This window comes from Chlorocebus sabaeus, chromosome X, assembly GCF_047675955.1.
Source record: "Chlorocebus sabaeus isolate Y175 chromosome X, mChlSab1.0.hap1, whole genome shotgun sequence".
Classification (NCBI taxonomy): domain Eukaryota; kingdom Metazoa; phylum Chordata; class Mammalia; order Primates; family Cercopithecidae; genus Chlorocebus; species Chlorocebus sabaeus.
This window is the reverse complement of record NC_132933.1, coordinates 23,400,646-23,472,734: the sequence shown is the minus strand read 5'-3', so window position 1 is coordinate 23,472,734 and position 72,089 is coordinate 23,400,646. Positions and strand designations below refer to the sequence as shown.

Below are 72,089 nucleotides of genomic sequence, written 5' to 3'. Positions count from 1 at the left end.
CCAAAAATCTTTCTGTACTGATTTTAATGCTGCATCTCATTGTGCTTACTTTCCTGTTTCCTTGTCGTGCATATATTATTTTTAATTTCCCACCAACCATGACTTCCTCCCTTAGATAATGTTTCCTCTCTTCCTAACTTGGAGTCTTGTACTCTGACTTTTGGACGTCTGTACTCTTGTTATTGGGCTGTTGTATCAGTCCGCTCTCATGCTGCTAATAACGGTCTCAGGCTGCTAATAAAGACATACCTGAGACTGGGTAAATGATAAAGGAAAGAGGTTTAATTTACTCACAGTTCAGCATGGCTGGGGAAGCCTCAGGAAACTTACAATCATGACAGAAGGGGAAGGAAACATGTTCTTTACATGGCGGCAGCAAAGAGAAGTGCTGAGCAAAAGCGGGGAAAGCCCCTTATAAAACCGTTAGATCTTGTGGGAACTCACTCACTATCATGAGAACAGCAGCATGGGGGTAACTGCCCCCATGATTCAATTACCTCCCACCAGGTCCCTCCCATGACACATGGGGATTACGGGAACTACAATTCAAGATGAAATTTGGGTGGAGGGAGACACAGCCAAACCATATCAGCTGTTCGCATGGAAATCCTCCCCACCTTTATATTTTATTCGTGAAACATTTACTGAAATTCCACTATATTCTAGTCACTGGCACTAATTGGGCAAAGGAAAAATGATCCATTATCATTCCCTGGGCAGAAGGAGTGCTCAGTCTCATGAAAAAGACAGATTATTGTACTGTAGGATGATTAGCGCTATAATAGGGATGGCCCAGGAGGTAGTAGAAGCACAGAAGTAGAAGCAACACTTACTTATGAAACCTTCAAGGCATATTCCATGCCACTGAAAATGATAATCTGTTGTGTAATGCAAAAAGCAGAGGATTTATGGTTGGCGACATCTCCTATTTCTCTCAAGTGAATTACTCTTTCTAGGCATTAGAGTTCTCATATTTAGAGCAAAAGTCTTGAACAAGATCATGGTTTTCAAATTGTGTTTCACAGACTATTACAATATGCAAATAAAGAGCTTCATGGCCAAATATACTTCTGTATTACTGGGTTAAACAAAATTAAATTTATTTGTTGGATTTCTGAGTTTTAATAGGTTATTGCAAATTATAAACATTTACAAAAGGAATATACTTCTTCATATATTTTTTACACCATGGAATTCTTCTATATCAGTTAGGAATTTAGTTTGCTACATAACAGTCTCAAGAAATAGTTTTTAAACTCTTAACCTTTAGGTCTATGATTCATTGAGATTTTATTTTTTATATATGGCATAAAATACAGGTCTAACTTTTGTGGTTTTTTGCATGAGATTATTCAAAATTTTTGTATGTATTTATTTTTTAGAGATAAGGGTCTCTCTATGTTGCCCAGGCTTGCCTCAAATTCCTGAGCAATCCTCCCACCTCAGCCTCCCAAGTAGCTGGGACTACAGGTGTATGTCAATGTGCCTGACAAGGTTATTGAATTTCGACAACATTATTTGTTGAAAATATTCTTTCTCTCATTGAATTGCCTTGTCATCTCAGTTAAAAATAAGTTGACCGTATTTGTGGGTCAATATCTGGACTGTTTATTCTACTCCATTGATCTATGTATTTCTCCTTCTGTCAATGATACTCTGTCTTGATTATCTTTATAATAAATCTTGAATCAAGTAGTGTAATTCTTTTAACTTTGTCATTCTTTTTCAAAATTTTTTGTGTATTTCAGATCCTTTGCATATCAACTAAGAATTTTAGAATCCACTTATCAGTTTTATAAGGAAGTTTCCTGGGATTTTGGTTGGTATTTTGTTGAATCTATTGATCAGTTTGAGGAGAATTGACATTTTCATACTATTGAGTCTTCCCAACCGTGAGTATAGTATATCTTCCTATTTAAGTTTTCTTTAATTTCTCTTAGTAATTTTTTATAGTTTTCAATGTGCAGATCTTGCACATTTAGCATCACATTTATCCCTAAATATTCTATATGTCTGATGCTGTTTTAAATATTTTTAAAATTTAAAATGTCCAGTTATTCACAGCTAATATATAAAAGTACAATTGATTCTTGTGTATTGACTTCATATTCTGTGACCTTACTAAGCCCACTTATTAGTTGTAGATTATTTGTACAACATTCTAGAAGATTTTCTATTTGGACAACATGTTATCCATGAATAATGAGAGTTCATTGTTTTCCCTTTCCAATCTGAATGCCTTTTTTTTCTTGCCTTATTTCATTGACTAGAATTTCTTCTACTCAGTATCATACTGAATAGAAGCAGGATGAATGGACAGCCTTGCCTTATTACTGATGTTAGGAGAAAAGCATTCAGTCTCTCATCAGTAAGTGTGATACTAGCTACAGGTCTTTTGTAGTTACCCTTCTTTAGGGTATTCTATTCTTAGTTTGCTTAGTGATTTAATCAGGAATGAATGATGCATTTTTGTGAAATGTTTTCTCTGTGTTTATAAAAATGATTATATGTTTTTTATTTATTCTTTTATTCATATAGTGAATTACAGTGATTTATTTTTGATTGTTAAATCTACTTTACATTCCTCAGATAAACCCCATGTAGTTATGATAAATTGTCCTTTTTATATAGTTTTAGATTCAATTTGCTAAAATTTTAAGAATTTTTGAGTCTTTTTGAACGGTATTAGTCTTTAGTTTTCTTTCTTGTAATGTCTTTATCTGATTTTGGTGTCAGGGTATTCTGACCTCGTAGAATGATTTGGGAAATATTCTATTTTATTCTATTTTCTGGAAGATTTCATATAGAATTGTAATTATGTCTTCATTAAATGTTTGGGAAAATTTGCCAGTGAAGTCTGGGACCAAAGTTTTCTTTGTGAGAAGGTTTTTAAACTACAAATTAATATTTGACTATTGTGATTGATTTCTTCTTGAATGAACTTTGGCACTTTTTGTATTTTAAGAAATGTGTACATTTGTCAATTTCACCAACATCGTCAAATTTATTGGCATTAAGTTGTTTCTATGATTTGAATATTTGTCCTCCCCCAAAACTGATGTTAAAATTTAATCCCCAACTTGGCAGTATTGAGAGGTGGGTCCTTTAAGAGTTCTTTATGTATTCAAGATACTAAACCATTATCAGATATATAATTTGCAAATATTCCCTCCCATTCTGTGAGTTGTTTTTTCACTTTCTTGGTGGTGTCCTTTGAGGTCCATTTAAAAAAATTGATAAAGTTTAACTTATCTATTTTTTCTTTTTTGTTTATTGTTTATAATATTCCCTTATTATCCTTTTTATGTCTGGAGGGTCCATGGTGATATCTCCTCTCTTATTTCTGACATTGGTAATTTGCATCTTCTTTCTTTCTCCTGATCCGTCTGGATACAGATTTGTACATTTTATTGGTCTTTTCAAATAACCAACTTTTGATGTAATTGATTTATCTCTGTTTTTTCCTATTTCCTATTTTACTGATGTTTTCACCTTACCATTATTATTTCCTTTCTTCTGCTTACTTTGAGTTAAATTTGTTATTGTTTTTTGTTTTTTTGGTTTTTGTTTGTTTCTTAAGATCAAAGTTGAGGTCACTGATTTGAGGGCTTTCAGCTTTCCTAGTGTAGGGATTTAGTGATTTGAATACCCTTCTGAGTACTGCTTGAGCTGCATCCCACAGCTTTAATTATGTTGCGTTTTCATTCTTCTTTTAGTTTACAATACTTTATAGCTGCCCTTTCAATTTCTTATAGCAGTGAACTTCAGGGACATGTGTGGAATATCTGTGCCCAGTGAAGACTGTTTCAAGTCTCAAGGTCTGAGGTTCTGATGGAAGACTTAGTCGTATATGCACATCCTGCTAGCAACTGGCCATGGCAATTGAAGCTCAGGAGGCAGGGTGTGCTGGCTCATGCCTGTAATCCCAGCACTTTGGGAGGCCGAGGCTGGCAGATCACTTGAGGTCAGGGGTTTGAGACCAGCCTGGTCAACATAGTGAAACCCTGTCTATGCTAAAAATACAAAAATTAGCCAGGCATGTTGGCGTGCGCCTGTAATCCCAGCTGCTCAGGAGGCTGAGGCAGGAGAATCACTTGAGCCCAGGACGCAGAGGTTGCAGTGAGCCAAGATTGTGCCATTGATCGTGGTCAGGACCCCAGCAACGAAACCAGGTTCACATACATCAATCTTGATGTTTGGGCAAAGCAACTCTAACAAGGTGCTATGGCATGGTGTATTACTCCAGGTGTACAGAGCAAAATAGTCAATCCATCAGTGACCTAAAGAACATGCTGAAGGCTACATTCCCAAGGAGTGACTTGGAGACATGCAAGGAGTAAGCCACCAAACATGCTGTGTTAATGCCTTCTTCACAACAGCCAAACAGAAGATTTCTCTATTGCTAACCACTGCCACTTTGAGGTACAGGTTAGATGTGGGAGTAAGGGACGGTTAGGGATTGGGCACCATTTGGTCTGCAATTACACAAAACCAGGAGTCACTTGTTTTAATGGAAGTTACTCTTTTTTTCATTTAAAAATATAAAGACTAGACACCTCTGCTTTGTGTGGGCTTGCTTTCCCCCGATCACATCAACCTTTCCAGCTCTTGGAACAGAATCCAAAGTCCTTAGCATGATACACAGAGCCCCACCTGATCTCACCACCCTCGGTACCTCCCTGCCTTCATCTCCCACTGCCCTCCCCCTTCATGGCTCTGCTCCAGCCGTGCTGGTGAACTTGAGGTTCCTCACACACACCAGGCCCCCGCCTGCTTCAGGTCTTTGCCTGGAGTGTTCTTAGAAATCCTCATCAATGTCCCCTCATCTCCTGCATGTCTCTTCTCAAAGATCACTCCACTGGAGGCCTCCTGGCCACTGTAGCTAAAACAGCTGCCCCTGCCATTCTCTGCGCCCTTTCCTCACACCTGACAATATATCATTAACCTGAATATGTAATTATTTTTTACCTGCTCCTCCTCCAACTCCCAATGAGACTGTCTGCACCATGGGGGCAGGGACTGTTTCTGCTTCTCTGGGAGGTCCTGGGGCCTAGCACCATGCCTGGCACAAAACTGGGGCTCAATAAGAGCCTAATGAATGAATGAATTGGATATAGATAGACAGTAGGTGGAGGGGGAGAAGGAGGGTATTTGGAACTCAGTAAGATATTTTGTTTTCAGCTCTAGGCTGTAGAGGAAATACTAAACTAAATTCTTAACTTTTCTCTCAGGACTTAAGTTTCAAATGTTATATTTAATATCATGAAATGTATTTTATAAAGATGTTTTGGTTTCCTCTTAGAGGCTACCCTTGTCTCATAAGTTTTTTCTTTCTTTCCTTTTCCCTGATGACAAGTCACACATTTATAGAAGAAAATTTAAATGATGCAGAAAGGAGTAAAGTAAAAAGTGAAAAGTCTACTGGACTGGAGGTTAGGGATAGCAGTGTCAGCAGGGCTTATCAAAATGTCTCTGTGGATAAAATGGCCACATCAAACGGTCCTGCTCTGCTGTTTATGTTCTTTGCCTTTTTTAAAAGGAAAATACTTTTGAGTGTTAGTACACTTAGAATAGAATCCAAAGTCCTTGGCATGATACACAGAGCCCCATTTGATCTCCCCACCCCGGTACCTCCCTGACCTCATCTCTCACTACCCTCTCCTCCCCTTTAATGTACTGTAAGCTTTACAAGTTTCTTTTTAAAAATATTTACAGGTTTCTTTTAACTTGTAAAGCTCACTGTATGTTAAAGACAATAACCTTTTGTCCATCAAATATGTTATTATTATTTTTTTTTTGGAGACAGAATCTTGCTCTATCACCCAGGCTGGAGTACAGTGATGTGATCTCAGCTCATTGGAACCTCCGCTTCCTGGGATCAAGTGATTCTCCTTCCCTTCTGCCTGAGTAGCTGGGATTACAGGTGTGCACCTCACGCCCAGCTACATTTTGTATTTTTAGTAGAGACAGGGTTTTGCCATGTTGGCCAGACTGGTCTCAAACTCCTGACCTCAGGTGATCTGCCTGCCTCAGCCTCCCAAAGTGCTAGGATTACAGACGTGAGCCACCGTGCCCTGCCTTTTTTTCCTCCAATTTATTGCTTTTCTTCTAACTTGGTGGTGTTTTCTGCTGTTCAGAAGTTATTTTCATTGAGTGGTCAGTTTTATTAATCCTTTGCTTTTATTGTCTCTACCTTTTGTAGTGTGCTTAGAAAGGTCTTCCTCACCCCAGAGTTATAATACTGTTCACCTACATCTTCTTCTGGTACTGTCATGGTTTGATTTTATTCTGTCATGTTTAAATTTTAAGGCACGCCCCTTGTTGGTGATAATAGACATGTATTGAGTGCTTACGATGTGTCAGGCTCTGTTCCAGGTGCCTTATATGAATCAGCTCATTTGAATGTTCAGTAAGTCCACAGATAAGTGTAGTAGATCCTTGTTTTCACAGGTGAGGAAACTTGAAGACAGAGTGGTTGGGTACTTATGCAAGACCACACAGCTAGCGAAACCTGGTCTGTCAGAGGCTAAAGGCTACACAGTGTTGTTGTAAGGATTAGAGTTGGTGTACGTAAAGTTTCTGGAATATAGTAGGCAGTCTATAGATGGTAGGGTTTATTAATTATTATTACATAGTTCCCATAAACATAATTTCTGATGGCTGCATATTATTTGGAAAATTGTATATTTCAAGGTAAGTACATTTCTAAAATATTATTCCTTTAAAAGCATGTTTAGAATTCCATGGGAACGAACAAAACGTTTATTTGAAGAAACAATTGTCATAAAAAGAAATCCCAGAAAGATTGCATTAACGTGTGTTTCACTGGGCAATGGGAGTGTGTGTGTGTGTGTGTGTGTGTGTGGTGTGTGTTTAAATCTTTGTTGGCAGAGCAGAGCGGCTGGCCACTAGAGGTCTCTGATGCCCGAGGAGCTGTCAGTGATGAGCTGGAGCGAGCGAGGGATCACTAACACCTGAGACGGACTACAGACCAGCATGTGCAAGAGGTGGAAGTCCAAGTTAAACGCAAAAGGACCACCTCACTGAGAACCAAGAATGTCAGTTATACCCGAGGCCTTCTCAGCAGCAGCAAGCGCCTGTGGTGAATTTCCAGGCTGAACTGAGACAGGCATTCTTAACTGAGATAAAACCGTATTGGAACAGCAAGGAATCTGATGCCAAGGAAAATGTAATAAAGATATAATCTGTAATTTTTCAATGTAACATAGATTTATTTAGCCTGTCTTTCTATGTTTGTTGCTTTCATTTTTTAGGAAAAGGCTATGCGAGGTTGATTTTGATTTATTACCTTTTTTTTTTCTTTGGGATTTTTCTTTTTTTCGACTTTAAGATTAGAATGCTCTCATTTCTGAGGGTTTACTATTTACTTTTTATAAAATAAGAGCAGAGAGGAAGGGGGTTTACTGATAAATTCTCTTCTAGCTTTTCTTTATGTCTTTTTGCAGTATTACCCCTCAACTTGAATTAATTAGGCCTATTTATGCCACCATTTGGAGTTTAAATCCAAGGAGACAAACAGAAAATTTCTGAGAAATTCTCCTTTGTTGAATCATTTATACCCAACATTTTCAGTTTTTTTTTTTTTTTCTAAAGGGTCTGTCTCAGTCACCCAGGCTGGAGTACAGTGGCTTGATCTCAACTCACCACAGCCTCTGCTTCCAGTGTTCAAGCCATTCTCCTGCCTCAGCCTCTCGAGTAGCTGGGATTACAGGTGCATGCCACTGCCTAGCTAATTTTTGTACTTTTAGTAGATACAGGATTTTGTCATGTTGTCCAGGCTGGTATTGAACTCCCGACCTCAGGTGATCTGCCCGCCTTGGACTCCCAAAGTGCTGGGATTACAGGTGTGAGCCACTGCGCCTGGCCAGTATCCAACATTTTCTAGTAATTGCATGGGCTTGGTTGCAAGCAGGTGGTGGAATCTGATCGTTGTCCCAAGCTCTTCCGCAGAGTAAGACAATTTTTCATTGAATAGGTGTGCACATTTGATTTTTTTTAACCTAGGAATTTTTTAGCTTATCAGTTCAGTTCACACATTCTTGTAAATTTTGAAGTATAATATTTAAATCATACATTATGGTCTGCAAGTAGGACCATTTAATTTTCTGATATTTAATTACATCCTATTTTACTCTAGTCTCAACTGCTAGTTCTGCCTAAACAATACTAGTTTAGGATTTCTTTAGAGCAGGGGTTGGTAACATATCTGGCCCGAAATTTTATTGGAACACAACCATGTTCACTTATTACATGTGATCTGTGGTCGCATTGGTGCTACAGTGGCAACTTTGAGTAGTTGTGCAGATCAAGTGACAGGTACAGCCTAAAATATTTAATATCTTGCCATTTAAAAGAAAAAAAATGGCTGACCTTTGTTTTAGAGTAGCAGATTTAAAGAAGAAAACACCAAAGTGAGGCCAGTGAGGTTACTGATAACATTATAGAAGGTGATGAATAAAGGATTATAGAAGTTTATATGAAGTATACATTACAGGGTAGAGAATCAGATGAATTTCTTGGGTAAGGGATGACTTGAAGAATCATGTTAAAACTTGCTATATAGGTAGATGGGTAGTTTTTCAATACATTTAAACAATTGGTACCCTTTTTCATTATAAAAATATAAGGCACATGATAGCCAGGAAAAATAGGAAAATAAACCATTATGTTATGAATATCAGTTCAATTTTTGTTTGGTAGTTAAAAATTTACTAGGATATGTATCCAATTGGATACTTACCCAACTGTGATGAAAGGTGTAAATATTAGTAATATTAGCATGACTTTTAAATGTTTGTTACATTGTTTTCTAAAAGCATCACTAGAAATATGGATTGCCACTAAAAATTAAAGACCACTAGTTTGTTAGGACCACTCTTTGTATTCTGGTTTTTTTTGTTGTTGTTGTTAAATAAATATTTCCAATAAAGGAAAAAAAATTGTCTATATTTCAGTTTTCATAAAACAGCATGTTTAAACATTTTTCTGATCATAAAAGTAGCCACAATAACTGCTATATTTTTAAGGGCTGTGATGAAACAATGCTGTCACTGTGGAAAACAGTTTGGCAGTTCTTTAAAAAGTTGAACATAGAATTACCATATGATCCAGCAATTCCTGTCCTAGGTATATACTCCAAAAAGTGAAAGCAAGGACTCAGATTCTTGTACACCAGTGTTCATAACATGTATAATAGCCAAAATGTGGAAACTACCCTAATATTCATCTATAGAAGAATGGATAAACAAAACGTGCTCTGTACATACAATGGAATATGAATCAGCCTTAATAAGGAAATTCTGATACAGGGCCCAATGTACATGAACCTTGAAAACATTATGTTAATCGAAATAGGCCAGACACAAAAGGACAAATGTTGTATGATTTCCCTTATATCAGGTACCAAGAATAGCCAAATTCATAGAGAAAGTAGAATAGTAGTGACCAGAGGCTGGGAGAGGGGAGAGGGGAAGTGATTAATAGGCTTCTGTTTGGGAAGATGAAACATTTCTGGAAATAGACAGTGGTGATGGTTACACAATATTGGGAATGTACTTAATGCCATAAAATTGTCTGCTTAAAAATGGTTAAAATGGTAAATTTAATGTAATGTCCTTTTTTTTTTTTTGAGTCGGGGTCTCACTCTGTTGTCCAGACTGAAGTACAGTGGCATGATCTTGGCTCGCTGCAACCTCCGCCTCCCAGGTTCAAGTGATTCTCCTGCCTCAGCCTTCCAAGTAGCTGGAACTACAGACATGCACCACCATGCCTGGCTAATTTTGTATTTTTAGTAAAGACGGGGTTTCACCATGTTGGTCAGGCTGGTCTCGAACTCCTGACCTCAAGTGATCCACCCGCCTTGGCCTCTCAAAGTGCTGGGATTACAGATATGAGCCACTGCTCCTGGCTGTAATATACATTTTTCTACAGTAAAACAACAACAGGCCAGGCGTGGTGGCTCATGCCTGTAATCCCAGCACTTTAGGAGGCTGAGGAAGACGGATCACCTGAGGTCAGGAGTTTGAGGCCAGCCTGGCCAACATTGTGAAATCCTGTCTCTACTGAAAATACAAAAATTAGCCGGGCGTGATGGCACACGCTTGTAATCCCAGCTACTCAGGAGGCTGAGGCAGGAGAATCACTTGAACCTGGGAGGCAGAAGTTACAGTGAGCTGAGATCACACCACTGGGCTCCAGCCTGGGCAATAGAGTGAGACTCTGTCTCAAAAAAATGAAAAATTTAAAAAAAAACCATAACGATAACAAAAGGAGCCAAAATTAGCCTCTATCTCATAGACTGCTGGGCTTGAATGAGATAATTTGTGTGAGGTGCTTAGCACAGTGCCAGGATCATAGGGAATACTCAGTAAAGGAAAGATAAATGTTTTTCTAATAATTTAGAACCATTTAACTATAGAATGAGCTTCTTTGGGGGTGGAATAGTGAGCTCCCTGCTACTGGAAGCATTTAACAGGGGCAGAACAGACTTCTTAAAGTTTCATATGCAAACAAATCATCTGGACATAGTGTTAAAATGCAGATTCTTATTTAAATAGATTCTGGCTGAGGCCTGAGAGTCTACATTTTTAGCAAGCTCCAGGTTATATTGATGTTGCCAGTGGAGCACACTTGAGTAGCAGGAGGCTAGATAATTCCTTAGGGGGATGCTGGAGAAGCTACGTGATAATTCATCAGATGGAGCAATGAGATAGATCTCTGCGGCCTACTGCGGGAGCCACTCACCACATGTGGTTATTGAGCATTTGAAATGTGGCTAGTCCAAATTGAGATGTGCTGTGAGTGTAAAATACACAAAAACTTAGTATGGAAATAGACTAAAATATTTAATTAGTAATTTTTATATTGATTACATGCTGAAATGATACTTTTAGATATATTGAGCTAAATACAATATACAGAATATAGATATTTCATATATATATGTATATATTTTATTTTTGAGGGGGAGTCTTTCTCTGTTACCTGGGCTGCAGCTCAGTGGCATGATCTTGGCTCACTGCAAATTTGCCTCCCGGGTTCAGGCGATTCTCCTGCCTCAGCCTCCCAAGTAGCTGGGATTACAGGTGCCCACCACCACACCCGGCTAATTTTTAAAAAATTTTAGTAGAGATGGGTTTTCACAATGTTGGCTAGGCTGGTCTCGAACTACTAACTTCAAGTGATCTGCCCGCCTTGGCCTCCCAAAGTTTTGGGATTATAGGCATGAGCCAAAGAATATTAATATTGGGACCCCTTGAGCCCAGAAGTTTGAGACCAGCCTGGGCAACATAGGGAGGAACCGTTTCTACAAAATAAAAAATAAAAGCGTAGTCAAGTGTGGTAGTGCATGGCTATGGTCTCAGCCACTCAGGAGGCTGAGGTAGAGAATTACTTGGACCCAGGAAGTTGATGCTGCAGTGAGCTATGATAGTGCCATTGCTCTCCAGCCTGGGTGACAGAGATAGACCCCATCTCAAAAAAAAAAAAAAAAAAAAAAAAAAGTTTAAAGGGCTATTAATGGAAGGAGATCAAGCAGAATCTAGAGGGTGACACAGGGTTAGAAGATTTTCTTTTTGTGGTAACCTAGGAAGAATGTGAAGCTGATAGGAAAGATAAATGGAGAGGGAAGGTGGCTCTCCAGGACAGCAAGGAGTGAGTGAGGTCTGCAAGAAGGCACAGGTAAGACTAGGTTTATGCAGCATTTATATGAATATATGAAAGATGGAAAAATGTTAATGCTGGTATCTGGGTAGTGGGGATGACGCTTACATTTTACTTTTACTTTTGTGTGTGTGTGTGTGTGTGTGTGTGTGTGTCTTGCTAGTTTTTTTGAGATGGAGTTTCACTCTGTTGCCCAGACTGGAGTGCAGTGGCTTGATCTTGGCTCACTGCAACTGCTGCCTCCGGGGTTCAAGCGATTTTCCTGCCTTAGCCTCCTGAGTTGTTGGGATCACAGGCGTGCGCCACCACGCCTGACTGTTTTTTGTATTTTAAAGTAGAGATGGGGTTTCGCCATGTTGGTCAGGCTGGTCTCAAACTCCTGACCTCAGGCCTGCCTCGGCCTCCCAAAGTGCTAGGATTACAGGTGTGAGCTACTGCGCCCAACCTCTTTTGTGTTTTTATCTTTTTTGTGTGCGTTTGAAAATTTTCTTTTGTGTTTTCCTTTCCCCTCCATGAAGATGCATCACTTTAAATTGGGGCCAGGCGAGGGATTATTACTTATTATGAAAACAAAAGCAGAAAATCTGCTTCCCGATGTAGGAGGACCATAAGTTAGGAATAGCCAGGCCACTGACTTCAGTACACAAGGACATAAGGCCACTCTCCAGAAGCACATGACATGAACACATCTATCTCAAGAATTATAGGATAAGCATGTGTGTATGCATGGTGAATACTAGGAGGAGGCTCTTGACTATCAAGAGTAGCAGTGGATGTTTGGATTTCAGGTGATTGCTACCTTCCTTCCACTTTTGTGTATATTTTAGTGTTTTTTAATAACTATGCATTTTTTATAATCAGAAAAAATAATAAAGCTATTGTAATTTTGAAAACTATGTATAGTCTTCACCAAAGAAATTAATAGTCCCACTGTACACTGCACTGATAAAATCACATCTTAGGCTCTCATTCTCCTACTGGCCTGGAAGAAGTAGTGGCCATATTGTGAACTGTCTGTGGAAAGGGTCACGTTTCAGGAAAATGCGGGCAGCCTCAGCAGCTGAGAGTGGCCTCTGGCCAATAGCCAGAAAGAAACTGAAGCCCTCAGTGCTACAGGTGCAAGGAAATAAATTCTGCAACAATCTGGGTGAGTGTGGAAGTGGATTTTCACTCAGTCAAGTCTTAAATATACAAGTCTGGTCGATACCTTGATTGCAGCCTTGTGAGATCCCAGAGCACAGGACCCAGTGAAGTCATGCCTGGACTCTTGATCTACAGAAACTGTGAGACAGTACATGTGTGTTGTTCTAAGCTGCTGAATTTGTGGCAAACTTTTAATGCAGCAATAGAAAATTAACACACACTTCTACTAGCAGTATGTGAGAATTTGAAATACTTTACATCCTTGCCAACCCTCAGTCCTTTTAACTTTGGCCACGCTGGTGGGTGTGTATTGTGATTTTAATTTTGTAGGATACATGGATTAAAAATCTACCATTGTGGGGCTTGCCTTTTCACTCTTCTTAATGGTGACTTCTTTTTTGGGGGGCGGGGAATGGAGTCTCACTCTTGTTGCCCAGGCTGGAGTGCAGTGGCACAATCTCAGCTCAATGCAACCTCTGCCTCCTGGGTTCAAGCAATTCTCCTTCCTGACACAGCCTCCTGAGAAGCTGGGACTACAGGCGCGTGCCACCACGCCCGGCTAATTTTTTGTATTTTTAGTAGAGATGAAGTTTCACCGTGTTAGCCAGGATGGTCTCGAACTCCTGACCTCATGATCCACCTGCCTCGGCCTCCCAAAGTGCTGGGATTACAGGCATGAGCCACCGCGCCCGGCCCTTAATGGTGACTTCTAATGAAAACAAAAATGTTCCCAATTTTAAATTCAAAAAACACATCTTAGGTGTAGTTTCCAATCCCTAACATCTAACAGGGCCTCTCCTTCCCCACCAAATAGGCAATGCTAACTATTTATGAATTTACCTTTATTTGTCTTTGAAGGGGATCAGAATATGCCACCCCAATATATGTCACTTTGGCATAAGGATTATTTTGAGCTAAACATAATTGTGCATCTACAGGGGCAGGAAGAGTTCTCTGTCCTCTCCTTATCAGTCTAAAAGCAGGACATAAATTTCCCTTTGAGGAAGGTGTCCCCCTATACTAGGGAGAAAAGAGCAACTCTTACTTATCATTGGAGATGGGAAGATGAAGCCAAAATGAACTGGCATAAACAGACCTTACTAAAATAACCCTTATCTTCCATTAGGCCTTATCTTCTATTCTTCTCTCATATATTTCCTAGTTACTTCTCCAAAATTTATCATCTCTGGAAGCCAAAACCCCCTTTGCTTTGTTAAAAAGGTATACAAGCCTCTGAGTCTATCCACTTTGAGTTTCACTTCTTTTCTGTGAACTGTGCACATAAATATTCATAAAAAGTGCGTGCCTTTTCTCCTGTTCATCTGTTTTTAGTTTAATTTACAACCTGCAGGCACTGACCCTAAGAGGTTAGAGGAAAAGTTTTTCTCCCCTGACATCTTCCAGGAGTAGGATAATTAATATAGTGGGAGGTCTGGAAAGCATGCCTTATGAAAACTGATTGAGGGGATGTTAAGCTTGTGGAAGAAAACACTGCTGGGGTTGCTGATATATCAGAGGACTGTTAAGGGGAGAACAAAGAAAGAAAGGCAATTAACACTTGTTAAGCATGTACTAAGTGCCTGACTCTGTTCTAGGAGTATTAGAATATTTAATCTTTGGATAAGGAAACTGAAGCTCAGAAAAATTAAGTAATTTACCCAGAGTCACCAGAGATAGAAAATGACAGAGTCTGACCTCAAGAAGATCTTCTGGCAATTTCACTCCTAGGCATATACCCCAAAGAATTGAACACTGATACTCAAATACTTTTACACACATATTTATAGCAGCATTATTCGCAATATCCAAAAGTTGGAAACATCTCAAATATTTACCAGTGAGTGAATGGATACAAAATTGTAGTGTATACATAGAGTGGAATATAACTTAGCTATAAAAAGGGATGAAGTACTGACACTACAACTTGAATGAACCTCAAAAACTTATGTTAAGTGAAAAAGCCAGATGCAAAAGGTCACATATTGTATGATTCCATTAATATGAAATTTTCTGAATAGGTAAGTTCATAGAGAAAGAAAGCAGATTGGTGGTTGCCAGGGGATCTGGGGAGGGAGGAATGGCGAGCAAGTGCTTAATGGATGTGGGGTTTGAAAATGTTAGGTGATGAAAATGGTTGCACAATAGTGTCAATGTATTAAACACCACTAAATTGTTCACCTTAAATGGCTAATTTAACATCATGTGAACTTCGCCTCAATTAATAAAAAACGGTTTTGTAGCTTCAACTACAGTGCTCTTTTCATTCTTTAAGACCAGCTGTTTCTCTGTGGAGAGTAGAAAATGGAAAGTGCACTGTGGTTAATACACGTGGGAACTTTCTAAGAGTTATCCAATAATGTAATGGGCTGACTTATGTTGTATGCTTACCCTAGAAGTATTCCAGCAGAGGCTGGACAGCTGTCTATAATGACTACTATAGAAGGGACCTCTAAGTTTCCCTCCAACCATTAGATTACATGATTCTATACTCTTGAATAGCTTATCTCTTGGAGAGATCAGAATTCAAGCATAACATAAGAGACAGTATAGTCAAATACTGGTCTTTATGGTAGAGACTACAAATAGGAGGCAATTTATAAGGAATATGACCAACTTTGATAATAAGGATCATATTTTTTATGTTATAGTTTTGGAGAATGTTGGAAAAAACATAAGTAAGCAGTTAAATTGCTAACATGTTAACCGAAGTGTGGTATGTGTATGTTTTTAAATTTTTTTATTAAAAAATAAAAAATTATATATATATATACTTTTTTTTTTTTTTTGAGATGGAGTTTCGCACTTGTTGCCTAGGCTGGAGTGCAACGGCTCAGTCTCGCTCACTGCAACCTCTGCCTCCCAGGTTCAAGCGATTCTCCTGCCTCAGCTTCCCGAGTAGCTGGGATCACAGGCATGTGCCACCACACCTGGCTAATTTTTGTATATTTAGTGGAGACGGGGTTTTACCATGTTGGCCAGGCTGGTCTCAAACTCATGACCTCAGGTGATCCACCCATCTCAGCCTCCCAAAGTGCTGGAATTACAGGCGTGAGCCACCGCACCCCACCAAAAAAAATTTGAGGCTGGAGCACAGTGGCGCGATCACGGCTCACTGCAGCCTCGACCTCTTGGTCTCAAGTGATTCTCTTCATCCTCCAGAGTAACTGGGATTACAGTCATGGCTAATTTTTAAATTTTTGGTAGAGGCGGGTGTTTCCTTATATTGCCCAGGCTGGTCTCGACCTCCTGGGCTCAAGCGATGTTCCTGCCTCGGCTTTCCAACTATAGTATAGATGAGAGCAATATAGTATAGTGCTTAAGAGCAATTCCAGCTCTGTCATTTACTAAATTACTCTCCTAACCTTTTATGGCCTCAGTGTTCTCAACCGTCAAAGGGGGAAAATAATAGTACCTGTCTTATCTGGTAGTTAGGAACACAAGAAGCTCTTGGCACCACCCTTGGTACATGGTAGGTACTCCACAATGTCAGCTAATACTATGATCATGTGTGCTGCCTGAAGAAAATTTTAAATGGAAAACAAAACAAACAAAAACATAGGCCGGGCTCGGTGGCTCACGCCTGTAATCCCAGCACTTTGAGGGACCAAGGCGGGTGGATCACCTGAGGCCAGGAGTTTGCGATTAGCATGGCCAACATGGCGAAACCCCATCTCTACTAAAAATACAAAAATTAGCTGGGTGTGGTAGCAGGCACCTGTCATCCCAGCTACTCAGGAGGCTGAGGCAGGAGAATCGCTTGAACCTGGGAGGCGGAGGTTGCAGTGAGCCGAGATCGCACCACTGCACTCCAGCCTGGACCACAGAGTGCCACTCTGTCCAAAAAGAAACAAACAAACAAAAAAACGCAGCAAAATAAAACAAAGTGAACTAAAATGAGAAATATCCTTTTGGAAGAACACAGTTCCAAATATTTATTCATTCAACAAATAACCATATAGGGCCAAATGCCTTGCACTGACTTTTCCTTATAGCACAGAAGCAATAAACCCTACTATTGCGTACTCTCACGTGATTAAGGAACGTTGTTAAGGGGCTCAAAAATCGGACGTCATAGCCCGTTGGCTAACTGAATCACCCAGGGAGCTTTGCGGTGTCCCCTTCCAGCAGCCATTGGGGCCAAAGTCGGAAGCCGGGCGTTGGACTCTTGTCATCTGCTGGCAGATTATGAGGTTTGGATTAACTGGGATTTCCCCTGTTGGTGTTTTTCTGCCTTATCCGTTTAGCTTTTTATGGTCCCCTTTTTGGTATCCAACTTGCTCTTTCTTAAGTGAAGTTTCTGATTAAAGCAAAAGCTTCAAGTAAGGGGCCTGACCGTAACATTTTACTCGTTAATGTCTGACGTCCAGTAGGTGCTTTCGCGTTCATTCTCCCTCCCTTCCTCTCCCTCCCTCCCTCCCTCTCCCTCCCTCCCTCCCTCTCCCTCCCTCCCTCCCTCTCCCTCCCTCCTTCCTCTCCCTCCCTTTCTCTCCCCCCTTCCTTTCTCTCTCTCCCTTTCTCTCCTTTCTTTGATGGAGTCTTGCTCTGTCGCCCAGGCTAGAGTGCAGTGGCATGATCTCAGCTCACTGCAACCTCCACCTCCGGGGTTCAAGTGATTCTCCTGCCTCAGCCTCCTGAGTAGCTGGGACCACAGGTGCGTGCCACCACACCCAGCTAATTTTTTTGCATTTTTAGTAGAGACGGGATTTCATCATGTTGGTGAGGCTGGTCTCAAACTCCTGGCATCAAGTGATGCGCCCGGACCCTCAAAGTGTTGGGATTACAGGCGTGAGCCACCGCGCCTGGCCTTGACCTTTATTTTCTTATTGAGCCCAGGCACCTCACTAAATTCGGCTCACCCATATGTCTCATTTTCCTACTTTTGTTTTGAAGCCTTTGCCCCAGCCGCTCCACGTTGCCGCCTTTTTCCTACTGCGCTCGCAGGGCACCACGCCCACCACTCCCCTTGCCCAACTCCACAAGCCCTGATACCGGGGAGAGGCCCCTTCCTTTTCTAGTCCTTCCACGCGCTAGGTGGGTGGGTTTGGCGGTGACGAGGCGACACCTCTTTCCTTTCTGGCGAGCACGTTAACTGGGGAAGCTGCCAAATTCTCACGCCTTAGGTGCCCTGCCTCCACCTCCCGCAAGTCCGGTTGCCCCTCTAGGCCTCTGCGCCTCCAATGGTTCTGACCCTCGCCTTTAGACCCCTGCCGCTTCCGCCTTTTATTTCGCGCCTTTGTTTTCAGGTTGGGAAGGGGCGGAGTTGAAATGGCTGCGCCGCCGTTGCCGAAGCAACGCCTTGGTTACTTCCGTTGATTTCAATGCTTCCGGGTTGGCGCTGCAGTGGCGTTTCCGACTGTGGGAGCCTCAGCTTCCCAGTCGTCCGATGAGCCCGAGCAGGTGAGGGGGAGCTCCTGGACTTCCAGGCTGGGGAGCGGGGCTGGGCCGCGCCAGGCCGCGTGGGGCCGGGCTGGCCTGGTTCCCGGCCTGGGAAGGGCTTAACGGTCCTCTGGTCTCTCTCTCCCCTCAGCTGAGTCCCTTCCCTGTCTTTCACTCTTCTGGCATCGGTGGTTTTACTTCTTCGATTGAACCCTGCTTCCTCGACCCCCCTGGGAGGCCGCCTCCTTCAGGCGCCTCCCTTCTCTCCACGAGCTCGCTCTGACAGCTGAGGAACTGGCAAGATCCTGCTACCCAGAGGGTGAATGGGTATCTTTCCCGGAATAATCCTAATTTTTCTAAGGGTGAAGTTTGCAACGGCGGCCGTGATTGTAAGCGGAGTAAGCAAACACCTCCATTGTATTAGTGTGAGGGATGCTGTTGAAAGATGCTCCCCTTCGGTTTCTACCCCCTGTCACTCCTGAGGTCAAGGCATTGAAGGCATCTATTAAAATGCAGTTCAGTTACTTGATTGGCATGACAGCTGTTATCAACATGAATTAGTTTCTCAGACAAGATAACAGCAGGGACATTTATAGTTTCCTGTCAGTGATTCCTTGTTGTTGTTGTTTCCCCCCCCAGGCTAGAGATGCTTAATGTTATCATGAACTCTTCCCTCGTCTTCATTCCCTACATCATCGAGTTCTTTGTGTCTTCATTGGGGAAGTCTATCTCTAACCTCAGTGCCAACAAGCATCTTTGTCTGCTGTACTTTGCACCATCCTAAGCTAGTCTCCCTGCCTCTCCCATTTGTAATGTAATCCACTGTGTTTGCTGCAGCCCTAATAGGCTAAAATGTGGATTTCCTCAAGTCACTTCTCTGTTAAACGCACACACACAAGCAAAACATGCAGCCCCCTCTTATGCCCCCCACCCCCACCCCTTGGTTTCAAGCCTTTCAACATAACATGCTCCTTATCACACTTCTTGTCTGATACTGTTTCAGTCAACAAGGGAATTCTCTGTTCCAATTAGGTTCCTTTCTTCTTAGCATAAACCATACTGATGCCTGCTTCTACATGCTGTGCTTGTTCTCACATTTGTGTTTCTGTTCATTCTGTCTCTTCCCTGCCCCTCTCCCTTACCTGCACCTAACTAGGTTGTACCTGCCATCTCTCAAGGTTCAGTTTAGGTTCTCTCACCTCCGCAATTTTCAAATTAGTCAAGCCCATGCTGGTTGTAGTCTTTTCTATGCTCCTCTTGCTCTTAAAGTTTGTACTACACAGTTTAGCACTTAATTTTTCTCTAGCGAACTACTTTGATTTCTTCCACCAGATTATAAGCTCTTGAAAGGCAAGTACTGTATTTTGTACTTTTTCCCCTGTCCCATCTCATTGGTTATTCAGGAAAGATAGGTTGAATGGTAAATATAGTTTTGGTTCTAGAACGAATATCAGTGTTTTTCAAACATGATTATACCCAAAGTGCATTGCAGGTTTGGGCATTTAGCACGCCTTCGATAAATATCTGCTTGGCTCTCCATTGTTACTTTCTGGATCTGAGAATCTCTAATTTCTACTCTTTCTTAAAGGAGAAAGCAGGAAAGGCACCCAGAGTTTCCCGACCAGATCTTGGGAGTAGTATAGGGCAATGTAACTTGTATTGTAGGACATTCTTACTTTCACTCATTAGTCTATCAAATTCTCCGAAGTCAGATCTTCAGAATAAATGTTGGCATTTTGAAGACAATTTTCATTGTTTTCTTTATACAGTAAAAATAGGGTACTATATTTTTATTTTACCTTAGATATGACTACTTTTACCCATATCTGGGGTTAGCCCCTACAAGTTAAAATAATTTTTAGAGGGCTTGGGGGTATTTTACATAAGTAATTCCTTGCAACAAAAGCAAGGGAACAGGGTTCGTAGGCAGAGAATATCTGGGGATCAAGATAGTGTCATACACAGGGTGTGTAGCATTGGTCAGGTCCAGCAAGTTACCTTCCTGGTTTCCCCTGCAATGTTTTATATACAGGCTGCATACATAGGTAAAGGACGTCACACTGCAAAACCAACTAAGTATTGAATGGATGTATACTCAATTCTATGCAAGCTATAATGGGGGTTAAAAAAAGTACTGTGAGATGTAGTATCTTCCCTCGGGGATCTTACTTAGTTAAGAGAGGAAATAACATTGGACATCTTGAAGTTGACCCTCATCCTAGTCATTATTTTTATGCCTGAGATTAAGATATAGAAGGGATAAAAGAAGGTTCAAAAAATATTGCACACCTGTAGAATAGGTGTGACACAACATGCATGCATGTAGACAACTTTATGTAAAAGACTTGGAGGTTTCAGCTGACAGTTTAATGATTTGATAGTGTGTTGTGGCTCCCAAAAAAGTGAGTGCAAGTTTAAGCTCTAGTAATTGAAGTATAATGTGTCGAATGAAGAGAAAGATCATGGATATTTAGCTTGAGAAACATAAGATGTAAGAGAACATCATAGCTGTCTTTAAATATTTGAAGGGCTTGCCTAGGGAAAAAAGAATGCATTTGTCCAAAGACTGGGTACGAATTAGAGGAAGACAGACTTTTGGCTCAATATGAGGAGGGAGTGTCTAAAAACAGATCTAATCAAAGATGATCCAGGATTTCTTCATAAGATTTTTTCCTAACATTGGAGTGAAAGAGATTTTCCTATCAGATGGGGGTAGGGAAGTAGTGATTGTGGCAATGGTGGGTTTTGCCTGTGGTCCCCAGATTTTTGGATTTCATGGGCCAGTAAAATGTAAATGAAAGTGTGGGGAGCGTACACAAATACAGGCTAGTTAGCCTATGCTCCAGGCATAAGAAGAATGTGATCTGTTAATAATAGACAGTCCCTAAATTAAATACATTTAGCTGAAAAAAAAAGCACTAAATGCCCTTATTTTTTGTCATTTCACCTTAGAATTGTGGGAACTTCATTAGGGAACCACTGGGCTAACTGTCGTAAGATTCAGCGACTGGTCTTTCATCTTCCTGCCATGTCCTCCCTGCTCCCTGCCTTTCACTGATTCATCATCGCTCCCTGAACCCTGAGCACATTTTCTTTATTAAGGGGCTGGTAGCAGGTTGTAAAGTTCCGATAGAGGCTTTCTCTGTAATACAAAGAATTGAAAAAAGTTGTAAAGAGAAAGCTTTGGAGAGACAACTTTATGTAAAAGTAGCTGTCTGAAACCTTTAAGACTATTTGGGGCAATCTCTAAATTTGTGAATGGAGAGTTAATTTTTTCCTCACAAACTCAAAGAGGGGATATGCCATGATCTTGCTTTTCCATCTCTACTCTCACCATATGTGTCATATTTTACTATAAATTCTAATCGGAAAATGTGGGCATAGCTAGAAATGGTGATAAGGTAGTATTTAGTCTTCACGACTCCTATTTCCAGCTGCAATTGATATTTGAAGTGGCTATTCCTGCTTTGCTCATTAGAATTCTTTTTAACAACTTTCCCCCAAAAGGGCTATCTATCCCAGACTCTATATGTACTATGCTTGAAAGGAAGACTCCATAATGATTTTTGTGGCCTGTAACTAAAACATTTAATCAGCATGTTTGCTATCTTCTCTGGAAAATTGTATTTTGCTTAGTTACAGAGAATTCCTTATGTGGAAGCAAAGCAAAACGTTTAAAGGGATACTATGACTCATAGCTGCTAACCCCAGATTGGGCAATGGGAGGGAGGGGTGGGCAGCAAGTAATATCTGTTAAGATGTAAATTTGGGTACTTAAATTTTTAAAAATGTAATAATGATAGTTAACTAACAATTATTGAACTGCGTGCCAGGCACTTTTCAAGGTGTTTTTGATATTTAATTTTCACAACAACCCTATGATATAGTTTTTATTATTAGTTCCATTTTACAGTTCAGAAAGTGGAGGCATAGAGAGATTAAATAACTTGCCCAAGGTCACAGAACTAGTAAGTGATGGAGTCAGAAAATGAATCTGGAGTTAGCATTTAAATTTTAACAGTCTGACTTCAGGAGTCTGCATTCCTGACCATAAACCACTTGGAAGTTGCTTTTGAAATTCAGAAGTATATATACTATGAAGCTCTGAAAAAGGAATATTTGAAAGAAATCTGAGAGTCCATGCTAAGAACAGATACTACTTTCAGGTGAACCAGGATTTAGTAGGCAATGCCTAGAGCAGTTCTTAAGTGTGGAAGCATCAGCGTTATTTGGGATCTTGCAAATTCTCAGGGCCACACCACCAATCAGAAACTCTGGGGTAGAGGCCCAACAATCTATGTTTTAATAGGCCTTCTGGGTGATTCTAATACATACTAAAATTTGCAAAACCTAGAGGCCAGAGCTGTGGAAAAAAATAAAATCCAAGAGAGAACAAGCTGAAAGTGGCATAAAAAGAGAGTAAAGCTGAAAAGATTGACGATGACAGGTCTAACGGGGGTGGGATAGGGAAGGAGAAAAGGGAGACTGGGAACAGAATACATTGTTAAATAACTAGAACATAAAAGAAGAACAGTATTTGTATGTGCGTGTTTTAAAAGGCCAAGAGGAAGGAAAAGGAGATCCACTAGATGGATGTACGTTAAATGTCAGAGGGAAGAGAGACATCATATTGCTATCATTCCTTTGGGGGCAAGAAGGAAGGTGAAAAGGTTCTTAGCTCAGCCTGGGCCTGGTTGGGGGGACAAAGTTATATATAGCTAGAAACCCTATAGTAGAGAGATAGGAGGGCCAAGAATATGAGAGGGTAGTAGTGTAAGCCTGTGCTTTGTACCTGAATCAAGCTAACTGAATACCATAAACTGCTTTTATGAGATGCCTCAGCCTATATAATTTGAATTCCGGGTTCCTTCATTTGTAATTATCTAGTTGAATGTCAAAGTTGGGTGTGCTGGATGGACTGAAACTTCTTCTCTGGGAGGGGACAAATATAACATTAAAGAAACTGAAGAGAATGAAGGGCACAGGTTGATCTCTGAGTGAATCACACGCCTACCCCTACAAAATGTCAGTAAAGAACAAACTCATGATCATCCAGCACATAAAACAGGATCCCCTATTTTGTGTCATTCCACTTGGTGGGGTTTTTCCTCTACCTCTGTTTTATTTGCCAATTTTGTTTATCTAAATTATATGATCGGATGCTAACAAATGCTCCTCACTCTTGTGCCTTGTTCTGATTTGTGTTTATTTTTAGCACCAGAAAAGTACCACTGTAAGTCATGAGATGTCTGGTCTGAATTGGAAACCCTTTGTATATGGCGGCCTTGCCTCTATCGTGGCTGAGTTTGGTAAGAATGCGAGAAAGGACAAATCTGCATTATATGGTATAGATGGTAGCTTATGGTGATGGTTATTTTTGGTGAAAGCCAGATAAAAAATAAGAAGCTCACATTATTTTGAAAATTGTCTCAAAGCCGTGAAGTAATATTTCGGGGAAAGTACTACTAATATTATGGCAGATGAGTTAAAAAAAGTCAAACTAAGGAAAGCTTTTTTGGTAGTTTACTGATTTGTTAATTTGCTAGGCTTAAGTAAAATACATGAATATATAGAGGGAGTTGATATGTCTTAAGGGTTTTTGCTATATTTCTGTATTAATAGTCTTTTATGCTAAATTGTTTATAAGTTTATTTGTACTGAAAGTCCTTTTTTTCAAACCTCTGTCCTATTTTAGAAGAAAATATACTCACAAGATCAAACAAGAGTCTCTTCTACATGATTTTAATTTTGAAATATTTTTAGATTGTTGTTTTTTCATCTTCCAGATATTCTCTTTTCTAAACTATTCATGAATGACTACTGACGTTCTTGGCATATCCTGTGGTGTTGTGATATTCGGGTCATCAGTGACCAGAGCTACCTAATCATCTTGTTAGTTTTACACCCTGAAATATATTTTGTCAATGTGATGACCACTTCTGTTTGTTGATGTAAGAGGTTTGGTTAAAGAAAATTTCCCCCCAAACAGTCTGCTGGTATTAGTCCTGAATTACTTAAGGGACCAGGATGAGGAGAACCAAATAGGGCTTTGCCATTATCTTTCATAATATTAGGGGACTATTTGTTTCTCGTAAACAGATAAAAGAAAAACCCCACAAAACTTTGTAGCACTATATAAGAGCATCTGGAGCAGAAATCCCATGCTTTCCTATCTTTGTGAAAATTTGGGGAGATTTTATGAGACACAGCGGTGGGGACACTTGGGGTGGAAAGGGGCAGGAGGGAGACTGATAAATGCCAGATGGAACGTTACAGATGAAATAAAAAACAACATTTAATTATTTTGCATTTATAATAGGGCAATCTTAAAGAATTTTATCATATTACAGTTTGAAGTATATTTTAGGTCAATTGGTGCTGCCTATGTATAGTATAATGCATTTCACTTACCACATGCAACTCATGTCCTCTAACAGTGGTATTCTACTAGAGCTCTTCTATGTGTTATTAAAAAGGACTTTGTCTTAGGATTCAAGTATTGTCCTTGGCTTATATTTAGCAACAGCTTAACTGTGATTCTTTGGACATACTTATAAATGAGTGTGTTCCTTTATAGGGACTTTCCCTGTGGACCTTACCAAAACACGACTTCAGGTTCAAGGCCAAAGCATTGATGCCCGTTTCAAAGAGATAAAATATAGAGGGATGTTCCACGCACTGTTTCGCATCTGTAAAGAGGAAGGTGTATTGGCTCTCTATTCAGGGTAAGACTGGTTCTTTCCTTATATCATTAACAGATATGCTTTTTAAAGAAGCCATAGTTTTCAGCTGTCTGATAGTTTGTGTCTGTTTCATAGTCACTATTTCAACTTGTAATTCAGTATTGATATGCCAGTTTATATTTCTCCTCCTTATAAGTCTTGAGCTTTGGATTTTGTGTTCACTTGGCTATAAGTGATAATAACATTTTAAAATGGATATGTCGTTGCAGCATAGACTTTCTGCAGATTTCCCGAGAGTCATAATAGCCACTGTTAATAACAGCACCAATTAATTATATATATTTTTGTGATATCCCTCCTGAGTTGGCAAATTCTGACTTCCTTTAAAATTATCCTCTTTGAAAAAATATTATCCTTGCAGTTTAAACAGAAAGTGCATAATGAGAGAGAGGGAGACCCATCTTTATCATCACCTTTTGATTAGCCATTTGTGGTTTACTGTCTAGTTTGCAGTTCATCTGTTGCCAGTTTCCTAGGCCACTCCTGTGTCTAGGCTACCGGTTTATTACTCAGAGAATAGATATCAGTGTTATCGTTAAACTATGTTACATCGTTAAACTATGTTAGACTTAATTTAAAAGGTAATTTTCTTGGGGGAAAAATCAAGTAGTATATCCTGAAGCATCCTGAAGATGATCCACCATCCTGATTTGTGGATCATCTGTTTTACCTTGTTCTTTCATCAGCATGTATAATCACAAGATATTTTCTTTTCTGATAGCAAGGAATAAAGTCAGAAATATGCATATTTAGTCATCATTTAAAAATCCTAACCATTTGAGCTGCTGCTGTGTTTCTATTTATACCTCCTACAGTATAGTTCTGCAATTTGGAAGAATCCCAAAGGAGGTATGAATGAGAATGTCTCCAGTTTAAAGGAGAACTTAAATAGGGTGGAAGTTTGGCTCTAGTGCCTCCCTCCTTGTTGATATGATTAAAGACGTATCTGCAACTGTTAGGAAGTAGAGGTTGATTTTTTAAAAAAAAATCTTTATCAGGTGAGTAATGATGTATAATTCTTTTTATACATTGCTGGATTCAATTTACCAATATTTTCTTAAGGAGTTTTGCATCTAAGTTCATGAGAGACATTAGTCTGTGGTTTTCCTTTTTTGTACTGTTTTTGTCTGGTTTTGGTATCAGGGTAATACTAGGCAAAATAAGTTGGGAAGCATTCCCTCTTCTGCTTTCTGGAAGGAACTGTGTAAGCTTGGTGTTAATTTTTAAAATGGTTTGTAGAATTCCCCAGTGAAATTATCTGGGGCTGAATATTTATTTTTGGGGAGCATCTAAATTCAGAATGCAAATTCTTTAAGGTTATCATAGTTTGGGGTGCTATAACAAAATACCATAGACTGGGTGACTTGTAAACAACCAGAATTTATTTCTCACAGTTCTGGAGGCAGGAAATCTGAGATCAGGGCGCCAGTATGGTCAGGTTCTGCTGAGGTCTCTTTTCTGGGTTGCAGACTGCCAAGACTTCTCATTGTATCCTCACATGGCAGAAAGAGAGTGAGGGAGCTCTCTGGGATCCCTTTTATAAGGGCACAAATCCTATTCATGAGGGCTTTACCCTCATGACCTAATCACCTCCTATTACCATCATATTGGGGGTTAGGATTTTAAGATCTTGATTTGGGGATGGTACAAACATTCAGTCCATTGAAGTGGGTATGAGTGTTATTCAGATTATCTGTTTTATCTAGTTGAGTTTTGGTAGCTTGTGGTTTTCAAGGAATTTGTCCATTTCTTCTAAGGTGTTGAATTTATGAGTATAAAGTTGCTTATACCATACTCTTAGTGTCCTTTTAATGGCTATAGAGATTGTAGTGCTAGTCCCTGTTTCATTTTTTATTTGCATCTTCTGTCTTTTTATCTTTGTGAGTCTTGCTAGAGATTTATCAATTTTGTTGGTTTTTTTTAAAGAGCCAACTTTTTGTTTCATTGATTTTTCTCTATTTTCCTATTTTCAATTTCATTGACTTGTGCTTTTTATTATTTTCTTCCTTTTGCTTGCTTTGGGTTTATTTTGCTCTTCTTTTTCTAGTTTCTTGAGGTAGGAGCATAGATTATTGATTTCAGACTCCCCCCTCCCTTTTTTTTTTTAATTTAAGCTTTTCATGCTATAAATTTCCCTCAGCACTGCTTTGGCTGCATCTCATAAATTTTAATAGGCTGAATTTTGTTGTCATTTAGACCTGTGAATTTAAAAAGTTTCCTTTGACAGACACATGGTCTGACCAACAGATTGTTTAGAAGTATGTTGTTTAATTTCTAAATGTTTGAGGATTTTTCTTATTGATTTCTGGTTTGATTCCATTATCTTCAGATAACATATTGTATATGATTTCAGTTCTTTAAAATGTGTTGAGGTTGGTTTTATGATCCAGAATGTTGAGTTTCTTGGTGAGTGTTTCATGAGTGCTTGAAGAAAAATCATATTCTGCTGTCGTTGGGTGGAATGAGATGGGTAGTGCAAATAAGTAGGCTGTGTATATATGTATAATCTGCAAAAACATGTTGAGAATAACTTTTTTACCTTTTTTTTTTTTTTGGCAGAATTGCTCCTGCATTGCTAAGACAAGCATCATATGGCACCATTAAAATTGGGATTTACCAAAGCTTGAAGCGCTTATTTGTAGAACGTTTAGAAGGTCAGTATACTCACCCTCTTTTGAGGTGATACTCAAAGGGATTGTTGAAATCATACTTGGTGAGAAGTGTTGGTCATGAGGTGCCTGAGAATAGAGGAGAGTCACTGCAAAGACAAAGTGAGCTTGTTCTAACTTGGAATAAATCTTTGCAGAGGTGATATATGAATTAGAGAGACCTGTTCTTCAAATTTTGTCCCTTTTCCTATCGACAAACAAGGCACGTGATCATCCCAAAAGAAACATGGAACAATCTTGTCCAGAAAATTAATGCTATCTTCATCAATAAGAGGACTTCAACTGTAAGGCATTTTCTAGCTGGCAATTTTGATAAGCTTTTATTAGGTGGAATAATTTTAGGCTACTTTCTAAATTCTGATGTACCTATGGCTACCTTACGAATATTCAGCATTATCATATGTCTGTTTGCTGCTGTAGCATTTTCCATCATGATACTACACTAAATGGTTATTTTACCACAGGCCTGGGGCTGTTGGATGTTTGGGGACAGCTGGAAAGCCTTTCGGTTAGTAATGTCCTTTGAATCACTTTATTGTCCTAAAGTCAACTTTTTCTGAAGCCTTTTTTGGGGGATCGTGAAGGGTTCTCTTCCACCTCTTTCTGAAATATTTTTCTTTCATAGATTCTTCACTTGGGTTTATTTAGTTTCTATTTGTGGGGTCTTCATGGTGTGAAGGAGCGGTAAAGATTGAATTTCACTATATAACAATGTGCTCTGTGGTTTCTTTGTTCTTTTTTCTTGCTGAGGAGACTTAGTTCTAAATTATTGTTTTTTCATATTTGACTACAGAAATCTTTTGTAAATTAACAGAGGCTAGGAGAGATCTCAGGCCTATCAAAATTAATATTCAGATAAGTTTTTTGTGTTAGACAGAGGACTTTCTCTTTTAACATTCTGTTCCCGAATCTTTAGAGTTAACGATTACCCAGAAAAATACTTAAAAAGCATGTTCTTTAGATGTTTGAAAAGATCAAAGGGGAAATACCACCTTCTGAATTCGTGTGTGGGATATTGATAGTTATGAAGAAGAAAAGGACGTGTTCCAGCCAGTGTCCTTTAGAAATAATGATTTTTTTTTTGAGACAGAATCTTGCTCTGTCGCTCAGCCTAGACTTCAGTGGCGCCATCTTGGCTCACTGCAAGCTCCGCCTCCCGGATTCACGCCATTCTCCTGCCTCAGCCTCCCAAGTAGCTGGGACTACAGGCGCCTGCCACCACACCTGGCTAACTTTTTGTATTTTTTAGTAGAGACGGGGTTTCACCGTGTTAGCCAGGATGGTCTCGATCTCCTGACCTCGTGATCCACCCGCCTCGGCCTGTCAAAGTGCTGGGATTACAGGTGTGAGCCACTGCGCCCAGCTGAAATAATGATGTTTTTAGAAATGATTTACATTTTACAAGTTTTAATATATTTTAGCACTGAATTGAGATGTAGAAATATTTGAGTTTCTTTATTTTCCTAAGCTTTTTGGTTCATTTCTAAAGTCATCTCTCTAACCAAGTTTCCCTTTCTCCAGTAGGTCAGTACTGTGTTCTCAAACTGGTACCTAATACAAGCAGACCTTTCTTTTTCTTTTCCTTTTCACAGATGAAACTCTTTTAATTAATATGATCTGTGGGGTAGTGTCAGGAGTGATATCTTCCACTATAGCCAATCCCACCGATGTTCTAAAGGTAAGAGAGACACAGTGTGATTTGAAAGGAGCATAAACTTTGAGTCAGATTTGGGTTCAGATTCTCGCTCTGTCACTTGCCAGCTGTAGAACCTTGGGCAAATCAGTTAACTGCATTAAGCCTCAATTTCATCATTTGAAAAACAAAGATAATACAGTGTTTATAACATAGAGTTGTAAAGGATTAGCGATTTTATATATATATATACTGCCTATCATTGTACTCAGTGTAGTAGATGCTCAATAAATGGCAATCAGTTTATTATGATATGCATTAATCCACTGGTCCTCACACTGGGGTATGCAAGGCCCTGTAGGTTCTTTCCAAGGGCTATGCAGTTTTATAGGAATCAATTTCCAGATCTCTCACATCCATTTGTACTCCATCTTAAAATTGGTCCAAGAATGAATCTGTACATAATAGCCCTTACTAAGTTTTACAAAAGAAAGACATGTCCCTGCCTATTCTAAATCTTGGTATGGTATGTTGACCTGTGGTATAATCTAGGATGCCAAACAGAGGGGTAAATTGAAATATAGTTTTTGGAGAAGCCTACTTTAATAACTAATTTGGGTACCTTAAGTCTGTCATGCTTCAGTCTTTTCCTGTTTTATTAATATTTCTATTAAGGGTTAGATTTGGCTTTAAAATGGTATATTTTGGACTGTATTGGAATATTCTGAATTCAGAACCAGAACAGTATAGGTTGGTGCTGCTGACTTGTTAAGAGTATAATTGGATTTCTTTAAGGTTTTATCAAGTCACGGACTGAAACATTTCTTTTAATATAAAATTTCATCTTATTTCATAAAATGGTAAATATTTTCTACTTATTAATGTATTTAAACTTATGATTAGTTAAAAGCACTAAATATAGAATTAAAATAAGTGAGGGGAACCCAAAGTTTTAAAAAATTATTTTAAAATTATTTTAAGGGAATTGTGAGAGAAAAGTAAGAGGACACATGCTTTTTAAAATTTGACCACTAGTGAAACCACAAGTGGCTAGGTTAGCAAAGGTGAGATCTGTTTATTGCAGTTCAGAGAGGGGTTTGAGAACTGAGAGAACGACTTGAAAAACAACACATATGAAATAAACCACTGGTGGTTGATGGATTAAAAATATGAGACAGTCTTTCTGGACTAAAATGATAGTAATTTACAGAATTTTTATATCATTTTAGATTTACAGAACAAAGTTTTGTCTTTTTTTTCAGTGTTTAGATTCAGGGAGTACATATGCAGGTTTATTACATGGGTGTATTGTATGATGCTGAGGTTTGGGATATGAATGATCCCATTACCCAGATAGTGAGCACAGTGCCCAACAGTTTTTCAACGCTTTTCCCCTCCTTCTCTCCCCCCTCTTATTATTCCCTGGTGTCTATTGTTGCCATCTTTGTCCATGAGTATGCAATATTTAGCTCCCACTTACAAATGAGAACATGCTGTATTTGATTTTCTGTTCCTGCACTAATTCATTTAGGATAATAGCCTCTAGCTCAATCCATGTTGCTGCAAAGGACATGATTTTGTTCTCTTTTATGACTGCATAGTATTCCATGGTGTATGTGTACCACATTTTCTTTATCCAATCCAACGTTGGTGGGCACCTAGGTTGATTCCATGTCTTTGCTATTGTGAATAGCGCTGTGATGAACATAGGAGTGTATGTGTCTTTTTGGTAGAATTGTTTATTTTCTTTTGGATATATACCCAGTAATGGGATTGCTGGGTTGAATGGTAGCTCTGTTTTAAGTTCCTTAAGAAGTCTCCAAATTGCTTTCCAAAGTGGCTGAACTAATTTACATTTCCACCAACGGTGTCTAAGCATTCCCTTTTCTCTGCAGCCTCGCCAGTGTCTGTTGAAACAGTGTCTGTTTCTAATAATAACCATGCTGACTGGTGTGAGATGGTATTTTGTTGTGGTTTTGATTTACATTTCTCTGATGATTAGTGATACTGTGCATCTTTTCATGTTTGTTGGCTGCTTGTATGTCTTCTTTTGAGAAGTGTCCGTTCATGTCTTTTGCCCACTTTTTAATGGTGTTATGTGGTTTTTGCTTGTTGAATTAAATTCCTTATAGATGCTGGATACCAGATTTACATCAGATGCATAGTTTGTGAATATTTTCTCCCATTCTGTAGGTTGTCTGTTTACTCTGTTGATAGTTTTTTTGTTGTTGTTGTGAAGAAGCTTTTTAGTTAAATCAGGTCCCACTTGTCAATTTTTTGTTTTGTTGCAATTGCTTTTGAGGACTTAGTCATACATTCTTTCCCAAGGCCAATGCCCAGAATGGTGTGTCCTAGGTTTTCTTTTAGGATTCTTATAATTTGAGGTCTTACATTTAAATCTTTAATCTGTCTTGAGTTAATTTTTGTATATGGTGAAAGGTAGGGGCCCAGTTTTATTCTTCTGCATATAGGTGGTCAGCTATCCCAGCACCATTTATTGAATAGGGAGTCCTTTCCCCATGCTTATTTTTGTTGACTTAGAACAAGTATTTATGAAGATAATTTAATTGAAGAGTTCCTTGTTCCTCTTACTCTCAGCAGACAACCCGACCTCCTATGGCCTGGCCTTATACCTCTCAATTTCGTGTCCTTTCTACCTTACATGTGTAAACTTCCATCTATACCCATCCTTATCTTGTCTTACTGTAGTGGTTTTCCAGACCAGACTAGTATTACCTGGGAACTTGTTAGAAATGCAAATTATCAGGCCCCATCCCACACCTACTGTATCAGAAAAGGTAGGATGGGGCCCAGCAGTCTGGTTTGACAAGCCCTTCAAGTGATTTTGATACATGCTTAAGTTTAAAAAAAACCCTGGTTACTCTACTTTTATTCACTTCTGTTTCATCAGGGACCTTTCTCTATCATTTGTCCTCTTTCTCTTCAGTGTCTTCTTCTTTACTAGTTATCTGCTCTCAAATGATAACTATGGTCAAATCGCTCTATCCTAAAATATTTTCTTGACCCTCTGACTTCAAAACACCATGCTATCTCTTTCCTTACCTTCTCATTCAGATTTTACAAGAGTAATCTTTACATTTCACATTTCCTCCATAACCTGCTGTAATCACTCCTGCTACTTGATTGAAATCACTCTCCGCAGGGTCATCAGTAATGTCCTCATTATCCAATCCAGTGGACATTTTAGTTCTCATCTTACTTATCATATTTTGACTAATTCCTTCTACTTGAAGTTCTTTTTTGGTTTTGTTACTACACTATTTAGATTCTTTTAGTTTTCCTATTCCTTAGTTTCATTTGTGGGCTTCCTTTTTATGCATATACTTTAAGTCTTTTTCTCCTCCCACCCAAGGTTCCATCTTTAGCTCTTTTCTCCTCTTCAGTCTCTCCCTGGTGGCCTTTTTCATTCTTTTTAAAAATATTATTATTATTATTATTATTGAGATAGAGTCTCACTCTGTCGCCCAGGCTGGAGTGTGGTGGCGCAATCTGGGCTCACTGCAAGCCGCGCCTCCTGGGTTCATGCCATTCTCCTGCCTCAGCCTCCCAAGTAGCTGGGATTACAGGTGCCCGCCACCACGCCCGGCTAATTTTTTTTATTTTTAGTAGAGACAGGGTTTCACCATGTTGGCCAGGATGGTCTCGATCTCCTGACCTCGTGATCTGCCTGCCTCGGCCTCCCAAAGTGCTGGGATTACAGGCGTGAGCCACTGTGCCCGACTGCCTTTTTCATTCTTAATACTTTAGCTCTCACTGTACCAGTTAGGTTATAGGCTAAGCTACTGTCACAAAGAAACTAAAAAATAAAACGTCTCCATATACAAGTTTATTTCTCTCTCATGTAACCATCTAGAGGACTGCAGTTAATGCTGGTAAGGCAGCACTACTTCATGTATTCATCCAGGATCCAGTTTTCTTCATTTTTGTTGCACTGCCATCACCTAGGGCAGGGATTGGCAAACTACTGTCTGTGGGCCAAATCTGACCCACTGCCTGTTGTAAATAAAGTTTTATTGGAACGCAGCCACTCCATTTGTTTATTTATTGTTTTAAAGCTTTTGTGCTTCAGTGGCAGAGCTGAGTAGTCACAACAGAGGTTATAAGCCCTGCAAAGCCTAATATATTTACTGTCTGGACCCTTATAGAAAATGTTTGTTGACCCCTGTCCTGTGGTATTATTTTAATCTGTACAATTGAAGTTGGAGCACCATCAAACCTTCATTCCAGCCCATGGGGAGAGAGTAAAGGGAAAGCAGTTTCCTTTTGATTTGTCAAAAATAAAATCAGGAAAAGTTTTAAAGTTTATCGTATGCAATAAGAGAAAGTACAGATCTTGATCCAGGATACTTCAAACCGAGTGACAACAAACTTATCTTACAGTACAGTTTATAAAGCAGAAGGGCAGAAACATTTTGACCTTTTTTGTGATCGACTGTTATAAATTATCCTTCTTTTAAAGGCAAACAGCTGTTTAAGGTGATTGTCTATAGTTATTGGTTTCATTTCACTGAAGCATTCTGACAAAGATATAAAGCTTATGTTTTGTTGTTATGATTAGAGATAGCAGTTCTGAAGAAATAGGAAGACTTAAGTTTCGGTTCCCTGATGATGGGTGTCTGGTCTTGGGCTTTATCTCAATTGTCGCCTCCATTTTTATCTTTAACAGTTTAAATCTTTAAATATGTAGTTTTTGATAAGCAATTCCAAACATATGAGTGAGTAGAAAATAACATAGTACATTGAACATCTTTGTACACATCACCGAGATAGCTTGAGATTTTGCTAGACGTGCTTTTTTATTCCCTTTTTCTGAATTATTTTAAGGCACATTCCAGACGTTGTCATTTTTCCCCCCTATACTTCGATGTGCATCTCATAAAAGGAATATTTTTCTATATAACCACGATGCTATTGTTACATTGAACAAAATTAACGTTTATTCATTAATAACATCTAATAATCTATGTTCACATTTCCAGACTGTCTTATATTTTACAGTTGATTTGTTTAACTTGGGTTCCAAAGCCTATGCATTATATTTAATTGTTATGTTTCTTAAGTCCCTTTTATTCTAGAGTACCCTACTCCTGTCCATATACCTTTTATTTATTTATTTATTTATTTATTTGCTTTTTGCCATTAACTTGTCAAATAAATGGGATCAGCTCTCCTTTAGAATTCCCAAGTTTTGGATTTGTCTTTTGTAATTTAGTCCTCTAAATCTTCTATCTGTAAAAGGAAGGTTTCTGTAAAGGTCATACTGAGTCATGTGAGGAGACACACAGTGTTTGGTTGTCCCAATATAGGTATGTTAAGATTGATCAGTGGGTTCAGGTGTGACAGTTCGATTTCTCCTTTGTAGTTTCCTGTCAATCCTTCATCTAATGGTTTCATCCATTGGTGACTATTACCTGAATCAATTGTTTCATTTAAGGTCGCAAAGTGGTGATTTTCTGATTCCATCATTCCATCCATGTTTCTTAGCTAGAATTCTTCTGCAAGGACAACCTTTCTTTTTTTTTTTTTTTTTGAGATGGAGTCTTGCTCTGTCACCCAGGCTGGAGTGCAATGGCGTGATCTCAGCTCACTGCAACCTCCATTTCCTGGGTTCAAGCAATTCTGCCTCAGCCTCTCGAGTAACTGGGATTACACAGGTGCACACCACCACGCCTGGCTAATTTTTGTATTTTTAGTAGAGACGGGGTTTCGCTATGTTGGCCAGGCTGGTCTCAAACTATTGACCTCAGGTGATCTGCCCACCTTGGCCTCCCAAAGTGTTGGGATTATAGGCGGCCAAGGACAACTTTTTCTCATTTAGTAGGGCGTTTGGCTATTCTGAAATACAGGTGATTTCCTTCTAAGCAAGACACTGGGAAGTTTCAACCATTATTTCTGTACATGTTCCATTCTGAAAGACTTAGTTCCATGGCTACATCTAGCTGCAAGAAAGGAGAGTAGATTTTGGGAGACAACTAATATCTACCACACTACCCAGACCTGCTGGGTCATCTAAACTAGAAACCTAGATCATCTTTGATTCTTCTATATCTTTGCTTCCTTCTAGTATTGGATTAGATACCAAGTTTCTACAGATTTTGCCTCATCTATCTTTCTCAACTCTGTCCTTTCCGCACCATTCCTCTTGTAGGGCCTCATCTCAGTAGCCTCCTAACTTGTCCCTTCACTCTAGTGTGTACTCCACTTCCTCAACCCATCCCCAGGTGAAGCTAGCAAGATCTATCTAAATCCATATCTGATCTACTATGTACTGCTTCTTTGCCTTTGTGTATGTAGCACTTGCTTCCTGAAATGTCTTTCTCATTTTCCTGGTGAATTTGTCCTTCAAGACAAAGCTCATAAACAGGGCCAGGACTAGGGCAAAACAAGTAAGGCAGTCCCCTTTGATGCAGAATGTAAGAAGGTGCCACAAAACTCAGTAATCAATATAAACAACATTTGTATGCAGTATTTTTAAGTAATCAAAATTAATGCAAAAAATTCATGATGAACCAGATACCAAGATTTCATATAACTCATCTCATTCACCTCACCCTAATCCTGGCCCTGTTGATTCCTAGCTTTAGTTAAATTTGATATTTGATTCATCATGGCTTTTTGTGGATTAATTTTGGTTAAAAATACCATATTGAGACATCATTTATCTTGATTACTGAGTTTTTCTTGTACTCCCTAACATTTCATGCCTAAGAAAAGATTAGTTTTGGTTAAAAAATATCATATTGAGATGTCATTTATCTTGATTACTTAGGTTTTCTTGCACTCCCTTACATTTCATGCCTAAGAAAAGCACTTCACTTGCCTCATGCTAGTCCCTGTGTTGCTCAGGAATCACCTCCTTAAAGAAGTGTTCTACTTACCACAGTGTATTAGTAGTTTTGATTTGTCTTTGTGACAGTTTGTATCTTGATTTAATGGGTTTAGGTTTTTATAATTATAATATTTTAAAACTCTTAGTAGTAACAGTTAACTTTCTGCATAAAGGCATGTTGCCATTACATGACTTACTAAATACATTTGTTGAAACCTAGAATGGTAGCATAAAAATCAGGCCTACATTTGGGCCACTAGTATTTAGTGACTGATTGTATGTGTGCAGAGTCTGTGGGGAATTGTACCAAACCTTTTACACGGCCATTTAATGCTATCTTTCCTTTCTTGCAGCTCTGAAAGGCCACTTGGCAGAATATAATATCATGCTTTTTATAAATAGAACTCAACTTAAGGTCTCATAAACATAAAATTATATTTTAAAACACATTTTTCCTTTTTATAATTACATAAGCAATGCATGTTTAATGTAGAAAAATGTGGAAGGCAGAAAAAACACAAAAGAGAAAAATGCTTACTTGTAGCCTCACCACTCAGACATAAACCACTGTAAGTATTTAGTTTTATATGTTCACCTCGTCTCTTTGCTGTGCTTATGGATATTTTTAAGTTTACATGTTTTTAATAAAAATGATATAGTACTTTGCAGTATTTTTTTTTCTGGTTAGCAATTTTTGATATCTTTCAGTGTCAGCAAATACCATCGTACAACAAAATTTTATGGCTCCATAGTATTCTATTAAATGAATGTATAATTTCTGTAACCAATCTGTGTAGTTGTTGTTTTTGGATATTAAGTTGTTTCTAATTTTTCACTAAATGAGTCATTTCTTAGTCCTGCTGAGCACTTGTTCTTTCTTTTCCCCAGATTTTCTTCTAGCTCCAGAAATAATAGACTTAGTGTGAGGAATGTGAGGCTGATGAAAATCATCTTTATAAAATACACTTTGACACAAATTCTTTTTCTATACAGTTTAACTAATTAACTTTATCATAATAGCAGATATTTTTCTGGGATTCCTGAATACTGCTTTTTAAATTTTAGATAAATTTAAAATGAATTTAAATGAATTTAAAATGAATTTAGCATTTTGGTTCTCTCTGACAAAATAAAATGTTCACCTCTTTTCATTTTAGATTCGAATGCAGGCTCAAGGAAGCTTGTTCCAAGGGAGCATGATTGGAAGCTTTATCGATATATACCAACAAGAAGGCACCAGGGGTCTGTGGAGGGTAAGTATTCTTTTCCTGCTATTATTCTACACTCTCAGTTCCTATAATTTGCAAAGAATACTTTTTTAATATAAAGACATAAAATCGTGAATTATAATCCAGAAACTAAGGTAAGAAACTCCTCATCTCCTTTGAAAGGCCCAAAACTTATCACTGACCTTTTATTTCTGCATAATGTTTAGGTATTATACAGGTGGGGAAAGTTATTACATTATTTGAGATGGACATTTCGATCATATTCACAGTGAATGTAGTTGTTCAGTGTATTTTTTTTGCCAGTTTTGTACTAACACGATGATGTATGTCTTTGTAGTGTTTGTGTTCAAAAGCTGTTACTGGCCGTGTGCTGTGGCTCATGCCTGTAATCCCAGCACTTTGGGAGGCCAAAGCGGGTGGATCACTTGAGGTCAGGAGTTCGAGACCAGCCTGGCCAACATGGTGAAAGCCCATCTCAACTAAAAATACAAAAATTAGCCAGACATGGCAGTGTACGGCTGTAGTCCCAGCTACTCAGGAGGCTGAGGCAGGAGAATTGCTTGAGCCCTGGAGGTGGAGGTTGTAGTGAGCCAAGATCATGCCACTGCACTCCAGCCTGGGTGACAGGGCGAGACTCTGTCTCAAAAAAAAAAAAAAAAAAAAAAAGGGCTGTTACCTTAAACAATTTTTTAACCTAAAAAGTATAACATGTACTGTAAAATATCGAGAAAATATAGAAAAGTAAAAAGAAAAAAATCCAGTAGTCCCACTGCCTAGAGATAATTTCTGTTAAACTTTTTGTCATATTATCTTTCAGTCTTCTATCTATACTTTGCTTTGCATGACTGTTGCTCTAACTTTTTAATCCCTAAGTGTTGTAATATTAATAAGATTATTAGTAGAATATACAGAGAGAGTGGAATGGGAAATCTTTAATAGACTTAATAAAAATGAGAGCTTTGCTATTTTTCTTCCTTTATAATTTTTCATAACAAAAATTTCAAGCATAAGGAAAAATTGAAAGAATAGAACTATGAAATACATACCTGTGAGCTGGATTCGATGACTGTTAAAGTTTGGTCGTATTTGCTTTATCTGTTTATGTGTATACACACAAACACTCTCTCTTTTCAGCTAAGCTAAATGAAAGTAGGTTGCAGACATCATGGCACTCAATTAAATACTTAATTATGCATCTCCTAAGAATAAGGATATTCTTCTACATAATAACAATACCATTATCATATCTAAGAAAATTAACAAGTCCCTAATACCTAATATCTAGCCCATATTAGAATTTCCTGTTAATGAGACCAGGCTAATTTATAATTTATTTTCTTCCTTCCTTCTTCTTCTTTTTTTTTTTTTTTATTTGACAGAGTCTCGCTTTGTTGCCTGGGCTGGTCTTGATCTCCTGGCTTCAAGTGATCCTCTGGCCTTGGCCTTACAGATGTGAGCCACCATGCCTGGCCAGGCTAGTTTGCTTATAAAATGTTTCCTGATTGTGTTTAAGTTGTTTCTCTGTCTTTTGTATTTCCTATAAACTGTAAGTAGGGTATATTGGCTTGATTAGATTCATGTTAAACATTTTTGGTAAGGGTGCTTCATAGGTGATGCTGTATATTTCATACTGCATCACAGCAAGAGGTACATAATATTAGTTTGTCCCATGATTAGTGGTACCAAGTTTGATTATTTGGTAAGATAACGTCCACCAGATCTCGCCATTGTAAAACATAAGTTTTTTTTTCCCCCTCCTTTGCAATTAGTAAGTAATCTGTGAGGTGATAATATTCTAGTAACGTGCATATATCCTAATATCTAATCACCTTTCATCTAACTAATGGTCTTTGCATCCATTAATGGTCCTTGAGGTTTGCTTTTTGGTAATAGCAGGGTACACTTTCTTGATATATCTAATTTAAAGCCAGAAAATAGAACTAACTAGAACTTTCTCATAAACTGATGATAAGGAACAAAAACAGAGGAATAAATAGAATTGGAGATTTTTTCACAGGAGCATAGCTACTTTATATTTTATTGTAGTAAAAGTAGGCATAACATAAAATTTGCCATCTTAACCATTTTTGATGGTTCAGTAATGTTAAGTACATTCACATTGTTGTACAACTGATCTCCAGAACTCTTTAGGTCTTGTAAAACTGAAACTCTATACCCATGAAGCAGTTCCCCATTTCTCCTTCCCCTAGCCCCTGCCAACCCCATTCTATTTTCTGTCTCTATCAATTTGACTATTATAGGTACTTCATGTAAGTGGATTCATATAATATTTATCTTTTTGTGACTGGCTGATTTTATTTAGCATAATATTCTCAAGGTTCATCCATGCAGTAGCATGTGTCAGAATTTCTTCCTTTTTAAGGCTGAATAATATTCCATTGTATGTATATACCACATTTTGTTTATCCATTCAACCATTGATGGACATTTGAATGGCTTCTGCCTTTTGCCTATTGTGAATAATGCTGCTGGGTAAATGGGTGTGCAAATATCTTTTTTAGACCCTGCTTTCAATTCTTTTGGTTATATAGCCAAAAGTGGAATTGCTGGATTATGTGGTAAATCTATGTTTATATTTCGAGAAACTGAACATAACTGTTTTTATGATCCAGGCTACTTACATAATCTAGGCACCTAACATAAAGAAGCAAAGTACATTGTTGAATGTATTCTTCTGAGACAGACATGTTTTATTTGCATGTTAAAAATACAGGACTTAGTTTTCATTTCAACAAGAAAATATGTTTGCATTTTTCTTCAAACATGCTCATCTTTGTTTGTTTTATCTTCTCGCTCTGATTGTAACATGAATAATGAAAACATTTCACTTTCTTCCTAACTTCATTGTAAGAAAAAATGGCACGAGTACAATAACAAAGTATAACTAGCACTTACCACAGATTTGGAGAGAGAGTAGCGTGGTGGGGACTGTGGTCCTAGAAAGCACAGTCCCCATTGAGAGAGGACAGCTACTCCTTAGCTCCAGACCATTGCTGCCATGCGTTGACGGTGAGCCCAGTGTGGTCAAATTTTCTGGCCTTTCAAGAGATGCTGGAAATCTGCATTTCTGTGTGAAATATCCTGATTTTTACATATTAACAGCCAATTCAGTCTTTTGGAAACACTGTGGGCCACTCAAAACATGTCTATAGCCTGATTTTAGACTGTGGGCTCCAGTTTGGGGCCTTTGTTCACCAAAGCAGTCTTCTGTGAAGGGTGCCCTCTTTATGAGAAGCAGGTCAAAGAGCCAGCAAGGAAGGCACGCTTTCGCTAGCCAGCCATATCAGCATAATCAAGCATCTTGGCACAGCTGTGTCACTTCCACTTCATTTTATTTATTTATTTATTTATTTATTTATTGAGACGGAGTCTCGCTATGTTGCCAGGCTGGAGTGCAGTGGCACGATCTCAGCTCACTGCAACCTCCGCCTCCTTGGTTTAAGCGATTCTCCTGCCTCAGTCTCCCGAGTAGCTGGGATTATTATTATTAGTTTTTAAAGTGAAAGCAAGTTTATTAAGTAAAGGAATAAAGAATGGCTACTCCATAGGCAGAGCAGCCCCACTTTATAAATTGAGTTTGGGAACTTAGAGATAACTGAAAACTTTTTAATATAGTAATTATCCCAGAAAGCAGATGTCCGCATGGTATGTTATTTTCAACTTTAAATGACACCTAAACACAATTATAAAAGTAAAACATTCATTGTGAAAATGTGAAAAGAAATAGATAGGCATAAAAATGAAAATTAACATCTCTTATCCTAATACCAGAGGAAAAATATATTTTGATGTATTTCGTTCTAATCCTTTCTAAGAATTTGGCATGTGCGTGTATACCTTTTCCCCTGAAGATAGAATAATACTATATATAATTTTATGCCTTGCTTTATTTAACATGCTATCGTAAGCATTTTCTTGTGTCGTTAATAAATGTGTCTTTTAATGTACTAGCAACCCTGTGTTGTAATGGGGGCTGTGATAGGAGCATCGTGCTAGCGAGTGAAACCCTGGTAATGTTACGACAGCAGGAGTTGTTAGCAAAGGACCACTTTCCCTTGACTTTTTCTCTTGCTTCTTCATACCTTTGCTGTCACCCTAGTGTTTGTCCTTTCTGCACATCTGAAAATTCTGTGAGTTAAACTTGAAAGCTGTCTTCCCCCCACTGATTTTTGCTTCATGATTTTATTTATAACAGCTTTATTGGGAAAATTCACATATTATAATGATAATTCCCAAATTCTTTATTGGGATAATTCACATAAAAGTCACCATCTTTAAAGTATACGATTTAATTGTTTTTAGTGTATTCACAGATTTGTGCAGCCATTACCACTGTCTAAGTTTAGAACATTTTCATTGGGAGGCCGAGATGGGCGGATCACGAGGTCAGGAGATCAAGACCATCCTGGCTAACAAGGTGAAACCCCGTCTCTACTAAAAATACAAAAAAAAAAAAAAAAATAGCCAGGCGTAGTGGCGGACGCCTGTAGTCCCAGCTATTTGGGAGGCTGAGGCAGGAGAATGGCGTGAACCTGGGAGGCGGAGCTTGCAGTGAGCCGAGATCGTGCCACTGCACTCCAGCCTGGGCGACTGAGCAAGACTCCATCTCAAAAAAAAAAAGAAGAAGGAAAAAAAAAAACAACATTTTCATTACCAAAAAGAAACCCTTACCCTTTACCCATCACTTCTCATTTCCCCCAGCCCTCCTAGCTGCAGAGAACCACTACTCTACTTTCTGTCTCTATAGATTTGCCTGTTCTAGGTATTTCATGTAAATGGAATCAGGCAATATGTAGACTTTTGTGACTGGCTTCTTCCACTTAGCATACTGATCTTAAGGTTTATCCATGTTGCAGCATGTATCAGTACTTTTTTCTTTTTTATGGCTGAATATTAATTCCATTGTGTGGATATGCCATATTGTATTTGTCCCTTCATCAATTAATGAGCGTTTGGGTTCTTCGTACATTTTAGCTATTATAAATACTGCTATGAACATTTCTGTACACATTTTTGTATGAACATATATTTTCAGTTCTCTTGGTTATATACCTAGGTGTAAAATCGCTTGCTCATATGGTAATCTGTGTTTAACTTTTTGAGGAAATGCCAAATTGTTTTCTACAGTGGCTGCCCCATAGCATGTAAGGGTTCCTATTTCTTCACTTCCTCACCAACGCTTGCTCTTTTACTTACTTATTTATTAATTAATTTTTTTTTTTTCGAGGCAGGATCTTGCTGTGTTGCCCAAGCTGGAATGCAGTGGTGCGATCATGGCTCACTGCAGCCTCAGCCTCCCAGGCTCAGGTGATCCTCCCACCTCAGCATCTCAAGTAGCTGTGACTACAGGCACATGCCACCATGCCTGGCTAATTTTAAAATCTTTTTAAGAGATAGAGTCTTACTGTATTGCCCAGGTTTGTCTAGAATTCCTGCTCAAGTGATCCTCCTGCCTCAGTCTCCCAAAGTGCTGGGATTACAGGCATAAGCCACTGCACCTAGCCTTCTTTTACTTAAAAGAAAAATCATTATAGTCCTCCTAGTAGGTATGAAGTGGAATGTCCTTGTGGTTTTGATTTGCATTTCCCTAGTGACTAATGATGTTTAGCATCTTTTCATCTGCTTATTGGCCATTTGTGTATCTTTTTTCAAGGAAATATCTTCAGGTCTTTTGGCCGTTTTAAAATTGGATCGTTTGCCTTTTTTGTTGTAAAAGTTCTTTATATATTCTTGATACCAGTCCCTTATCAGATATATGAGTGGCAAATGATTTTTTCCTTGTGTGTGTTGGCTCTTCACTTTCTTGGTGGTGTCTTTTGAGTCACAAAAGTTTTTAATTGTGATGAAGTCCAGTTGATCTTTTTCTTTCTTTTGTCTTTTATGCTTTGGGTGTCATATCAATTATTTTATTTTTAGTATAGCAAGTGAATTGGAAATTTGTAAATGTTCCCTTATTAGTCATTGATTTGAAAGAGTGACCTGTGTACTTCAGACTTGTATTTTTCTGTTACTTTTCAACTCCTGACCTATTTTGTTCACTCTAAGACATCATTCCCTTTATATTTCCTTGGTGCCTAATGTCACTTGTGTTTTGTAGGGTGTGGTTCCAACTGCTCAGCGTGCTGCCATCGTTGTGGGAGTAGAGCTACCAGTCTATGATATTACTAAGAAGCACTTAATATTGTCAGGAATGATGGGTGATACAATTTTAACTCACTTTGTGTAAGTAGGATGGGATGTGCTCATTTTATTTCCAGCATTTTGAGTACAAAAAGTCTCTTTTACTGAAATCCTCAGGTGGAATTTGATAACTGGTACGTATGGCCTAAATACCCTTGTCTCTTCTATTATCAGAACTTCAAGCCTTGTGAACACTTTATACTTCACAGAAATCCCAGGTGCTGTGGGGGCCTGGGTACTTCGGAATATTTTCTAATACAGCAGCCTATCAGAGGTCTGTCTGATTTACATTTGTCCATATACAGCCTCTGTATCTAATAAGCACATCTATTATTTGCTTTGGTTAATTTTATTTGAGAAAGCAAACTTTTCTCAATGGGAATCAGAAAAAAAGGGGTAAATAAGGTCTGTGAAACTAAAGCACAGTTTTTTGGCTAAAGACTGTTGCTAATCTCACTTTACGTTTTCTTTGTCTTGCAACCTTTATGATAATTTTGTTACTCAGATGCATTTGGCATATGATGCTGTGGTTTGAAAAATTTATGTAACTAATAGGTGGTGCATGATGCTTTCTACTTAGGAATCTTATTAGGTTTAGAAACTCTCCTTTTAAAAAGAGGCTGAGTTTCAGATTGAAAACTGAAGCCTTTGAATGATGTCTCTTTAGAAAAATTTCCTGTCTCTTTAGATTGTAATGAAAGGCCAAGTGCCAGGTTTTATCTGATGGGTCTGACTTATATTGTACAGTTTACATTTAGCCTAATTTCTGTTTAAGTGGGCAGGGAGTGGAAGTGGGGTCAATCTACTTAAACTTTTCCTTTCAGTTCCAGCTTTACATGTGGTTTGGCTGGGGCTCTGGCCTCCAACCCGGTTGATGTGGTGCGAACTCGCATGATGAACCAGAGGGCAATCGTGGGACATGTGGATCTCTATAAGGGCACCGTTGATGGTATTTTAAAGGTAAGTACATTGTGGATTTGGGTTACAATTTGGTTTTCTTTGATGTCTTAGACCTTCCTTCAGTTCTTATTATTAGTTGCTACATACCATTTTGAAGATGAAAGAATCATATTTTTTAGTAGCTTCTCAGTTATTCCCAGGTAGAAAAGCTGTCTCCTAAACAATCTGCTAATTTGCAGTGGTATTTAATATAATGATTCCCATTTGAATGCTTTAAAATACAGGATACTTTTATTAATAGTATCATGTAGAATTAGTGATAGAAAAGACAGATATCCCCCATTTGCCTACTTCATACAACACAGAGACCCTGCAATAGATAACTCAGTACTTAAGGAAAAAAGCCTGTACTTTATTTCAGTTCAGGGTTATGCTGTTGTTCACTGTGGCTTTGAAAGTTCCTGCTGTTGTGTTTGTGGGAACTGAATATTCTAAAAGTATTACGTAATTACTGGTGATATTATTGCTACTGAAAACAAATTGAGGCTAAAATATGATGTTGCCATATGGTTTCTCTCCTATTATCAGTTTTGTTTAACAATATTACATATTAGACACCATTTTAGTAGTTAGAGAGAAATTCCAGATATTACAAAAGTACTATAGGTATACAAACAGATAATCAGTATAGCCTAATAAGTGATAAACTCAGAGTTCTCAATTTGGAAGCATTGAGATAGGCTCCCTGTAGATGGTGGCATCTTGAATAACAATAACTCACATCCACTTAGTGCTTTTTTGTGTGTCAGGAACTGTCCTTATGAGACTTACGCGTATTCGTTCATTGAATCCTCACCATTACCCCACGAGGTAGACACTGCAGCACTGAAATTAAGTAAGCTGCCTAAGGTTTCACAGCCACTAAGTAGAACTGGAATTTAAACTCGGATCATTTGACCTCAAACTGACATTTACCTCTCCATTATGGTGCTTTCCTCATATTGGTGGCCAAGGGTTAGATTATAAAGGATACTGAATGCTATATTGAGGTGCTTGAAATTTTTTTTAACTTGTCAGGGAGCTGTTGAAAGTTTTTAATCAGATTAGCTTTGCATTAAATAGATGACTTTGGCTTTGTGGAGACTGGATCTACCACAGTGGTTCCTCATCTTGGGTACACATTGGAATCACTTGGGGGAACTTTCTCAGCTCCCTCCTCTACCTTAGACCAATTAACTCAAAACCTGCGGAGTAAGGTCCAGGTGTCAATATTTTAAACTATATCAGGTGACTGCAATGTTCACCCAAGGTTGAAGACTACTAAGGGGATAAGCCTGGAGCAGTGATTCTTAAAAGTTTAACATGCATCAGAATCACCTGGAGGGCTTGTTAAACTGCCGTTCACTTGGACCCATCTCCAGATTCTGATTTAGGAAGTATGGAATGGGACCTGGAAATTTGCATTTTTAACAAATTCCCATGCAATACTGATGTTGCTAGTCTGGAGACCACGCTTTGAGAACCACTGACCTACAGATAGGGAAGCTGAATAGAAGGCTCTTGTAATCTGAGAAAGAGGGGATGAAGACCTGAACTTGACCATGATAATGGAGATATAGAAGGTGGGACAGAGTCAAGAAAGAATTAGTTGATAGAGTCAACAAGATTTGGTTGACTAGATGTGGAGAGGTGTGGGAGAAAGGAGGTGTCAAAGATAAATTCTGGGTTTTTGGAGTTGGTGACCAGGTGGTGACATTCATTGACAGAGGCATCACAAGAGGAGCAGGTCTTGGGGGAGACATCATAGTTTTGGATACTCAGTTTGATATGCATGAGGAAAATCCAGTGGATACATTTGGATATTCTAGCCCTGACTCAAGACAGGGTTCGTGGATATAGATAAAAGCCCATGGAGTCATTAGCACACAGGTGGTATATAACTGTGGAGAGAGTTGACCAAGGAGAGTAGGTAGAAGAGTTCACAACCTTTTTGCCTTCCCAGCATACTAGAGTACTATAAAGTTCTTTCCTGTAATAATGATTGACTGAGGCAGCAATTCTCAGACCCTGGAAAGTATAGTTTGGCAAAAGCCCCCGTTGGTATTTCTGCATTTGACAATCACTGGTGTAGAGGGAAGAGCACTGGGCCAAGGAAAGAACACTGCGGAATACCAATATTTATTTATTTATTTATTTATTTATTTATTTATTTATTTATGCCCAGACTGGAGTGCAGTGGTGCGATCTCGTCTCACTGCAACCTCTGCCTCCTGGGTTCAAGCAATTCTCCTGCCTCAGCCTCCTGAGGAGCTGGGATTACAGGCACCCGCCACCACACCCGGCTTATTTTTGTATTTTTAGTAGAGACAGGGTTGCACCATGTTGGTCAGGCTGGTCTCGAGCTCCTAACCTCGTGATCCGCCCACCTTGGCCTCCCAAAGTTTTGGGATTACAGGCGTAAGCCACCGTGCCCTGCCCAGAATACCAGTTTTTAAGATCTTGGCAGATGAGGAACCTAGGAAAGACACCAAAGATGAGGAAACTTAGAGAGTAGTGTCATGGGAGCCAAAGGAGGAGTTTCAAGAAGGAATGAGTGGTTACTTAATGTCACATACAATAGAGATCTAATATGATAAGGACTGCAAAGAGTCTGTTGGATTTAATATTTTTTAGAAGGTTTGGTGAATTGGTGTTTGCAAAAGCCAGTTGCTGTGCATTGAGGAGTGTGTTTGATTATTCATTCAAGTAATAAAAAAGAAAAAAATCAAGCTGACGCTTGAAGAACCCCCTCCCACCCGCCACCAAAAAATGAAAGAAATGTTTGTCTTATGTGCTAAGCACTGTTCTAGGTTGTTGAGGATGTATTGGTAAACCATAATGTCCCTGTCTTTATGACACTTAGATTCTAATAGAAGGAGATAAACACAGGAAGTAATAATAGATAGACAAGTGTAAGAGCACTGTTTCAAGAAGATTGGTTAAAAGATTTACTATATAATAATATAGTAATAGCTAATATTTATTGAATGCTTATTCTGTCCCAGGCACTGTACATGGAGTATATCCTTTAACTCTCACAACAAAGTGGAGTAAATATTATCTTTCCTATTTTATAAAGGAGGAAACAGGTTCAGAGTAGCTAAATAATAACTTACACAAGATTACATAGCTAATAAGAGGCAGATCTGAGACTTAATCCACAATCTGTCTCATTCCGAAGTTTCTACTTACAACCACTATGCTGTTTTGAATCTGCAGAAACATGTTTTTATGTTGGTAGTAACCTTTAAGTACTTACATTTGCTCACTCATTTACTTATGTGCTACTAAAAATTTTTAATAGCAGTCATTTTTTAAAATGACTTTGTTCTATTTTGCCATTATGTATAATAGCGTCATACTTTATTATTTTGTCTATGCTTGTCTATAGAAGTTCTTTGTTTTCACACAACTGCCTTATGCCACAAGGTGCCTCCCAGTCCTCATGTTGTGAAGAAATTGGTCACTGTTTTTGGAAATTTATAAAGATTCAAGCCGGGTGCTGTGGCTTGCATCCTGTAGTCTTAGCTACTCGGGAGGATTGCTTGAGTCAGAGTTTGAGGCTGCAGTGAGCTACGTAGGCTTGCCACTGCACTCCAGTCTAGGCGACAGAGCAAGACCATGTTTCTTAATTTAAAAAAAAAAAAAAAGATCCAGATGGCTCATAAGAGTGTTAGAGACCCTTACTGTTTTTGTGTTCACCTCTTCAACAAATACTTACGGGAAAATTTCTTGTGCCAGACACTGTGTTAGGTGGTGGTGACACAATAGTGAACAAACAAAGCTAGTTTCTGATCTCTTGGAGATTACATTCTAGTTGAGGGAGACACAATAAACACACAATGCACAGCATAATTTTAGATAGAAATAGATGCTATGCAGAAAACAACAACATATTGCAGTAGTGACTCAGTAGTGGGGAACTACTTCAGCAAGGATGGTCAAGAAAAACCTCTGAGGGGGTGACATTTGAGCTGAGATCTGAATGATGACGAATTGGCCATGAGAGCTGGGAGAAAAGCATTTCATAAAGAGGGAACAGGTTACTAAAGGTCTGAGTTGGAAATAAGCTGGACATGTTCAAGGGTTAGAAAGAAAGCTAGTGTGGCTGAATGTGTGGTGAATAAAGGGAGAAACTAGTAGGAAATGAAACTGGAGAGAAAGGCAGCAGCTAAATCATGTAGGATCCTACAGGTCTTTGCAGAGAATTTGTAATTAGAATGAAATCCACCAGGAAGCCATTTGAGAGCTTTAAGCAGGAAGTGATATGCTCTGATTTATAATTTTAAAAGATTGTTCTAGCTTCTAGGTAGAGATTTTAGACCAATTAAAAGTCTATTGTGGTAGTCCAGGTCAGAGATTATGAGATTGGATGGTCTCTCAGAGGTCTCTTGTCATTTAACAGTCTAGGTTCTAGGTTATTCACATCTGGGCTTTATTTGGGGTGATTTTCACAATTTTCCAACATCAGTTTTGGTCTCAGACCTTTACTATTTGCTGAAGATCCACTGGGGGAAACATATTACCACTATATCTTCATAAATATTGTGCTTATTATTTTACTGTTTGTTCCCAAAAGTGGTTAGTAAGGACAATTATCTCTAGTATACTTAATGAACAGGATGGGATAAAGGATATTTACAACTCTGGCTTCTCATATTATTGTCTTATACAAATATTTCCTTTTTTTAGAATTGTGGTGGGTTTCACTTCACTATTGGAAAGGCAAAATAACATTTTTCAATGTCTAACACAATGCCTAACACACTGTAGTTACTTAGTAGGTATTTGTCCATTATATATGAACCGTTTCTGCTGGCTGAATTCAGCACATGCCACCAGTTTATAATGTTTATGCATAATTTATCATTTAATTCTCATAACCATGTATATAAGATCCCTGTTGTATAAAGTAGGAAACCAAAACTCAAAACACTTCACATTTTTCTTCATGTAATCCTCGAAGCATTCACATGAGGTAGGCCATGGCATTATATAGAATTTATAATGATGAAACAGACTCAGAGAAGAATAATAACTTGCCCAACTTTCTATTTTCTTACCCTGCTTTAGTTTTCTTTGTAGCACTTATTTTTGGATATAATATATATCAATTTGTGTATTTGTCAGCCCCACTAGAATATACACCCCATGAGGGTAGAGACTGCTGTGTAGGTTACCTATTGCTGTGTAACACATTACTCCAAAACTCACTGCCTTAAACATTTGTTATTTTGCAGTTTCTATGGGCCAGGGATTGCAACGCAGCTTAGCTGATTCTAGCTTAGGCTGTCTCCTGAGGTTGTAGTTCATATGTCAACTAGGGTTGCTGCCATCTAAAGGCCTGACAGGCTGGGATAGCTGCTTCAATGATCACTTGTGCAGCTGTTGGCCGGAGCCCTCAGTTCCTCACCATGTAGTCCTCTCCTCATCATATAGCAGATGGTTTCCTCTAGAGTGAATGAATCCAAGAGAGAATAAGACAGATGCTTTATTATGTATAATATATATTTTATAACCTAGCAATGGAAGTGACATATGTTCACTACTACTGTATTCTGTTGGTGACACAGACCAAATACTATGAGGTGGAGGCTACACAAGGGTACAAATAACTGGAGGTAGGGTTCATTGGGGGCCATCTTGGAGGCTGACTACCATAGACACTTCTTCTGTCTTGTTTATTAGTATATTCCCAACATCAAGAATGGTGCTTTGCATATGTATGGTAGGTAAATATTTATTGATTAAGTGGGTGGATGGATTTAGACTACAGATGAATTTAAAATGGACCTTCAGAGAAAAGACTATTCATGGAGCCATAAGTTGCTCTGAGGTGGGAGTGGAAGGTGATGTCAAATGTAGAGAAAGGTGAATTCACTCTGGTTTTGGTTATATCTTTCCTGCAGATGTGGAAACATGAGGGCTTTTTTGCACTCTATAAAGGATTTTGGCCAAACTGGCTTCGGCTTGGACCCTGGAACATCATTGTATCCTTTGAGAGGATGAAAGCAAGTGCTTCAAGCTCCCAGATAATTCTAGGCTATGGGAAGGAAAATTTGATTATTAAAGCCTTTTAGGCTAGTGAGAAACTCAAGCATCCCATTGGTGACCCTTGAGAATGGAATTAAGTAGAGAAACAGCTTTCAATTGGAGGCTAATACAAACTAAAGGGGATGGAAAAGATATGTCAGACTTTACTCTTTAAAACAAAATGACAACAAACACAGTTAATCTGGAAGGGGCTATGAAGTTTTTAGAAACCCTGATGGAAGAAGCCTACAGGAAAGTCCATGCTGAGGTGGTTCAGATTTCCTACCCCTAACTGTAGGACCAAAATAGCTGGGAAATAAAAACAGGACAGAAGACATTCATGGGGTGATGGAATCCACAGCCAAGTAGGCTTCTTTCTTCATGGGTGAATCTGTCTCCTTCAGTTGTGTTTGGAGTGCCTCCTAAGTGCAGAGCCATGTATTGGATACTGTGTGTGGTGTTGTGTGTATAATGGCAAGCACCACAGCGTTGGAAAGTAATTCCCTGCCCTTGTGGGGTCTGTAGACAGAGAGAGGGTATCTCGTTCCCTCTTGGAATCACTCTGATCTTATATGTTATCATTGATATTCTTGGTTACTCTGTGTGTGTGTGTGTGTGTGTGTGTGTGTGTGTGTGTGTGTGTTTGTCCTGTTTCCCCCTGAAGACTACAAATACATTAAGAGTTTTACTCTGTTTATGTTGTTCGATGCTAGTGATCTAAATGGGCACATGGTAGGCACTCAACACATGCTTGATTTGACAGGTGGTGTTTTAAAAAAGATTTTAAAGCAAATGAAGCTTAGAATAGCATAGACTAATTTAAGAGAATGCAATGCTAATTTTAGAACTAGCTTTGGCGTTCAGTATCAACCTGGTGATCTTCCTTGACTTACTCCAGTTTTTTATTACATACGAGCAGCTAAAGAGGCTTCAAATCTAAGAACTGAATTATATGTGAGCCCAGCCCTGCCAGCCTTTCTACTCCTTTGCCCTTTTCCCATGTTCTGATGTATTTTGACAATGTCGTAAGTGTTTACCAAGCCGTTGGTCTCCTAAGAGCCTCCTGATGGAAGAACAGTGGGGTGATTCAAAGTTATTTCTATGTTTGTGTTACCATGTTAACTTTTCCCCAAGAGAAAGTGTTAACATTGAGACTCTGGCCCCAGATTGGTATCTTCTATGAAGATGGATACTGATGGGTGACATTGAAAACGGCCTGCTTTCCAAATGTGGTTAAATGTAATTGGTTAGCCCCAGACTTGGGCTAGAGCAGAAGGCATAGGCCAGGGTGGTTATTGCTATATGTGTTACAGACCTCGGTTCTCATTAAAGTATTTATTGGCAGAATCACTTTGTCTTTGTCCTCATTTACTATTTTCTCCTTTGCCAACTCTTGAAATTATATTCTCCAGAGAGTAATAAAGAGAAGATGTCTATGAAATTGAGACTGGACTCTTAAAGTGCACTTTTATGAGATGAAAATGAGTGCGTTGTGTTTTCCCACTGCCATTCATGGTCATAATGCCACTGCTAAACGTTGGGCAGGTGGTTCTTTCTTAAACATGAATAAACAAGCAAGTGGCTCATTTGGAAGTTTCTACAGGTAAAAAGCTAAAAAAAAAAAGGCTTAAAATAGAAGCCTGTTCCCAGGGTTCTAATCATCTTACAGGTGTAAAGTTCTGGCTACTTTTTTTGTACTGGAACAGAGCCCGGCTCATTGTAGGCACTCAGATATTTGTGGAATTAATAGTTCTTCATCTTTATCCATTCATTAAGTTGTTCAACATTTATTATGTATCTATTATGTCTAGATTCTGGGACTATAAAATGACTAAGACATAGTGTCTGTTTTCAAGCTCACATTATAGAGGAAGAACAGATTTGTAAGTAAATAATTACAGTAGGACCTAAATACTATGTGAGAGATAAACAAAATGCTGTGTGGGAGCACAGAGGAGGAACAGCCTTACCTAGAGGATTTGCCAAAGGCTTCATAGCAGAAATGACACTTGAGCTGAGACAGAGGAAGAGTCGATGTTACCATGAGGATAAGGCATTATACATTTTGACAAATGTATAATATGTATCTATCATTATAGAATCATATAGAATGGTTTCACTGCCCTAAAAATCCTCTATGTCCCTCTTATTCATTCCTTCCTCTCCCCTAACCTCTGGCAACCACTGAGGCTTTTTACTGTCTCCATGTTTTTGCATTTTCCAGAATGTCGTATAGTTGGAATCATACTTTTCAGACTGGCTTTTTAAACTTACTTATATGCATATAAGGTTCCTCCATGTCTTTTCATGGCTTGATAGGTCATTTCTTTTTAGTACTGAATAATATTCCACTGTCTGGATGTACCAGTTTATTCATTCACCCACTGAAGGACATCTTAGTTGCTTCCAAGTTTTGACAATTATGAATCAAACTGCTATAAATATTTGTGTGTAGGTTTTTGTATAGACATTTTCAACTCATTTAGGTAAATATAATACCAAGGAGCACAATTGCTAGATGGTACGATAAGAGTAGGTTTAGTTTTGTAAGAAACTGCCAAAGTGTCTTGTGAAGTGGCTGTACCATTTTGCATTCCCAACAGCAATGAATGAGAGCTATTGTTGCTCCACATCTTCTCCAGCTTTTGGTGCTGTCATCGGTTTGGATTTTGGCCCTTCTGATAGGTGTGTAGTGGTATCTCATTGTTTATATTATTAATTTTTAAAAACATTTACTATATCCATCAGATACCCTACTCATCCCCAAATTAGCAAAAGGGAACCCATTATTTTTTCACAATAGTACAGGCTGAAATAGTTTTTTTTTTCTGTTGCCCAGGATGGAGTGCAGTGGCGTGATCTTGGCTCACTGCAACCTCCACTTCCCGGGTTCAAGCGATTCTCCTGCTTCAGCCTCCTGAGTAGCTGGGATTACAGGCGCCTGCCACCATACCTGGCTAATCTTTTTGTATTTTCAGTAGAGACCGGGTTTCACTATGCTGACCAGGCTGGTCTCGAACGCCTGACCTCAGGTGATCCGTCCGCCTCAGCCTCCAAAGTCCTGGGATTACAGGTGTGAGTCACTGTGCCTGGCCTGAAAATAGTTTCTTGAAGGATTTATATCCATTGCAAAATGGCTTTAATTCACCTCAACCTAAATATTATTCCTTCAGAAAAACCTTCCAGTGATTTCCTCTCCCCCAATGTAAATAACTTTCCTCATTATAATTTCATATACCACATATTAGAATTTATATCTATGTATTATATATGTGTGATTATTTCACTAATTTCTGTATCTCCCATCATTTGGGGTTCCATGAAAATAGGGATTATGTCAGTTTTGTTCACTACTGGGTTCTCAGTGCTTTATACAGTTATGTGCACTTAGTACACATTTGTTAAATGAGTAAATGAATTGGTCTGTATCCAAAGGATCTGATTAAATGCCTAAAACATAGGAAAGGTTCAACAAATACTGTGGAATTTAAATTGAATTAAATTAAAATTTGATTAACTGGGCGTGGTGGCCTGTAATCCCAGCTACTAGGGAGGCTGAGGCAGGAGAATCGCTTGAACCCGGGAGGCGGAGGTTGCAGTGAGCCAAAATCATGCCACTGCACTCCAGCCTGGACGACAGAGCAAGACCCCATCTCAAAAAATAAAAAAAAAAAATTTTTGAATTATTAGGAAAACGGCTGTAAGCTAAGGATTACTAAAGGTATGAGCAAGTAGGGCAGTGTTTTCCATGGTTTTAGTACTATATATCTGCTGGTGACTTCCAAATATACATCCTCAGCCCATACTTCTCCCTTGAACTCCTTACTTCTATGTCCCACTGTTTATTTTACATCACTCATAAAGTCTAATAGAAGTTGGGTTCAGTGGCACACATCTGTAGTCCCAGCTAACCCAGGAGGCAGAGGCAGGAGGATCACTTGAGCCCAGGAGCTCAAGGCCAACTTGGACAACATAACAAGACCCTGTCTCTAAAAAATAAAGTCTTAAATGACACTTCACAAAACAAAATTCTGGATTTGCCCCTAAAAACCCTTTTAGTGGCTCAGGCCTTGAAGTAATCCCTAATTCTGCTTGCTGTCTTCCACAACCCACATCCTTTCCCCTAGCAAGTCATATTTGAAGGGATAAAATGATAACCAAAATTTGTAGGTTGTAAGATGCAAAAACTTTCAACTTTTTCCCCCTTTTTCTGAGAGGCTGGAGAATGAAACAACTCAGATAATAGCAGCTAATTAATAGTTTAATTAATAATTATTAACTATTAATAATAGGTAATACAGAGTATGGGTTTTATTATGTGCCAGGTACTGTTTAAGTATATTGTGTTTATACTCTGTCTACATCCTTACAACCAGCCCTATGAGAGTAGGTACAACTCTGCGTTTTCAGATGAGAAACTGAGGCACAGAAAGGTGAAATACTTTTGCCTCTAAAACATGACAGAGTCAGGATTCTAGCCCAGGCAGTCTGGCTCATGATCCCATACTTACAATCACTATGCTTGAAGTGTACTGACTTAACTTAAGTTTATGGCAGGTGAGCAGTAAAGAATATTGATTTCATTAATTCCCCTATCTTTATAGCAGCCTGGGAGAAAGAAGGTCAATAGTTTTTGTGGTTGGTCACTCTTTATCACTTAACAGTAATACTGGATTAAGATTATTTTCCTGGAGACCTGTGACTGCAAATACATCACTTCCCCTTTCTCCACTTTCTCCCACTTCTCCCTCTTCCCTTTGTTGACCTTTCTCCTCCATGACCTCCTTCACTGCTCCACCCCCTTCTTCCTCCAGTCTGAGGACAGTTCACTAGGGGTAGCACAACAGGGTTCAAAAAGAGGGTCTTGCAGTCAGAGGTGGCACACCAGAACAACATGAACTTCTTACTGTTTTATGTAAGACCATTTGTTGAAGAATGTGGAATTATTGATACAGATGCCACTAGTTTGAAATTTAGTAATTTGGACATGGGGCTAGGCTTTCCACCCTTTCTCCTCCAATGGAAAGAAAAATTTTCTTATGCTTATAAACAAATTTATAGGAGGAATGATTACTATGAACCTGATTATAAATTAAATCTCTATTCGCCACAGCATGTCACTTAAGGGGTAATATTTTTATTAGCCTAATCCAGTCAGGATGTTTCATGTAAATTAAAGTAATAAAATTACTGGGTATTAAAAAATAAATATCTTCATGTCTTCTCAAAATGGCCATTTCTCTCTCTCTCTCTCTATGTGTGTGTGTGTGTGTGTGTGTGTGTGTATATATATATATATATTTTTTTTTTTTTTTGAGATGGAGTCTCCCTCTGTTGCCCAGGCTGGAGTGCAATGGTGCAACCTTGGCTCACTGCACCCTCCGCCTCCTGGGTTCAAATGATTCTCCTGTCTCACTCAGCCTCTCAAGTAGCTGAGATTACAGGCATGCGCCACCACACTCAGCTAATTTTTGTATTTTTAGTAGAGATGGAGTTTCGCTATGTTGGCCAGGCTGGTCTTGAACTCCTGACCTCAGGTGATCCACTCACCTCGCCCTCCAAAAGTGCTAGGATTACAGGTGTGAGCCACCTCACCTGGCCAATAATTTTTATTTCTGAGGTTTCACTGTTAAAGGATATTTCTTCTCTCTATTCAGTGTCTCAGCATCAGAATTCAGTTGTATTTTGGGCTGTGCTTTACTTACTATAAACACTTCATGCATCCTTGTCTCCCATTTATTTTGTAAATAAGAAAAACCATTTAACACTTTCATTGTATAAGATTACTAAGGGACCTGGTAATATTAAAGTGGTGGTTGGAATTTTGGATAAGAAATGTTTGGAGTATGAGTCTGTTTTTCACATTTGAAATGATCTCAGAGCCATTCAGCTATAATTTCTTGGTTTAGTTTTCTCACCTTTTTTTTTTTAACTACTTCTGAGATGATATAATACCCATTTGCTTTTCTATAGGAAATGCTTTCATATTTGTTGAATGGCTCAATGGACACATCTGCAAAAATACTAAGGAGGGATTGGTGAGTAAAAGCACATTGAACAGTTTTGTTAGACAGCATGGCATTTTACTGGGCCTGTGACTGTGTTATCTCAGCAAGTTTATCAGCTTTTTAGTGGCTTAATGTCAACACAATTGAGATAGAACTGGAACTGATATGGATGTATAATGGTAAATGAGAACTGTGATTCAATCATGGGATTGTTGGGCAACATATACCAAATAAAAACAAACCTAAGCAGATGAAGAGAGCCCCTCAGGCTCTTGGCCCTACGGGGTTTTAGTTTCCCCAGTGCTTGATAGCAAGTGAATCCCGTCTGCCCCATTGTGTACAAGGCACTTTGAAACAAACAGGAACTGCTTTGTGCATTAAAACAGACTCTTAGACTCTTAGCAGCTGCATCAGTCGTTTCTAGGACTCCTCATGAGAGGGCTCTTTGAGCCCAGTGACTGATTATGGTCCCAACAGCTTGTAAATCCAGGGAACATATGGCTGAGTAGTAGCCTGTTAAGCTCTCATGCACTTTACCCTGCCATGGTTGATCCATTAGGTGAAGTATATCTTGCCCTTTCAGCAAACTGCAAGACTATGGCTTCAAGGCTTCATTCAGCAAATTCAAGAATGATTTCCTAGCTCTGTGTGAAAATGTTTTCTTATTCTCATGTCTACTTAGCATTTTATGGAGCAACTATGTCCGAAAATTTTAAGAACCAAAGCACTGAAATCGATATCTGGATATCACACTGCGCTGTATTGATGATGAAGTTGTACTCTGTGAGAGGCTTTCTTAAACTACTGTGTTCTGTTAGTTCAGATTTCTGAATTTGTAGAAGGCAGATGAACCCTAGCAGTAGGCCATATCAAAAAGTTTTCTTTTGTAAAAAATAATAATAATAATAATAATAAAATTAAAAAAGCAACTGGTTAAATTCCTTAGTATGGTTTATTCTTTCAGGAAGCCATGTGCTTTTATCTCTTTGGGATACTCCTATCAGTGTGGTCTGTTCATTTATGGCTCACCTATGACTTCTCTTAGCAGATATCTCAGGGAAATGTTACACTTCAAGAAATGCCAGCAGAAATGTGAGTCAAAATTCTTGGCCCGGTGCAGTGGCTCATGCATGTAATCCCAGCACTTTGGGGGGCTGAAGTGGGCGGATCACGAGGTTAGGAGTTCAAGACCAGCCTGGCCAATATGGTGAAACGTTGTCTCTACTAAAAAAATACAAAAAAATTAGCTGGGAGTGGTGGTGTGCACCTGTAGTCAGAGCTACACAGGAGGCTGAGGCAGGAGAATCACTTGAACCTGAGAGGTGGAGGTTGCAGTGAGCCAAGATCGTGCCACTGCACTCCAGCCTGGGCAATGGAGTAAGACTCCATCTCAAAAAAAAATACTTATAAATATTTAATGCTCCTTGATCTAGTAATACTGCTTGGTGAATTTATTCTAAGGAATGGGACAGAGACATGCCAATGATTTATACACAAAGATATTTATCATGGTATTATAACAGAAACTAGAAATAACCTAAGTTTTAGCACACTATAGGGAAATAAAGTATTATATCGTTTGTTGAAAAAGCATGCAACCATTACAAGTTGTGTTTTTGAAAAAGACTTGATGACATAGGAAAATATACACAATATAATGTTAAGTGAAAAAAAACAGATGAAGGAGAATAACAGTGGTCATCTCTGGATAGTATAATTATGGGTACTTTTGTGATTTCCTATGTTTGCAAAATTTTTTTAATGAACAAAAGTTGTTTTTATAATTGTAAAAGAAATAGTAAACATGATTTATATATCAATCTATACCTCTAGAAGATATCCCAGCAAAGCTGGGGCAATTTTAGCACATAGCTCTCAATAAATGTTTGTGAGATAGGTAAGTGGATGGACAGACAGATGAATGAATGAATGACAATTGGCATTTGTAGGCACCACCATTGATTTATAAGATTGCAGAAATAACAAGTGAAGATTTGTTAATTAAAAGGAGAAAATTCCAGACCAGTCAGCAGTTTGAAGGATGACGTGGAAAGTACTGAAGGAGCCACAAAATTGAGTGACTGACAGTAGCCGAGGAATTGTGGTCTGTCATTGGGTCCATTGCTATTCTTGTTTCTGCTGATTCTATGTGTGTCCTTAAGTATCTTGTGCCTGCTGTTTTCACTGGTCTCTATTCAGTTTGGCCAGTGACTGAGCATGGTGAGAATGAAATCAAAGTCATGAGTTCAATTCCCATTTGAACCAGTTAACACTTCTCCTTCTAGGGAGGAGATATCCCAAGGCTATCTCTGGCTCACACTGGACATATGGACAAGCAGGGGTGTGGTGGTCAGGGCAACCTGCCTGTAACACTTCTGAAACCACTTGAAACACCTCTGTACAGAGGGCTATAGTGTCCTTATGTTCTTTGAGAATAGTCCTCTGAAATTGAGGTGTTGATATGTATAACATTTCCTACCTAAGGAATTAATATAAAACTTAGTCATGTTACAATTTTTATTACAAATTCAGCCTGGTGTAGTGGCTTCCTCCTGTAATCACAGCACATTCAGAGGCTGAGGTGGGAGGATCACTCAAGACGATGATGAACAACATAGGAAGACCCTGTCTCTACAAAATATAAATAAATTAGCTGGGCATGCTGGCATGTGCCTGTGTTCCCAGTTACTCAGGAAGCTGAGGTGGGAGGATCGCTTGAGTCTGGGAAGTTGAAGCTATAGGGAGCCATGATCACAACACTGCACTCCAGCCTGGGTGATGAGTGAGACCCTGTCTCTTAAAACAAAAACACCACAAAATCACAGTAAGCTGTTCATGGAAATAATAAATGGGATTGATTGGCCTACATTGCATCCTACAAGGTATTAATATCTAGGATGTTTTGATCACCTTGCTGAACTAAATCTGGCTTCTTGGTAAGCCCATCAGGAGATAACAGTAGATGTGTGAATGAAATCTAAATGTTTTCAGTACATTCCCTTGTCTGTGAAGGAGCCTGCATCAAAGAAAGCCATTAGATTTTTGTGTAGCATCCTGTATGTCTGCTCTTGGTGACTTATTAAACACAGTGTTTTGAGACGGAGTCTCACTCTGTCACCCAGGCTGGAGTGCAGTGGTGTGATCTCGGCTCACTGCAACCTCGGCCGCCCAGGTTCAAGTGATTCTCCTGCCTTAGCCTCTTGAGTAACTGGGATTACAGGCGCCTGCCATTGCGCCTGGCTAATTCTTGTATTTTTAGTAGAGATGGGGCTTCACCATATTGGTCAGGCTGGTCTTGAGCTCCTGACCTCATGATCCACCTGCCTCAGACTCCCAACATGCTGGGATTACAGGCGTGAACCACCGTGCCTGGTGAAACACAGTGTTTTTAATTATGATTACTCTTAAATCCAATTACCATACTAGTGCCGGTGCCTTGTTTGTATCTGCTCTGTCTTGATACTGCTAAGGTATTAGATTTATTGTTTGTCTTTTTAAACCTGAATCACCTCTCATTACTCATTTTTAAAAATCTTATTCGGGGTTGAGGAATTCATAGTTCTGAGTCCAATTGTCCTTGTCCTATATGTCATAATATCTGAATATGAGGGACTCCCTTAAATGGGTCAACTGACTGTTTAGTTCAGGGTGTTTAAGGAAGAGGAAGAGAACTGACATTTTTGAGCACTAACAGTGTGCTATAGTTTACTAGATATTTACATATATATTATCTGAGTTAATCTTCAATATAACCATGCAAAGTAGGCATTATTACCCCAGTTTGATGAATGAGGGATCTAGTTTGAGAATTTAAATGACTGAATTATCATTTGAACACTGGTCTGTTGGATTTCAAGACCTGTGATTTTTCCACTGCACATACTGACTCCCAGGGGTAGCAGAGTTTCTTAGATTGAACCTAACAACACACTAATCACCTGTCCTCCCCTCCCCTCCTGCTTTTCTGTATTTAAAAATATATATATATTTTATTTTTAATTGATAAATAATTGTATATATTACATGGGGTATAATGTGATGTTGATATATGTATGTTTAAAATGTGGAATGATTAAATCAGGCTAATTTACTTTTTTTTTTTTTTTTTTTGAAACAGAGTCTCGCTCTGTCACCCAGGCTGGACCACAGTGGCACGATCTCGGCTCACTGCAAGCTCCACCTCCCGGGTTCACGTCATTCTTCTGCCTCAGCCTCCCGAGTAGCTGGGACTACAGGTGCCCGCCACCACCGGTTAATTTTTTTTTTTTTTGTATTTTTAGTAGAGACAGGGTTTCACCATGTTAGCCAGGATGGTCTTGATCTCCTGACCTCATGATCCGCCCGCCTTGGCCTTCCAAAGTGCTGGGATTACAGGCGTGAGCCACTGCGTCTGGCCTTTTTTTTTTTTTTCCTAAAAGGACCTTGGCTTCAGAATTAACTTTAATTTTCATTCCATTTTGCTTATATTACCTTGACAAGATCAGTCCTTTGTAGCAAGGCCAGGATTTAAGCTTTGAACCACCAGTAAGGAGGGCATTGGTTTGAGCCTGCTTTCAATTTTGTCCAAAATCCAGTTATTCATATTTTACCTAGTTCCCAGTAACTCATAATACAATCCAAGAATGTGCCTTATTGCTGGCCTGGTACTTGCTGGATGCTCAGCATTTCAAAGCATATTGGGTTCCATCATCCACTTGAGAGCCAAAAAGTTCTTCAGTTGTAGGAACACGATGCTTGCTATGGTGAAAGAAAGTATGTTTCTCCTCTGGGCCAGACTGGTAAGCAAAGCGACTGCAAAAAATTTACCAAAGGTGGGTTGATGTGTATGTAGTAGAATAGATCAATGAGAAACAGACCATTTGGGCTGAAGAAGATACAGGGTGAAGGTAGGGAGAAGGAAATTTTCAAGAGTAGGGAAACCGAAAGGGATGCTCATTATCCTCTGAATGACTGAGGAAAGAAAGCTGAGAGTTAATCTAAGACGAATGGGGGATTAAGAAAATCTGAGTGCAAAGCATAGTGGTGTGGTGACATCCTTTGAAAGGAGGGTGGCTGGATTCCATCCAGGTCTAAACATTATAATTTGTGATTAGAATGAAAATTTTCAAGGGCCTCTTGGAGTTAGCCATCACACGTTGGATTCAAATGCATCCTCAGGTCATTAATTTAGGGATATTGAGGGATTAACCAACCTAAGGTTGTTTCGGTATCAAATCCTAGACAAGTTAATTCATACTGGTTTGGTTTCTTCTTGCCTTCTTTTGCTGTCAACTTGGCAGCTTTCTGGGGCAGTATTACAGTTTAAGGTCTTGAGAGCCAAACTCTCTAGCAATCCACTGTGGAGACCAGGAGGTTTTGGAGAGGGTTACAGGGAAGCTCAGGAAAGCAGAGAGCGGTTCCTGAGTGTCTTCGCCATTCTGTTCTTGAATTTTTGCTGCCAGGTTGCCCAGAGGGAAACTGAGCATAATTTCCATCTGCCAACCTTGTCATTTTCTGTACCCCACAGAAAGGAGGATGAGGCACCTGCTCCTCAGCTGGTCTCCCGTGCAACAGTTTCTTAGGAAAATGTAAATTGGGGAGTAAGTGGAAGGAGCCCCGAGGAGCAAAGTGGCTCCAGTCTGGAGAGCTTGGCTGTACCTGTCTTGGTACCCACCTTTTTTCTCTCCCTTTCCCTCCCAGTGCCTCAGAATTTGTGATCCAGCATTGTCATCAGCAAGTAGCTACAAGTGACATATGAGGCCATCTTAAGGGAAGTGGCAGCAGAGGGTTAAAAGGTGATGGATTGGGACTGTTAACAGCAGAAGTAATCACAAGATAGTGTTTCTTTGGCAAATAGCCTATTTTGAACATCATGAGGTGTGGGAAAACACAAGCTTTAGATGAATTGAGGTTTCTACCTTTTAGGCACATTCACCATATAAAATCTCTGATTAATATCAGTAAGGGCAGGAGGAGGAGGGACTCCTAACCTTGCCAAAACAATTACTATAGTAAATCACTATAGTAAACAGTTAAAAATAACAGAAACTCATTTCTCTAGTGCTGTTCAGTATGGGAGCCACTAGCCACATGTGGCTACTGAGCATTTGAAATATGGCTAGTTTAAATTGAGATTTTTTTGTAAGGGCAAAATACACACCATATCTCAAGGACTTAGTATGAAAAAAAAAACAGCATAATTTTTATATTGATGACATGTTGAAAACAATATATTGGTTACATTGGGATAAATAAAGTATTAGTTTTGCCTGTTTCTTTTTACCTTTATAACACGGTTACTAGAACATTTAAAATTATGCATGTGGCTCACATTATATTTCTGTTGGACAGTGCTACTCTGGTATACTAAAAAATAGAATTTGATCTATAAGCATCTTTTTAGCAGTACATTTCTTGCTTTGAGTAAGTGTACCTATACATCAGAGACAGGCTCATTTCAAAAGAGGGACAGGGAGGAGTGGCGATTTGAAAATGGGGAAACCAATTATAGAAGAAAGTCAGGACCCTGTCTCAGTTACCTCTCAGTCTGGGGGTGGGGGATTCTGTGACAGGGGTCAGTTGCCTGAAGCAAGTGCTCTCATCCCCGTCACTCCTGTTGATCTAGTTGGGGCTCCAGAGTGGGGAGGAGAAAGGCACTTTGAAACTTCTCTGCCCTTACCGTCTTAGCCATCAAACTCTGAGTTGGAGATAGTGACGATGTGACAGGAACTTTCCCTGGGCCTCTCTGGGCCATCGTTCCTGGCAGAGAGAAAGAGGAGGAATGAGGTGAGCGCCTTCTTCACTCCCAGGGCCATGTGATAGAGCTGCAGTCGCACCTCCTTCTGCCGATAGGCATAGATGAGTGGGTTGAGCAGGGAGTTACCCACACCAAGCAGCCACAGGTACCGTTCCAGCACTAGGTAGAGGTGACACTCCTGGCAGGCCACCTGCACAATGCCAGTGATAAAGAAGGGGGTCCAGGATAGAGTGAAGCTCCCGATGAGAACAGACACAGTGCGGACAGCTTTGAAGTCGCTGGGAGTCCGTGGGGGTCGATAACCTCCAGCCATGGCTCCTGCATGTTCCATCTTTCGGATCTGCTGACTGTGCATGGAGGCAATCTTGAGCATGTCGCAGTAGAAGAAGACAAAGAGGAGCATGGCTGGGAAGAAGCCAACGCAGGAGAGGGTCAGCACGAAGTAAGGGTGAAATACAGCAAAGAAGCTGCAGGACCCTTTGTAGGTGGTCTGCTGGAACATGGGGATTCCAAGTGGGAGGAAGCCAATGAGGTAAGACACCAACCACAGCCCGGCAATGCAGGCCCCGGCCATGAACCCACTCATGATCTTCAAGTAGCGGAGGGGCTGCTTGATGGCAAGGTACCTGTCAAAGGTGATCAGCATGACTGTGAGGACAGAGGCAGCCGCAGAGGAAGTGACAAATGCCATCCGCAGGCTGCACAGGGTCTTCTGTGTGGGCCGAGAAGGGCTGGAGAGCTGTTCTGTGAGTAGGCCTGAGATGGCCACACCAATCAAGGTGTCAGCCACAGCCAGATTCAAGGTGAAGCAGAGATTGACACCATCACTCTTGTGGATCAACAGCAGCACAGCCACAGCCACTAGTGTGTTAGTAGCAATGATGAGGGAGGCCAGGACAGCAAGGATCACTCCAAATGAGAAAGATGACTCCATGTCTCGAAGTGGCAGGACTTCACTTACCAGGGCATGCTGTCTTTCCAGCTGAAATTCTCATGGGCCAGGAGAAGAAGAGCTGTGGGTTCAGAGCTACAACACGATTCCAGCCTTCACTGGCAGTCCAGGCTGGCAGCTCGCCATCTTTGGGATCCTACAGGTCATGAAGAATTACTCACCCTCTCTTTTCAGTCCTCAGCCTCCTGCCTCTCCAGCTCTCTAAAGGCAGCAACCTCAGTACAGACCTCCCCCTGGGCCCTGAACTAGTCCCTCCCCCTCCAACCACCAAGTTACTAGACAACTCCCAAGTACCTGTACATGCTGTCTCGCCAGGCCCTCTCCCTTCAATGGTGCTTCAGGGACTCTGGAGGGACAGGGACATTCATAAGGTCTCCTGTCTGTCAAAAGATATAATTGACTCCAATCATACTTTTTTCTTCCTCCATATCTTGACATTAAATTTCTACTTTCCTTCCAAAACCTCGAGTACCAGCTTAAATAACTAATCTCAGCTTAATTAAACTTTTTCTTAATAATTAATTCTCAGTTACTATTATGAATTGCTTTTAATCAAGCAAGATGCTCACAATCAGTTGAAGTGGGAAGTGAGGGCAGGTGAGCTTTTTGAGGGGCCCCAGCATACTTTCAAGAGTGCTACCACACATTTAAGCTGTTTCTTACCTTTTGCTTCCTAGCTCCTCAAATTCCAATTCTCTCAAGTAGGGTGTGCTGTTCCCCCGTTTCTCATCCCTTGGAACCCATTTGAGGATTCAGGACAGGAAAAACAGGGCCAAAAACTGTTAACAGCTGTCATTCAGTTTAGAGCCCTTTCGCCACCTCGCGCTGCTGTCTCTCAAGTATACTCATTGATAATTATTTCTGCAGCATGTTGGGCCAGGTCTCTGGTCAGTGAATAGTGGCTGCTGGGCTTGCCTTTCTTAATCCTGTAGACCCAAGGTATCTCTGTGGGAGGAGGAGAAGAGGAGATGAGCTGCATTCTGGGAAGTGTCTGTTTGATGTTTGGCTATGGAATTTTCCACTTTCCAGGAATAGGAACGTGGGGGCGGTTGAGGGGGGAAGGTTAGACCAAAGGGCGACTGTGTTGCTGAAGCAGGTAAGATGCACTCCAGAGGGGCAGCTGCATAAGTCACTCCTGTTTTAGGATGTGTATCTATTTGCTTGGGTACATTAGAACTAACCTTTCGCCTGCCACTCTCATCTTGGATACCAAGAAGAGAGGGGTGGGGAGAAGAGTGGTTAGAAGCTTATTTACTCAGTTCAGGTGAGAGCACAAATGGGGAGGGTTAGTGTTTGAAGTCAGGGAGTAGAGAGCAAGGTGCAGAGTTGGACGCAAATATATTTCAGGACGTTTTGACAGTCTGAGAGGGCCTTTGGCAGATGTCTCTCCTAAAAAAGGATCAGAAAGACTGTGTTGTGGGGACTCAGTATTCTAGTTGCCAGCCTGAAAACAGTTCTTATTCTTGTGTACGCCCATTGGGAGATTGATTCCAGTTGCTTAGAACCTAGCCTAATTTTATACCTGGACCTAAGGTGTGCTTGGGTTTCCCCAGCTCTTGACTCCACAGAGTCAAGTTAGCCCTTTTCAAGCCCATGTTCAAACTTGAGAGTGTATCAGAATCACCTGGAGGGTTTCTTAAAACCCAGGTTCTTGGGCCCTACTCCCAGAGTTTCGGGTCATTGGTGAGTCTGAGAATCTGCATTTCTTTCTTTCTTTCTTTCTTTCTTTCTTTCTTTCTTTCTTTCTTTCTTTCTCTTTCTTTCTTTCTTTCTTTCTTTCTTTCTTTCTTTCTTTCTTTCTTTCTTTCTTTCTTTCTTTCTTTCTTTCCTTTCCTTTCCTTTCCTTTCCTTTCCTTTCCTTTCCTTTCCTTTCCTTTCTTTCTTTCTTTCTTTCTTTCTTTCTTTCTTTCTTTCTTTCTTTCTTTCTTTCTTTCTTTCTTTCTCTCTCTCTCTCTCTCTCTCTCTCTTTCTCTCTTTCTTTTTTTCCCTCCCTCCCTCCTTCCTTCCTTCCTTTCTTTCTTTCCTTCTTTCTTCCTTTTATTATTATTATTATTATTATTTAGAAGGAGTTTCGCTCTTGTCACCCAGGCTGGAGTGCAATGGTGTGATCTCGACTCACTGCAACCTCCACCCCCCAGGTTCAAGCAATTCTCCTGCCTCAGCTTCCCAAATAGCTGGGATTACAGGTGTGCAGCCACCACACCCAGCTAATTTTGTATTTTCAGTAGAGACGGTGTTTCACCGTGTTGGCCAGCTGGTCTCGAACTCCTGGCCTCAGGTGATCCACCTGTGTCGGCCTCCCAAAGTGCTGGGATTATAGGCGTGAGCCACCGCGCCTGGCCAGAATCTGCATTTCTAACAAGTTCCCAGATGCTGCTGTTACTTGCTTAGGGACCACACTTTGAGAAGCACTGCTGTACTGTAATGATTCTTACCCTTAGCTGTGCATTGGAATCACCTGGTGATTCCAAACGATACTGCTGTTTGGGCCACACACCAAGAGATTCTAACATAATTATTCTGGGGTGGTACCTGTGCACTGGGAGTTTTAAAAGTTCCTTGGGTGATTCTAATATTCAGCCAGGGTTGAGAACTACTGTCCTTGGTTTCCTCACGTGTAACGTGGAGACAGTCATAGTTATATCACAAGGTTGTGAGGATGATAAAATGAGGTATGATATGGGCAAAGACTTCATGACTAAAACACAAAAAGCAATGGCAACAAAAGCCAAAATTGACAAATGGAATCTAATTAAACTAAAGAGCTTCTGCACAGTAAAAGAAACTACAGAAGTGAACAGGCAACCTACAGAATGGGAGAAAATTTTTATAATCTATTCATCTGACAAAGGGCTAATATCCAGAATCTACAAGGAACTTCAACAAATTTACAAGAATAAAACAACCCCATCAAAAAGTGGGCAAAGGATATGAAAAGACACTTTTCAAAAGAAGACATTTATGCAGCCAACAAACATATGAAAAAAGGCTCATCATCACTGGTCATTAGAGAAATGCAAATAAAAACCACAATGAGATACCATCTCACGCCAGTTAGAATGGCAATCATTAAAAAGTCAGGAAACAGATGCTGGAGAGGATGCGGAGAAATAGGAATGCTTTTACACTGTTGGTGGGAGTGTAAATTAGTTCAGCCATTGTGGAAGACAGTGTGACGATTCCTCAAGGATCTAGAACTAGAAATACCATTTGACCCAGCAATTCCATTACTGGGTATATACCCAAAGGATTATAAATCATTCTACTCTAGAGACACATGCACACATATGTTTATTGCAGCACTATTCACAATAGCAAAGACTTGGAACCAACCCAAATGCCCATCAATGTTAGACTGGATAAAGAAAATGTGGCACATATACACCATGGAATACTGTGCAGCCGTAAAAAAGAATGAGTTCATGTCCTTAGTAGGGACATGGATGAAGCTAGAAACCATCATTCTCAGCAAACTAACACAGGAACAGAAAACCAAACACCACATGTTCTCACTCATAAGTGGGAGCTGAACAATGATGAGAACATATGGGCACAGGGAGGGGAACATCACACACCAGGGGCCTGTTGGGTGGGTGGGGGGCAAGGGAAGGGATAGCATTAGGAGAAATGCCTAACGTAGATGATGGATTGATGGGTGCAGCAAACCACCATGGCACATGTATACCTATGTAACAAACGTGCACGTTCTGCATATGTATTCCAGAACTTAAAGTATAATAAAAGTAAATTTTTAAAAATGAGGTGTGATAGATATGAAAAGGCTTCACAAAGTGTAAAATGTTACATGGGTATTGAGTGTCTTCTAGTCTCTGCTAATCAAATTAACACACTGTTAATCAAAGTGTGTATCAGAAGCATTGGTATGACCCGAGAGCTTTTTAGAAATGCGGAAGCTCGGCCGGGCCTGCTGGCTCATGCCTGTAATCTCAGCACTTTGGGAGGCTGAGGCGAGCAGATCACCTGAGGTCAGGAGTTCAAGACCAGCCTGGCCAACATGGCGAAACCCCGTCTCTACTAAAAATATGAAAATGAGCTGGGCGTGGTGGTGGGCATCTGTAATCCCAGCTACTCGGGAGGCTGAGGCAGGAGAATTGCTTGAACCTGGGAAGCAGAGGTTGCAGTGAGCTGAGATTGCACCACTGCACTCCAGCCTGGGTAATAGAGTGACACTATGTCTCAAAAAAAAAAAAAAAAAAAAAAAAAAAAAAAAAAAAAAAAAAAAGAGGAAAGACAGAAAAGAAGAAACGCAGAATCTCAGGCCTTATTCAAGACCTAGTGAAGCAGTCTGCAGTTTAACAAGATCTCCAGGTGATCTGCACGCACATTTAAGTTATCTTTGCCTCTCTCCTACTCTCAGGTGTCTAGCTGTATTAGTTTTCCTTTGCTGCTGTAATGAACTACCACAAACTGACTTAACACGAATGTAGTATCTTACAATTCTCAAGGTCAGAAGTCCAAAGTGGGTCTTACAGGGCTGAAGTCAAGGTGTCACCTGAGCCGTGTTCCTTCAGGAGGCTCGAGGGAAGAGTCCATTTCCTTATCTTTTTTAGTTTCCAGAGGCTGCTTGCACTCCTAGGCTCCTGGACACATCACTCCATGGTCACGTCTTCTTCTCTGACCTTTCTCTTTCCCCCCTGCCCCCACCTTTTTTTTGAGACAAAGTCTTGCTCTGTTGCCCAGACTGGAGTGCAGTGGTGCCATCTTGGTTCACTGCAACCTCTGCCTCCCGGGTTCAAGCGCTTCTCCTGCCTCAGCCTCCTGAGTAGCTGGGATTAGAGGCGTGTGCCACCACGCTCAGCTATTTTTTTTGTATTTTTAGTAGAGACGGGGTTTCACCATATTGGTCAGGCTGGTCTCGAACTCCTGACCTCGTGATCCACCCGCCATGGCCTCCCAAAGTGCTGGGATTACAGGCATGAGCCACCGCACTCAGCTCCCTGTTTCCCTTTTTAAAGGAACCTTGTGATGACATTGGGTCCACCTGGACAATCCACGATAACTCCTCCATTTCAGGATCCTTAACCTAATCACATCTGCAAGTACCTTCTGCCATGTGAAGTCACATATTCACAGGTTCCCAAGATTAAGACATGGACATCTTGGGGGACATTTTTCTACCTATCACACTGGTATTCTCTGCTGCATGGATCTCTTCCCTCCCAAATCCCCCTTCAACAGAGTCTGCCATTGGAACCAGGCTCCTAGGAGAGGAGCTCTAGGAAGGTAGTCAGGATAAGCCAGGCCTGATTTCTCATGGTGCCTAGACCAGCCATCTGCTTGTGATGATTTAGCTGCATCTTGCCTAAGGACAAAGGTGTAGTGACATTTAATAAATACCTCTTCCTGAGTGACTAGACTGGTACATATATTACTATAAAATATTATGCAGCAGTGTGAAAAGAATGGGATAGGTTTATATGTATGGATATAAAGAGACTTCCAAGATATGTTGTTGATTGACAAATCACAAATCAGTTTCTAGAGTCTTGGCTCACTTATGAAAAAACCCCCGAACTCAAATATATGTGGATGTAAATGCACAGAATGCATAGAAAAGAGACTGTTAACAAAGAGTGAATAACTTTGAGGAGGGGAATGGGATTGTTGGGGGCTGAAGAGTCACGATTTGCTTTGAATACTTTTTACTTGTCATATAATATATATATAAATATATATTTTATATTATTATTATTTTGAGACAGGGTCTCATTCTGTCACTTAGGCTGCAGTGCAGTGGCACAATCTTGGCTCACTGCAACCTCTGCCTCCCTGATTCAAGCAATTCTCCTGCCTCAGCCTCCCGAATAGCTGGGATTACAGGCACCCGCCACCACGCCCGGTCAATTTTTGTATTTTTAGTAGAGATGGGGTTTCACCATGTTGGCCAGGCTGGTCTCGAACTCCTGACCTCAGATGATCCGCCTGCCTTGGCCTCCCAAAGTGCTGGGATTACAGGCATGAGCCACTGCACCTGGATAACTTGTCATATATTTTCACAGTGAGAATGCATCTATGTAATTTCAAAAGAAACAAACATGCCCCTTAACTACCTCTCCCTGTTCCAGCCCAGACACCATTTTGCAAAGGGATTTTCCAAACAACACAAAAGTGCATATGTGTGTGAGTGCACACCCATGCAAATATATATAGTCACACATCTCTTAATGATAGAGATATGTTCTAAGAAATGCATCATTAGGCAATTTCGTCATTGTGTGAACATCACAGTGTACTTACACAAACCTAGATGGTATAGCCTACTGTACATCTAGGCTATATGGTATGGCCTATTGCTCCTAGGCTACAAACCTATAGCTTATTACTGTACTGGATACTGTAATTATTATACAATGGTAAGTATTTGTGTATCTAAACATATCTAAACACAGGAAAGGTACAGTAAGAATACAGTATTATAATCTTATGGGACCACCATCATATATGTGGTCCATTGTTGACTGAAACATCATTATGTGCCACAGAACTGTATATATTTATATACACACATACATATATACACTATTTTATATATGTAATATATATGTTATATACAAAATACACAGATATATATGTACACTATATAGTATACGCATTACATATATTAAAATAACACACACATACATGAAAGAGAAAGAGAGAGAGAGAGTGAGAGGATTTGTGTTTCCTTTTATTCATATTGCTTTTACTGGCCTGGGGTACAACTGTAGAGAGAGGGGTGTGTGTGGATTGAAAGAAATGTAGGACATGACAGGGTGGGAGAATCAGTATTTGAGGCTCTTCTTGGAGTGTGAGATGCTTTGAGGAAATAACCCTATCCTTCTGGGGCATCTGAGTCTTCTTGCAGCAATGGATGATACCGGCTAACATTTATGGGGCCTTTAAGTGCCAGGTACTGTGCTACATATACAACATGGATTTTCATTTAACCTTCATGACAATTCTGTAAGGTAGATACTATTCATACCTTGATTTTACAGGTGAGGAAATCAAGGCACACAGAGAAGGTGACTTATTTGCCCAGGGCTACACCACTTGTAAGTGAAAGATGTTGGAAATCGACATACAGGCCAGCAGCTTGTGTGAGACCTGTGGACAGCCCCCAAGAGTTCATCCCATCTCATCCCATCTCACAGCCCCCAAGAGTTCATCCCATCTCATGTCAACCATAGAGATTACATCTTGTCCCCTTTTGTTTTGCGACAGAGTGAGACTCCATCTCAAAAAAAAAAAAAAAAAAAAAAAAAAGTTGAGGCTTGGAGAGATAAAGGGACCTGCCCAAGGTTACCAAACTAGAAAGGGACGGCAGAGCTGGGATTTGGAATCCAGTTCTCCTTACTCCTGGTGCAATGGTCTTTTTGCTATTCCATGTTGCAGAAGCCCTGGGTGTGGTAGGCTGAATAATGCCCCCCGCATAAATATCCACATGTGAATCCCTGGAACCTATGAATATATGACCTTACTTGGCAAAATCTAGTTTGCAGATATGATTAAGCTAAGGATCTTGAGATGGAGAGAATATCCTGGATTTTCCCTGTGAGCCCAGTGTTGTAAGGGTCCTTACAACAGGGAGTCAGGAGATCAGAGTGGGCAGTTTTGGAGATGTGATGACAGAGGCCAGTGGTTGGAGTGATGCAAGGAAGGGATCACATGTCAAGGATTCAAGAGGCCTCTGGAAGTCAGAAAAGGCGAGGCAAGGAATCCTCTCCTAGAGCCTCCAGAAGGAATCAGCCCTGCCGACACTCTGACTTTAGCCCAGTGAAGCTGATTTCAGACTTCTGACCTCGAGAACTAGAAGATAATAGATTTGTGTTGTTTTAAGCCACCAAGTTTGTGGTAATTTGTTACAGCGGCAACAGGAAAGTAATACATTGGTT

At 39.6% G+C, this 72,089-nt stretch overlaps 2 protein-coding genes across 5 annotated transcripts; one reads left to right on the top strand and one right to left on the bottom strand.

The window, feature by feature from the left end:
* Window positions 1–18,121: 18,121 nt before the first annotated feature.
* Window positions 18,122–51,845, top strand: SLC25A14 (solute carrier family 25 member 14). 4 transcript variants are annotated; one of them, XM_007992680.3, is made up of 11 exons: window positions 18,164–18,222; window positions 18,353–18,590; window positions 23,417–23,510; window positions 24,779–24,926; window positions 27,504–27,598; window positions 29,206–29,291; window positions 37,254–37,349; window positions 43,444–43,568; window positions 44,351–44,486; window positions 50,375–50,455; window positions 51,397–51,845. In XM_007992680.3, the coding sequence occupies exons 2-11, from the start codon at window positions 18,525–18,527 to the stop codon at window positions 51,436–51,438; spliced, it is 969 nt and encodes a 322-aa protein (XP_007990871.1). In that variant the 5' UTR covers window positions 18,164–18,222; window positions 18,353–18,524; the 3' UTR covers window positions 51,439–51,845. The 4 variants fall into 4 exon arrangements, with proteins under 4 accessions (XP_007990872.1, XP_007990871.1, XP_007990870.1 ...); XM_007992679.3 differs by having other exon boundaries at window positions 18,353–18,599; XM_007992681.3 differs by lacking the exon at window positions 18,353–18,590 and having other exon boundaries at window positions 18,122–18,222.
* Window positions 51,846–62,642: 10,797 nt separating this feature from the next.
* GPR119 (G protein-coupled receptor 119) lies at window positions 62,643–64,489 on the bottom strand. Its single transcript, XM_037989130.2, has one exon. The coding sequence runs from the start codon at window positions 64,174–64,176 to the stop codon at window positions 63,169–63,171; it is 1,008 nt and encodes a 335-aa protein (XP_037845058.2). The 5' UTR covers window positions 64,177–64,489; the 3' UTR covers window positions 62,643–63,168.
* Between the last annotated feature and the right edge of the window lie 7,600 nt (window positions 64,490–72,089).

Excerpts from the sequence above, each read along its gene's own strand:
- SLC25A14 (XM_007992679.3), top strand. The coding sequence starts at position 18,525 with ATGGGTATCTTTCCCGGAATAATCCTAATTTTTCTAAGGGTGAAGTTT. Across the intron at positions 18,600-23,416 it reads CGGCCGTGATTGTAAGCGGA|CACCAGAAAAGTACCACTGT; the intron begins GTAAGCAAACAC and ends GTTTATTTTTAG. Across the intron at positions 24,927-27,503 it reads GTATTGGCTCTCTATTCAGG|AATTGCTCCTGCATTGCTAA; the intron begins GTAAGACTGGTT and ends TTTTTTTGGCAG.
- GPR119 (XM_037989130.2), bottom strand. The coding sequence starts at position 64,176 with ATGGAGTCATCTTTCTCATTTGGAGTGATCCTTGCTGTCCTGGCCTCC.